General features: G+C 39.7%; 1 protein-coding gene across 2 annotated transcripts; it reads left to right on the forward strand.

The window, feature by feature from the left end:
- Nucleotides 1-415: 415 nt before the first annotated feature.
- Nucleotides 416-51,671, forward strand: IL17REL (interleukin 17 receptor E like). 2 transcript variants are annotated; one of them, XM_063324282.1, is made up of 17 exons: nt 416-543; nt 22,598-22,625; nt 29,404-29,553; nt 30,291-30,400; nt 31,807-31,921; nt 33,508-33,552; nt 34,408-34,547; nt 34,711-34,782; nt 37,059-37,113; nt 40,581-40,744; nt 43,051-43,098; nt 43,749-43,806; nt 44,146-44,291; nt 46,686-46,745; nt 47,788-47,845; nt 50,304-50,358; nt 51,370-51,671. In XM_063324282.1, the coding sequence occupies exons 1-17, from the start codon at nt 442-444 to the stop codon at nt 51,395-51,397; spliced, it is 1,434 nt and encodes a 477-aa protein (XP_063180352.1). In that variant the 5' UTR covers nt 416-441; the 3' UTR covers nt 51,398-51,671. The 2 variants fall into 2 exon arrangements, with proteins under 2 accessions (XP_063180352.1, XP_063180361.1); XM_063324291.1 differs by having other exon boundaries at nt 43,054-43,098.
- Nucleotides 51,672-72,089: the final 20,418 nt, after the last annotated feature.

Consider the following 72,089-nt stretch of genomic DNA (forward strand, 5'->3'; position numbering starts at 1 on the left):
CAAAGCTGTTTTTCTTGTTATTCAATGCAATAGAACACCAGGAAAATAAATAGACATAAGAATGCATTTGGATTCCAGTGAAGTTGCCTGGTACATCACTCTAGAAACAAAATTCCCATTTATACATAGAATTTACAGAAAAGAAATTTGCTAAAACTGATCTAATACTGACATGATAAAATCCAGAAAAAAAAGGCTTTTACTGTGATTGTCAAAAATTCACATTTCCCATTTTTCACTATGGTACATAAGAAATGAGTGGAACATGCTTTATATTTCCCACAGCTAGCAATTTTCTGTCTTTGGAAAGTTTTAGAGGGAGGAGCTCAGAGGTGCTGTGGGAGGGACTAAAATTCATATTAAAGTTTTGGCATGAGAGGGAGAATTGTCAGAGTAGAAGGTTTCTTCTGAGGTTTTGCCTTTTTTTTTTTTCAATTTAGGATGATAAGTATTCATGTTCAGATTCTTCTAATAATTCTTTTTTGGAATTCTGATTGTCAGATTATTCCCAGGATTGAAGAATGTGGACTTTCATGTTCTCAGGTAATACCTTGCTTGTTCCTATTTGCTATCTATTAATATAGTAGTTGTATGCTGCCAGAATAATTGTAAGAAAAGCAAGAAAGCAAAAATGTAAAAATATTTCAGCTGTCCTCAACATTCACTTTATATTCCTGTCATTCTGAATTAAGTATCCAAAGTGACAAAGATGACTGTTAGAAAGGGAGTAAGGAAATGCATCTTACACTACTTCAAACTGCTGTTGTTTGTATCTTTTTTAGTCTGTGTTTTGTATTTGAAAAAAATGATTTAGTTCATATTCATTACTTTGGAGAGTCAGTTTTTACAACTGCAGTGGTGTCAGAGAGATGAGGGAGGGAGGTACGGAAGATTTTCAGAAATTGCTAATGATGTTGGGAATATACAAAACACTGACTTTCCTGTGAATAAATGAATTAAGCTTGAGAAAGAGTAAAACCTGGTTTTCATTTTGTGGGATGAATGTAACTGCAGTATTAAATTTAATGACTTATGTCTGTGCATAAAAGTGGAGCGTGAACCATACCATCTCTTTAATAGCTTTCAATTTTGTGTGTTTCCAAATATCCCCACAAAGGGGCAGTATGGAGATACACTGCTTCTGTTGACATTCTGAAACTGTAAGAATAGAGTGAATTGAAAGATAAATAAAAAAAAGGGTAAAATAGTAGGGAATCTGACTTTCAGTACTAGTAGAGGATGATAACTATGTATTTGCTACAGAGAAGTAGATGGCATGAAAGAATTTGGCTGTCTGTACAAACTTCTGCTTGAAGATGCCAGTGTTTAGGACAGGGAATGAGATGTACTAAAGATTGTCTAAATGTGGTGGTACTGCCCAGATATTAAGTTAGTAGACGTTGCATCAATTTGTTCTATATTTTATATGTGTACCCTAGAAAAAATCAGGAATAAAGATGCTTATAAAATACTAGATTGACGGAAAAAAACCCACCCTTTATATTTAAGGTTGTTTAATATTCCTGCATTCAAATTCTGGAGTCTCTATGCACTTAGATAATGTTTTTAGAACAATAAAATATAGTCATAAGAGATTAATCTCTAGATGTACCTGAGGACTTTTCAAGATTTTTTATGTACTTACGTTTATGAATGCAAACATACATGTATTTTAAATAATTTATGGTCCTTGGTCTGCTGCAATGAGAGTTTAAAATAGAAATGATTTAGCATACTAATTTATCCGTCTAAAGAGTGTATGACTCAGTGTGTAAAGAGCAATATCAACCTTTTTTTGGTGGGATTCAGTCTAGGGGATAGGATTTACCTCTGGGGACCTTAAAGGGCACCTTTCTCTGTCGTATTTTAGGTATGTTTGTAAGAAGACTGTTTTACTAGATGCCTAAGATATAGACACAACCCTGAGGTTCGGTAGACAGGATCCCTTTCTTTGCCTTCAAGAGTTTGTCTTACAACTTTTCCAGTACTGAAGGCTGGATAACTGAGAAAGGTGTATTTTTTTTAATTTACGGGGGAAATACGTTGTTTCCACTATAATGAAGTCAATCAATCATTTGTGATGTTAGAGATAGGATTCAGTTCATGTTCACTATGTAATGTTTCTGCTAGTTGTATTCAGTAGAATCTTGAATGCATTAATGACTTTTTAAGACAAAAATGTTTTCTCACTGGGAACAATAATGATCTCAACAGGACAAATTACTGCCAGCGTCGCATTTTCAATCTAGTGCAAAGCATTTTAGCTACATGAACTTTAGAGTCTTATGACTAGTTTGTTAGAGAAAACTCTTTCTTCCTTTTCCTTTGGAAGTAACTTCAATTTCCCTACATCATGTATCACCATTTGTGGCCTCAATCCCATTCCTACCTGAGTTACTTTAAAAGGGAGCAGTTTACCTTCTCCATAATTTGTAACTCAATGGTCTTTATAGGGGCACTAACCAGGGGTTACAATTTGCCTTTGTCTATGTACAACAGATGTGTGCTGCCTTCTGCTATAGTACATCAGATCACAAAGTAGAGAATCAATGCCATTTTTTCTACCAATTTGCTTAATGTGATAATGAGATATTGTAATTTTAAAACTATTAGAAGTTTTCTGTAGCTGTTATTGCTACAAGTGAGTACTATAGAAAATTGTTCTTTTCTTTATGAAGTTTTTCCCATAAGTTTGTATAGCAGATTTATCTTCTGCAGAGTCAACCCTGAGGTTGTGTGGTTCTTCATAAAGTAATAGGGGAAAGAAAAGCAATTAATTTGCGTTTTTGTGTATTTTTCAAACTGTGGGTACTGTCAGAAGGTTTTGAGCGGGTTTTATAAGGTTTAAGTTTCACCAGCAGACTAGATTTTATGGTGGCTGTGTCCCTTTTATATTTGTAAGCAGATTTCACCTCCTTGGGTACACCTTATCAGAGTAAAGCATTGGTTGAACTTAAGAGGGAAATAGTGCCATAACTGTTTTGAGGTATGGGACTTAAAAACCCTTCACACTGAACTGTTTAGATTTTGGATCTTATTACAACTTTATGAATCATTCTTAGTTTACCATGAGTATTCAGCAAGACATCCTTGGCATTGCCTTGTATAAGGCAATATCCAGGTTTCATTACTATACTCCAAACTGTACTTCTGTTCAGTACAGGAAAGGAAAAACTGAAAGAACATTGGATGTTTAGGCAAGTATTACATAAAAATTTGAACAGTATGAAAATACACAATTGTCAGCTGAGTGATGGCAAAGGAACGACCAGGCTTTTATTATATATTATGAATTATGTCTCCTTCCTTATTTTGGCTTTAGAGCTTGCATGATATTCTGGTATTCAAAGGTTAAATACAATGGGCTTGGTCTCCATGCCTCACCCAACAGCAAACACAGTTATCAACCAAGTTTCGCTGTAAAAGCATAGGGGAATCCCAGCCTGCAATTGAAATTCTGTTTGTGCCCTACTCATTTTACAATCCACATTGTCTGCAGGCTGTACACAAAGAAACAGGCTTATGCCAAATTTGACTCAACAGATGGTAAAGATCAAGAGCACTACATTTAAAAAAAACTCTCCAGAAAACTATGAAATAGTATTTGTATTGTCTGCCATTAAATGTAGTAACGTTTCCAAAGTCCATGGGTAAAGAAGGAAAGCCTAAACTGAATCTGGGATTTCCCTGCAATTATAAAGGTTATTGGCAGCAAATTCTTGATATATCTGCTGCCTGTTTGTGCTATTCATAGTTGAAGCATGTGGTGTTTCTTTACTGGATCTTTATGCCATGGATCATTGCATTCTTGCTGAATGCTACACACTGCAAAACCAGTGATATAATACAGCCCTTAGGCCACTAACTCAGCTGACATAAATTGGCATTCTTTGTTCATTATTAAGGTAGGCAATTTGGATTTTAAAAATGATCCCAAGCCTCTAAGAGAATAGATATGATAATCTAGGTGACATAGTTCAGTTGTTTTCTAAAATCTGTTTGAAAAAACTAGTTTTAGACATGGAATATGTTTAAACAGGCTGATCAGAGATCTGGCTTCCTCAGAGTGAGAGAGAGATATACAGTGTAAAGTCCCAGCATAGGAAGATGATTCACCACAAGCGTTTTTGTGTATGTATCAATATGTCTGGTGACTGGAGTAGATGCATAAAAGTATAAAACATATCCTCTGCTAATATTTGCTGAGAGGCAGTGCAATCCACGAGAGCATGCCCTGGATAGAAAGCCTGGGTTTTGCATCCCTGCCTGTCATTGACTCACTTGTGTGGCCCTATTCAAGTAATTTCCTTTCTCCGGTTTTCACAAGTACAAAATAGTGCTGACCTTCCTGTGTGATGTGTCTTAATTCTGTTTTTTAATTAAGTGCTTTGAATACTATAATTACGTGTTAAGTACTCATTTGTCAAAGCAGTCATACTTAAGGGGCTAGATTGAGATGAGTCACTGTATTAGAGTGATATTAATCCATTTGCTTAGATATCTCTTCTTGCCTTCTCTGGTGGTACTGAGGAGAGCTACAGGTTAGCAAGTTTAGGTGACTTATGTCTTGGACTCTTTTACATTTGCTCTTAGGGTCAAAAATAGCTTGGCAATGACATGAGACACTTAGCTTCCGTGTTTCCTGCTGTGTCCTATGCCACTGGTTGGTTGCCATCCCATTTCCTCATCCTCTAGGAAGAAAACAACCAGTGACAGGTGCAAGCAGGGACTTAGAAAACTCTCCAGTGTTCCTCATTATTAGAGCACCTAACACCACTTCTTTTAGGGGAGGTGGAGATGGAAAAAGCTTTGCCATTCAGAACTTCCAAAAAAAAGCAACTGTAGCTCTTGGGGTTTTTTCTTTCTCACTTTTCCCTTTCTCACAAGCTCTGAGAAAATGTTACAAGGTCTGGAAAGACGTAAGCCACTGGAGTAGCAAGAGCAGAGGCACTACAGACAGTCATGAAAGCTGGGGGCACAAAATTAACAGATGTTGGAACTGTACCTGACAAGGTGTCCTGAAACTGAAATACAGGGCAGTGCTAGAAGCTTCACCACCATGAGACGTCAACATAAGTATATGCAATCAGTACCTGTAGCAGAAGGTACATATCTGAAAAAAAAAAAAAAAAAGAAGGGGGATATACAAGCAAGCTTGGCAGGAGGTAGGAGCAGCTGAACTTTATTATTGGCAGTGATTTTTAGCTCACAAATCTCTCACAGCCCTGATCTTAGGGAGGGAGGATATCCTTCAGCTCCATTTGGACCCAAAGCTCAGTGGTGAATACTGAGATTTGGGAGTAGGTGCTTTCCACAGCTGCAGAATATTGCTGTCTGACTGGCTGCTTTGCAGTTGGAAAGCTACTTGTAATTTGAACAAATCTAGGCAGGACAACGATACCATGTGGTGTGACCTAGCTGGAATTCTTGCAGTAGGGTCTAGGGTTAGCTTAATTTGTACATTTGCTGGAGCTGTAAATGCTGTACCTGTTACTTTCTCATGTTTGTTTATACTGTCCCGTTTTTCCTCTCTTGCCAGAATGTGTGGGCATGTGAGAGAACCAGGGATGATCAAAAATGAGAGGGACCAAAAAGAGGTTTTAAAAGACTTCTTTCTAAAGTTAGCTTTGGATACTCTCTTGGCTTTCTGTCTCAGCATTGAGAAGCTAGGCCTCACTCCCAGATAGGGAGGATACCTAGGAAAGGAGTTTCCTCCTATCTCTGACTGAAAATGATTTGATTTCTTGGAGCTATGAATTCCTGTACGTCACGCTGTGACTACCGGGCTGTTAAAACCAGGAAACCACATTTGAAGTTCTATGTGTTGCATTACTATCATCCCTACAAGAGACCCTTAGCTTTTATGTATTGACTCTGGCACAGATGTTTTCATAGTAGTTTTGATACTCTCAGGAAAATATTTTTCCTTATTAAATTTTTTGTCTGACTTTGTTAACATTTACTGGCTGTTTTTTGAAACACAGGAAATTATTTGTCCTCTTAAAAAAACAAAACAGAAAACATGCCCCGAACAGCAGTGTGTTACTGAGGAAGTTCCAGACCAGCTTTGAACTACTTGGCTAGGAAGGACTGTAAATTCATGTACACTCAGATGTGATATGGACACATCACAGCCCTGACCCTGCCTTCGCATTTGTAGGAATTCACTGGGTCAGAATTTTCTGAGGTCATGAATAAGCTGGACAGTCTCAGTAACTAATGATGCTGAGCACTGGAATAGGTCGCCTGCGGAGCTTATAGAGCTCTCAGCACAGGCTAAGCAAATATCTCTCAGATAAAGGTCATTCTTCCTAAGGCAGAAATGTAGAGTAGATGGCATCTTGATTTCTTTTCTAACCCTAGTATCTCTGCTTTCATTCATAATTTTCTCTTTTGTGGGATCTAAACATGGTCTTCAAGTCATATTTAACTTTTTCCTTTGGAACTGTCAACAGGGCCAAAGACCTGTCTTGATGTACTGCATATCCTGCCCTTTCAGCATGCAAAATATGGGACTCACTGTGAAAACCGTATGAGACATACAATCTCATTGAGGAAGTATCTATGCAAAAATGAAGAGAGTTTTAATTGTAGTTTGCAAATTATCTGTGGCTCTTTCTCTTGCAAGAAGATGTTTCAACTTAGTTGCTTTGAATATGTGTGGTAAATTTCAATCATTTCTGGAAAACTGATTGTCTGGGAGTTGCCTCTACTTGCCTACATATTTTCAGAAAGTATGAATCATATAAACAACATCGTACAGTACTAGATGTGCATCCATTGTCTTTTCTTGGAAAATCTTTGAGGAAATAGAATTTATCACAATTAATACATTGCACTGTCTCCAGTTTTGCTTTTCCCTTTCATTCCTACATATGCAAACTTCCTTGATCTTTTTCCCACTTCCTCATCTTCCTGACCTACTGTTCTTCTTTCCATGACTGCAATGACAGTTTCCTCCATTACCTTTCAAATTTTAATATCTTTGTATTACAATTTTTCTCCATTTGTTTTTTTTTTTTTAATTAATTTATTTTTGCAATTCTCATTATAATATCGTGCTTCATGCTTAGTTTTGGTCAGTAGTATGTGTTATTTTAATTTTTTCAATATATTATATTTATATATGATATAATAGAATAAGTTTTAGAGCATGGTCATATCTATGTTACCATTCAGTCTGCCTTTGTAACTTATTTTCTCTTCCACTTAGGGAGGAAAAAAAACACGTGCACTTTTTAGGTGAATGTGTGGCATAGTTGGTTTTCAGTGAGTAAAGGCTATCATTAAATATGAGACATAGGGTGAAGCAACATATGAAGGTACTGAACACTGATGGGTTTATTAAGCTGAGGCCATACCCAGGAGTTATTGCTGCCTCTAGGGACAACAGCGTGATCAAGAGAGGTAAAACAATGCTGCTGTTGTAAAGTTGTTAGAATCCTGCGTCTTTGGAAGCCTTTTTTTTGGACCTCTGCCTCCTTTAATTGGACTGTGCTAACTTTAGCAACTACAGTACGTGGAAGATAGATACACAAGATAAAGCCAAACTATATGATTATTCCATAGTTCGTTTGGATTTTTTTCCTTTTTTTTTTCCTCCCTAAAACCCCCACAAAATTATGAATTAACAGTCAAAAGAGAAATAGACTGTGTAATGACTTTTTGAGTAATTCTTTGTTCTTTTGTATTTTATATGATTGATTCTTCCTTAGCATTTACAAATTTATTCATAACTAGCTTCTATCTCAAACTGCAAATGTTTCAGCTGGAATGTACAGTATAGATATTCTCAGGAGGGCTTTTCTACATGGCAAATTTTGAATGTTTTTTAATTTTTCATGTACTCACACTGCTAGCTCTTTCAGGGAAAGGTGATTTTGGCTTTTGTTGGTCTTGATAGGAGAGGAAAAGGCAAGTATTCAGGGATTCTGGTATAAGATTTCTGATGTAGGATTAAGACTTTCAGATGCCATTATAATGCAAATATGAATAGTTAGGAAATAATCATCTCTCTCCAAAATTTCCAAGTATACAGCTGCAGAAAAAAGTTTTTCACCTACATGTACTAAGAAGATTTTCCTCATTTTGCTGTGGCTAGAGTGTTTCTGTAACACAATTAGAACTAGTCAGGCATCTTTTATCATTAAGTCTTTAATGGAAGCAGTTCATTAACTGATACTGTGGCACCAGGAAGGAATGCAATGGCCTCTCAGGATTGCCATCCGAGACTACCACTGCTTCTCGCATGGCCTGAGGGATCATTTGTATGGCCTTACATCCTTACACAACAATATAACAAGCTAAGGCTAGAATAAAACCAAAGTCAACATTTAAAAATATTTCTCAGCAGGAAGAACTATAATCAGGGGTAGTTCCAAGTTTATTTAGGTTTTAGATTTTTCTCTGTTTAATGAGAAGAGAGAGAAACACCATTTTTATGGGAGCTACAAAACCCAGAAACACGTGCTTCTGCATTTCTCTCCGTGACTTTGAAGGGTGTCTCAGCCTTGACACGTGGCCTCCAAAGTCTTGAAACTGTTATAGAAATTATTTCCAAGTGTACTTTGTTGTTCTAAATTTTAGTATGACTTTGTGATCCACGCTGGCAGGGTTGGGATTAGCAAATTCATTTTTGGGTTTAAGACTCTCCGCCTCCTACATTTCAGGATAGTATCTGCGCAACATTCTATGACCCTGCTCCTTTCCTGTGGTTCCAGGTTATTAAGTACAGATTAAATGGAGATTGTGAGAAAGTGTTAATGACTTGTCAGGGCAGTATGGGAAACCTGCATGCTCAGCATGGTGTTGCCTCAAGTTAGGCAAGGGGAAAAGTTAAGCACGGGGTTAGTTTGAACTCCACTCTCTAGAGCCCAGGCACCTGAGTTATGAGCCAGAGTTTGACATTCTCTCTTCAGAGTAGCTGCTCAGAGACACTTTTCCAAAGTTTCAGTCTCTGTTTTTTTTTCCTGATGACTGCTTAAAATAAAATGTAAATGGCCTTTGCAGTAGGAAACAGATGTCCCATTTGAATGTTGAAAGTTTAAAAATTACACTGTATCTTGCCTGTCTTTCTCTCACACCACTGTTCTTTCATTTCCTCTCTGCACAGTATCACTGCTTTGACAGTGGGTAGCCCTCTTATTTACTGGGCAGCATTGGCAAACAGACAGCTTCGGGTTAGAACTGCTACAGGTTAAGGAGTATGTTTAACCTGGCTGTCCCTTGAGGTAGGGATTTGAAAGCTAGAGTATAAAAGCTGGAACATGGCCATATTCTACTTTCCTCTTCTAAAATTTCCAGTTTGAAAGAAACTAGGCTTGAGCTTTGTTAGTTTGACCTCTGTAATTATTAAATCTCCTCCAGCCACCTGCTATGGTGGGGGAGATGGGTGTCTCACAAATGGGTGTATGCTATCCCAAAGAGCTTTGGCATGACCTAGATGTCATTCCAGCTTCATTCTCATTAGGAACTAGACACCAAACTACGTGCATCCAGGGAGCTTTTAGATTAGAAAGGCCTATAAGCTTAAGTAAGTGCCTCTACTGTTAGGTGGAAATTAATAGAGTATTAGGGATCATGATGTTCAGCTGAGATTACCACAGTTTGCTTAAATCATGTTTCAGGTACCTAAATCCTCTTGTAGATTTGGCTGACAGTCTTGTTTTGCAAATGACTGCAAACTTTGGCTTCATTTCACTACCAGTAGTAATGCAAAATCCCCATGGAGAAATTGTCTTACTTGGAAATGATGTGTCAGTTTTCTCATGGGCAGAGCTGAAGTTTGCGTAGGCAAAAAGCTTTCCCCCACTTGGATCTGATTCTAAGTTCATTCAAATCAGTGGAAAGAGTTTCACTCAAGCATAGTCCCCCACAATTTGTGCATGTGAACAGGATGGCATGTGAAGGAGCTTTAAAATAGATTTGAAGCAGGAAAGGGATAAAACGAGGCTCACTAGAGATAAGCCTGGGGGCAGCATGCTAATGTTTGAGGGATGGTGTGCTAGCAAGGTCCTTCGGTCTTCCGTCTCAATGGAGGTAGAGGATGAAGATCCACGGAGCAGTAAAGATGCAAGGGTTATTGATGTGTAAGAAACCACAGAAGCACCTGAGAATTGTCATGTAGGAATTAAGGCTTCTTCCTCCAAAAAGGTGGCAAGATCAATAGCCCAACTGAAGTGCGTCTACACCAATGCATGCAGCATGGGCAACAAACAGGAAGAGCTGAAAGCCGTTGTGCTGTGGGAAAACTATGATGTAGTTGCAATCACAGAAACATGGTGGGATGACTCACACAACTAGAGTGCTGCAATGGATGGCTATAAACTCTTCAGAACGGATAGGCCCGGAAGGGGAGGTGGTGGTGTAGTCCTGTATGTTAGGGAATGTTTTGATTGTCTAGACCTTAATGATGGTGATGATAGGGTTGAGTGTTTAAGGGTAAGAATCAGGGGGAAGACCAACGAGGCAGATATTGTGGTGGGAGTCTGTTACAGAACAACCAACCAGGCAGACGAAATATTCTATAAGCAGCTGGGAGAAGTCTCACAATTGCTAGCCCTTGTTCTCATGGGGGACTTCAACTTACCAGATGTCTGCTGGAAATACAACACAGCAGAGAGGAAACAGTCTAGGAGGTTCCTGGAATGTGTGGAAGAGAACTTCCTAACACAGATGGTGAGGGAGCCGGCTAGGGAGGGCACCCCACTGGACCTGTTTGTGAACAGAGAAGGGCTTGTGGGTGATGTGATGGTTGGAGGCTGTCTTGGGCACAGAGATCAAGAAATGATAGTTTTCAATTATTGGAGAAGGAAGGAGGTGGGTCAGCAGAATTGCCACCTTGGACTTCCAGAGGGCAGACTTTGTCCTGTTTAGGAGCCTGGTTGACCAAGTCGGTTGGGAGGCATTCCTGAAGGACAAAGGAATCCAGGAAGGCAGAACATTTAGGAAGGAAATCTTAAAGGTGCAGGAGCAGGCTATCTCCATGTGCCAAAAAACAAGCTGGCGGAGAAGACTGACCTGGCTAAACAGAATGCTTTGGCTGGAACTCAGGGGAGAAAAGAGAATTTATGACCTTTGGAAGAAAGGGCAGGCAGCTCAGGAGGACTACAAGGAGTCATGAGGTTATACGGGAGAAAATTAGAAGGACCAAGCCCAACTAGAACTTAATCTGGCTACTGCTGTATAAGACAATAAAAAAATGTTTCTATCAACAAAAGGAGGGCTAAGAAGAATCTCCATCCTTTATTGGATGTGGGGGGAAAACATAGTAACAAAGAATGAGGAAAAGGCTGAGGTACTTAATGCCTTCTTTGCCTCAGTCTTTAATAGTGAGAACAGTTGTTCTCCGGGTCCCCAGCCCCCTGAGCTGTAAGACAGGGAGCAGAATGAAGGCCCCATAATCCAAGGGGAAATGGTTAGTGACCTGCTACGCCACTTAGACACACACAAGTCTATGGGCCAAATGGGATCCACCCAAGGTCCTGAGGGAGGCTGGTGTGTTGACCCTGGCCCAAGTGCCCACCAAGCCACTTTATCACTCCCCTCCTCAGTTGCTCAGGGGAGAGAAAATGTAACAAAAGTCTCGTGGATCAAGATAGGGAGATCCCTCAGCAGTTGCCATCATGGGCAAAACAGACTCAACTTGGGGAAAATTGATTTAATTTATGAGCAATCAAATCAGAGTAGGATAATGAGAAATACAAACTAAATTTTAAAACACTGTCCCCCCACCTCTCCCTCTTCCTGGGATTAACTTTACTCTTGAATTCTCTACTTCTTCCCCCACAGTGGCACAAGGGCACGGGGAATGAGGGTTGTGGTCAGTTCGTCACACGTTGTCTTTGCCACTCCTTCCTCCTCAGGAGGAGGATTCCTCACACTCTTCCCCTGCTCCACCATCACAGGAGGTATTTAAAAGATGGGTAGATGTGGCACTTAGGGACATGGTTTAGTGGTGGACTTGGCAGTGTCAGGTTAACAGTTGGACTCAATGATCTTAAAGGTCCTTTTGAATCTAAATGATTCTATGATTTTATCATTTATAAAGGTCACAGTGTACAGCAGAGCACTGTTCTGCTTCTGGGACTGATTGTAAACATAAGCAAAATGAGTAGTTGCCCAGAGCAAAATGGTGAGGGCTTCACTGTGTATCCCAGAGCAGTGGAAGCCAGGCCTGCAATATATTCCCTCTTTTGCTAAGCAATGGTGTTGGGATGTTTGAGAAGATAATAACTGGAATAGAAACAAGTCTTGAAGCCAAAAGAAAAATAAGTATTTCCAAAAGAAATAACCACTGCCTTCAGGAGCAGCAGGAAGAGCAATTCTGTCTTGGAGGGTCTCTTCTCATAATCTTCACTTCAATTCTTGCTTTTTTTTTTTTTTTACTTTTTCCTTTTCTGTGGTAATCTCATGGCTCACTGATTACAGTCACCTCTGAGGCTGCAAGTCTCAGTTCTGTCAGTGCTGCTGAGGGATCTTGACTAAGTTTTTCTTGTAGCCTCTTCTGTGCTGCTGAGATCATTATACCATCCTAACCTCAAAGCATTGGATATCCATGGTTGTCTGGAGAGCTTGTGGAATCTATGTCCTCCAGTTTGCAAAAAACGGCCAAAGTAATAGATGACTCGATCTGGTGTTGATGACAGTACTGCTTCTTGCAGGAGGCTGGACTTGGCTACCTCCAGAGATCCCTTCCACCCTAAAAGTCTTTGATTCCATCTTATCATCCCACGTATAAGATCTCCAGTCATTCATTGCAATAACCGTTAATGCTGCATTAGAATGTCCCTGTCTCATTGTTAGACTAGAAGTGCTGATTTGGTAGATTAGTTGTCCTTTCAAGTAGCTGAGCGCTCTGAAATTTTTGACACTCTATGTATGGGATGGTGCTGATTTATACCAGCTGAGGGTATGGCATTCAAAGTGCCTTTTAATTTTACTTTGTCTATTGTATGCAATTCTGTTTTGTTAACAACTTGTATTAATATTTTAGGAAACATGACATCAAAATGATTGACAATTTTTTTGTTTTATTTTTTTTTTTTTTTGTTTTAATTTCTAAAATAAAAGAAGCTAGAGCATACTGTTGCTTCAAGCAAATTCTGCTTCTAGTCCTGGAGTTGAAGCATACAATAGAATAGGCAGCTTTTATTTCAGACTGTCATAGCTCCCTTTGGTCCAATAAATTTAAAAGCAAGTGGTTTCTATGTAGGCCCTTTTTGTATCAGCATTATTTTTACATACAAATCACTCAAAAAAAAAAAATACAAGAGGGGAATATTCTTCCCAGTTGTGAGACCTCAAAGTGATATTGTTTTGACTGGACATTCACTTATAGGATAAATGCACGTCACTGCAACAAGTTCCCAGAAATATAATTACTGTGCTGCCAACTCTTTCACTTGTTCTGCTCTGTAAACGGGGTACAGCCATGCAGCCACAGTAATGGTCAGAAGACGTTATATGCCATGTGCAGTCCAGGTGAAATACAGGACAGTCCAGTTAAAATACAGCAACAGGATTCCTCTGCATCTGCTCTTAGAAGAGCAAACTTCAGCTTGCTCAGGGCTCAGCTGGGAGAGATTCCATGGGAAGCTTTCATGGAGGATAAAGAAGCTAGCGAGTGCTGGGAGTTTTTCAGCATCGCTCTCCTGGAAGCCCAAACACGGTTCATCCCCTTTAAAGGTAAAGGAAGTAAGCAGAGCAAGAGACCCCTTTGGCTTAACTGTGAGCTTCTGAGTCTGCTCAAAACCAAGAGAAAAGCGTACCAGAGATGGAAAAGTGGAAGAATACCCATTGAGAACAAGGGTACTGGCAGGGTGTGCAGAGATGCAGTTAGAAAAGCAAAAGCTCAGCTCAAATTGAAATTGGTCAGAGATATCAAAAATGACAAGCAAAGGTTCTTCTGGTATGCAAACAACAACAGGCAGAAACAGAAGGAAAATACTGGCCTGCACTTAAACAGGAGAGGTGAGTTAGTCACCAACAACACTGAAAAGGCAGAGGTTCTCAACACTTCCTTCACCTCTGTTTTTACCAACACTGTTGGGCCCCAGGTCTTGGGAACAAAAATCCAGGTTGATGGATTTTGAGACACCACCAGTGAAGGCAGAGTTGGTATGTGAACTATTAGGGGAGCTTGGCCCCTACAAACAGATGGCCCGTGACATTATCCACCCAAGGGTGTTAAGGGAGTTGGCTGATGTCATTGTGAGGCCACTCTCCATAATCTTTGAGAAGTCGTGGAGATAGGGGGTTGTCCCAGAAGAAGGCTAATGTCACCCCCATCTACAAGAAGGGCTTAAAGGAGGATCCAGGAAATTTTAGGCGTATCAGTCTTGCTTCAGTTCCTGGGAAAGTTATGGAACAAATCCTCCTGGGGGCTATCACAAGTTAAATGAAGTATGTGATTGGGAAATGCCAGGACAGATTCATCAAGGGCAAATCATGCTTGATAAACCTGATCACCTTCTATGACAAAGTAACCTGCTCAGTTGATATGGGGCAAGCAGGGGACATTGTCTACTTGGATTTCTCTGAGGCTTTTGACATGGTTTCCCACAGCCTCCTCCTAGAGAAACTGACGCGTTACAGTCTAGACAAGTGGGCTGTGCAGTGGGTGGGAACTGACTGACAGGCCGCACCTTGAAATATCTCCTTTTCAAACTGGCAACCAGTCACAAGTGGGGTCCCCCGGGTATCGATATTGGGCCCAACACCGTTTAATATCTTCCTAAGTGATCTGGATGATGGGAGCAAGTGTATCCTGATGAAGTTTGCTGATGACACCAACCCGAGTGGGGAAGTGGACACTTCAGAAGGGAGAGCCACCCTGCAGGAAGACCTGGATAGGCTGGAAGAGTGGGCTAACAAGAACCTTATGAAGTTCAACAAGGACAAGTCTTGCACCTGGGAAAACATAATCCAGGAGTTCAGCACAGGCTGGGATCTACCTGTCTGGGGAGCAGCTCTGTGTAAAGGGTCCTGGGGGTCCTGGTGGACAACAAGCTCAGTATGAGTGAACAGTGTGTTGCAGCAGCAAAGAAACCCAACTGGATGCTGGGTTACATCAGAGATAAAGAAGTCATTATCCCACTCTGCTCAGTGCTTGTCAGGCCACACCTGGAATTCTGTGTTCAGTTTTGTTTACCGCTGTACAAAAAAGATGGGAACAGGCTGGAGAGGGTCCAGAGAAGGGCCACAAAGATGATCAAAGGACTGAAAAACCTGCCAAATGAGGAAAGACTGAGAGGGATGGGTTAGTTCAACCTTGAGAAAAGAAGGCTTAGGGGAGACCTTATGACCATGTTCCAGTATTTAAAGGGTGGCTGTAAACAAGGTGGAGACTCCCTTTTTACAAGGAGTCACATGGAAAAGACCAGGGGTAATGGATACAAGTTACTCCTGGTGAGATTCCATTAGGACACAAGAGAAATATTTTTCACAATGGCAACAATCAGCCATTGGAATAATCTCCCCAGGGAAGTGGTGGATTCCCCAACATTGGACGCTTTTAAGATTCAGCCGGACAGGGTGCTGGGCCTTCTTATTTAGAGTGTGCTTTTGCCAAGACAGGTTGGACTAGATGATCCTTGAGGTCTCTTCCAACCTGGTATTCCATGATTCTGTGACTGAATACAGTGCAGGAGGAACTATATACTGACTTGAAGACAGAAATCTCTGTTATACCTGAACAGTAGCAAGTAAACAGAAAGACAAAAATCTAAGGGGCCTGAGGGTCTTGTGTTAGTCACGTGTTCCTGCATTACTGAAGTACCGCTAGACTGTAATGGAAGTGTTGGCCTTGCAGCAAAGAGGAGGTTCTGGAGGACATGGTCCATACATTTGCATATACATGTGAAATGGCAAATGCTGCAGGAAACTCTGAGCTCGATAATGCATAGGCACGACTCAGATGTTTTGGTTTTAGCATTCTGTGAAAAAATCCAGCAACATCCAGGCGGTCTTGTAGAAGCAGTAGTTCAAAGTAGTCCAAAACAATGCTTTGCCATGAGTACGGGTGCCTATTTCTTTTCTGCGTGGAGAACAGTCTAAATGTTTCCTTCTGTGATTGCTTAGCTGATGCCATTGCACACTGTTTACATGTACCTGATTACCACATTGTCAGTAAAAGTTGAAGAACAACTTGTGGTTTGCCAAAAATTAAAAAGGATCATCAGTAAGATAGTTTTACCTTGGCAATGAAAGTAATTACACATGACATCAAAACAAATACAGATGCTCCTTTTGAGAAAAGGTCTTTTAGGGACACTGTATCAGCGGAACTAGCTATGAATTTTTAAAAGTTCTAAATTTTCATATTATGTGTATTACTGATTATAATTCCTCTGATTCTCAGTAAATATAGCCACAATTTTATTCAATTGCCATGCATGGTCTGTAGGCCTATTACTTTTCCTTTTTACCCACTTTTATGCTTTTTTGTATAAATACTTGACCTTGATATAGTTATGACTTTTTTTTTTTGGTGGGATAAGAATTATATTATCTCTGTGCTTTCTCTTATTGTGAAGAATTCTCTTTTCTTATATTTGGTAAGATAAATACAGGGGTGATCTTTATATGACTAGAATGAGAAAAGTCCTGTGAGGTTCCAATCCCCACCAACCTCAAGGACATGTAAATTGCAAAGCCATTATCTCCCTTGCCTATGAAAATAGCTCTGGAAAAAGCTAAAGCATATTCAGTTGTTACCATTTGTGAAGTTCTCCCTAGATGTTTTCTGGCGCTGAATGTCTCTAGAAAGAAATTACTGTCATTTGTTGGTAGTCTGAGGAGCTTATAATACATCTCTGAATCCTCTCTGTTTCCATCCAAAATTCTTAAATTGTACAGATCCATAGCACTTTGACCATGGCTGTCCACTGCTCAAAGACCCTTTTCTGTATGGAGATGATTGAGATCACATTAGCATTGTCAGGTTTTTCACTAGAGGCCATGAGGAATCATTTAGGACTCTTATGGCCAGCATCTGTAGGCTCTTACCTCCATGAATTGAATGGGCTGAGCAGATAGAGAAAAGAAGGCTGCTCGTAGATTGCCCGCATAGAAGGGCGTAAGTAGCTCCCTCTCTGTATTGGAGGATAACTACTGATTTGACATGGTTGTGGTGCTCCCCATTGAGACAAAGAATATTAGCACTTTACAAGGCACCAAATAAACCCTAGTGGGTTTATTCACAGTTCTCTTCAGAACTGTGCATGGTTCTGGTCACTCCATTTGGAAAAATGCATTAGAATAGAAGTAGCTGCTGAGAAGGGTGATGGTAAGAAGGAAAGCCTGGTTTATTAGAGAGGAATAACAGATCCTGGCTTTTATAGTTCCACAAAAAGGCTGAGAAAAGGTATATGATTTGCTGTAGATAAATGTAAAGTAAATTCCAGGGTGGAAAGCATCTATTTAAGTGAAAAGATAACAGGCACAATCAGAAGTCAATACAAGCTAACCATTGGATTGAGAGCAGCCCTGAGGAGGACTTGGGTGTGTTGGTGATGAGAAGCTCAACATGAGCCACCAATGTGTGCTTGCAGCCTAGAAAGCCAACCGTGTCTGGGGCTGCATCAAAAGAAGCATGGCCAGCAGGCTGAGGAGGTGATTCTGCCCCCTCTACTCTGGTCTCCTGAGACCCCACTTGGAGTACTGCATCCAGCTTTGAAGTCCTCAGCACAGAAGCACATGGACCTGTTGGAGTGAGTCCAGAGGAGGGCCACAAAGATGACCAGAGTGCTGGAGGACCTCTCCTGTGAAGACACTGAGAGAGTTGGGATTGTTCAGCCTGGAAAAGAGAAGGCCTTTCAGTATCTGAAGGGGGCCTAGAGGAAAGTTGGAGACGGACTTTTTACAAGGGCATGCAGTGATAGGATGAGGCTTAAGGGCTTCAAACTGGAAGAGGGCAGATTTAGATTAGATATTAAGAAGAAATTTTTCACTATGAGGGTGGCGAGACCCTGGAACAGGTTGTCCAGAGAAATTGTGGATGCCCCATCCCTGGAAGTGTTCAAGGCCAGGCTGGATGGGCTTTTGAGCAGCCTGGTCTAGTAGGAGGTGTCCCTGCCCATGGCAGGGGGATTGGAACTAGATGGTCTTTAAGGTCCCTTCCAATCCAAACCATTCTATGATTCTATGCTTCTTGGATTATTATGTTTACATTAGAAATTAAAAAAATTTGTGCTGTCATAGAACAGGCCTTCTGGAATAGCCTTGGCTATTGGAGCAGTGCACATAAAAGCCTGACTGATTTTAAAATGAAGCTTCATTAGTTTTTGAAAGGGATTAGATGATGCGGCACCTGTGGTTATCAGTGGACTAGAACAAGTGATTCGGCAGATGCTTTGTGGGAGCATCTCCCACAAATCTAGGAGATTTGTGCAGCGCATCCCCTCTCTGGAAATCAAAAAGAACATGATTATGATTATATTAATCACCTTTATCAGCCTTTTGGCTACAATTTACCCATGAGTTATTGCAAGACCACACCACATTAGGACAACACTTAACCTGTGTTGCAAGACTATGTAGAGTCCCATGCTTGCATGGCCAACGAACAGAAATTGCTGGAATAGAGGGAAACGTCACAAGGTAGTCATGTTCCTTTTTCTCTGCCCTCTCTGACGATTGAACCTAAAGTAGGAATGTAGGTAGTAGCTTTGCCACTAAGGATCTTTCAAAAGGTGGAAAAACTGTTCACTGTATGTTCACTGATTTTACTGTGGGCATGTTAATGAATGAATGTTAAGTGTCTGACAACCTAGTCCCAATTAAAGAATACATTTTAAGGCATTTTCAGGCATAATACCATTCCTTATGGAATTGTGGAAGAGCTGCCAATGACTCTTTTATGGACGAGATACAACAGAGCTAACAGGTAGACTATGAATCCAAATTTGCCTCAAGCTCTTCCCTGCATGACAGAACATTCAGGGAAGAATTTCCACACTTCTGCACTTGATTCAGTGCCTAGAGATATGAGAGGAAATGGGAAGCAGGTCTAATCTTTGTTTCTTTTCCTTGGCAATTTCAATTCATGAAAATACTTTCTGTGCCCCCAAATGCAAATCTTCCTCTGCTGATCTCACTTTCTTCTCTACAGTCTTTAAACAAAACAATGTGATATTAGAGTTGGCTTAGAATGAGAAGAAGTTGCTGTGCTAGCTAAAAAGTTGGCACCACACCTTCTATTCAGAATGCTGCACATTGGTGGTGTCTGTTCAGATAACCTCTAGCTACGGTTGAGTAATACCACAAATGGGGAAAACCCTAGAGAAATAGGAAAATCCCTAACTGTTTGTGCATTGTGTAAGTGTATTTTGCTTAGGCTCTTTGCCAAAGCAGATATGAATCAAAGATGCTCTCTGTATAGGAATAAAATGTACTATCATGTTCAGGATCTTATTTTTGCATAAGACACCCACAGCATTTGTGAAAGGGGAAGAAAATTTCCATTCTGGTTTTAGTGTGTTATGTTTTTCTATTGCATTCATCACTGAAAATTCCTGAAAACAAAAGATATAGAAAGTGGGAGAGGAACTTGGTTAATTTATTTGAGTTCTTCTTTGAGACAAATGGTCTCTTTTGACTATTTTGCAAAATGATTATAAAAGAAAATACCACCACCACCCCCCTTGGTATTGTACAATAAAAAAACCCACTTATTACAAAAAAGGAATTGAGCTGTGACCAAATGCTCGCTGTAAATGGCAAGTGCTTGTGCAGATGTTTGATTATTTATGTAAACCTTCCCAACAACTCCTCACCCAGAACAAAACCAAGTGCCCAAGAACAGCAAAACATCTCCCTACCAGAATAAAAATCACTGACAGATATGTTTCTTTTTTTTTCACATGGAGAAGATGAGAAAATAAACACAAGATGGTAGTGGAAAGTGCTCAAATGGTAGGATTCATCTGAGCAATAGTGAAAACCAAGATTTGATTAGGGCAGACTAGAAGGTATATGAGGATTTCTGCATTGTCCTCCAGACCCACAGAAGTGTGTGGGTTTTTTCACGTTTGTAACTTAAGATACTTTATTTACATAAGATTTGCATTTTTCAGGTTTCATAACAGGGACTCCAAAGTACTGGCCTTCTTTAAATAAAAGGCTGAATCCTCTGAGTTTTGTGAGATTTTTGTTGTTTACTTCAATGGGACCTTGTTTTTTTTTCTAATGTATTTTTGCACCATGATTGTAACCAGAAAGAACGCTTTGTTTGATGATGGTGTTCTAAGAAATTTTGACTGGCAATTGAGAACTCTCTCAAGCCACCTAACCAAAATATTTTCAATAGTCTGGCTGCAGAATGGGAAATGAAAAATACGAAAGTAATTTGCTAAATTATCAACCTCATGAGAGATTAATTTCTTCCAGTAAGCAGTAGCTCAGCAATTAGTTGATCCAACAGTTAGGTTTTCTCACCAAGAAAGCTAGTTCCCTGACTCACTCACTCAATTTTTTGCAGGCATTTTGTATATTTGTCTATTCCACTCCCTAAGGCCATGGAGAGCCTCAAGTACAGAGGCTGAATTCAAATTGTCCTGCATACTCCTGCAGGGTTTGATTCGAAATAATTCAAAATTAGGGCTTTGAAACAGCAGTTAAAATTCCAGTGGAATTTTATACGAGTTGGCAGGTTCCACTTTTATTGGTTTAGTGTTGCACTGAATTATTCAGAAAGCTATAGTCCTCTTTGTGTTGATGAATCTGCATTGGGAGAATCAGCTAACTACCAGTGAAGGCTGTTTTGTGTGTGGGGGCAGAAATCATTCATAAATGAGAAATATTTCTGTGAACATAGGGCAACAGAAATGAGGTCACATCAGTTACATTTTTCAGTCTTTCAGGGGGATTTGAGGAATTTATGAAACCATTGAAATAGAAGTACCCCAGTTGTAGAACAATTATGTAAAGAAGTTTGGGTTTTTATTTTATTTCCTTCATTGAGTGTCAATGTAGCATTGTGAAGAAGCATCCAAAGTAATATCTGTAACAATGTCACAAGCAATTGTTATAATCCTCAGTCTGTGAAACTATGACCATCTCTATGTTTTTTATAAAAAGTGGTTTAAAATACCACCTTTTATTCATCTGTACTTTCATAAGTCATAGTGACAAACTGCCAATTGTAAAAGATGACAACTTACCTCCAGAAGTGATGATTAAAAATGTGCCAAAAGGTCAAAGGAATGAGAACTAATACAGGTTAGGTACTGGTGACTGGTTTCCTAAAGGCCTTCTTTAAAAACAAGCTTATCTAGCTAAAAACTTAAAAGCAGCAATGTCAGGCCAAAACCACACTTCTTAGATACTTCAGGCAGCTGCCACAGCTGCCATTTCTCACCTGCAGCAATAATACGATTTTCCTCTACAGCTGTGTTTATGAGGAGGACAGAATTACCTGTGGATGAAAGCCTCATGGAAGACCAAGCAACAGTTATTTTATGATGTGCTAATGCTTAATCCAGGCTGCAGACTCTGTGTTTGTCTACAACTTGAAAACTTCCAAACATCCTCTGAGAAGCTTTTGCTGGCTCTGAAACTCGCAGCTTGTTGGCTTATTGACAAGATTCTAAAGTGTTTTAAAAGGACTGAGAGTTGCCAGTCCATTTGAGAGCAGCAGATGGTGCCTGCTTCTTTTGTGGGTGTGACAAAAGTGTCTTTGTGAATGAGACACTGATTTTAAAGGCAAGCAGAGGGGAACATATATGCTGTATGCAAAGGACTACTGCTATAAGTGCTATGTCAGAAACTTGAATGCTAGAACATCAGAAAACAGTATTTGCTGGCTAAGTAATAGCCTTTCTTTAGAATGTCATGCATAGTATTCAAAATAAGATTTGTTATTTTAATCCTCTACAGAATTTTAGTGTATGGTTAAGTGTTTAATGGATGTACTCTGTCTGAAAGATAGCTGGAAACTTCTTAAAATCTCAGTGTCAGGTTCACTTTGCCTCTTACGAAAACACTTTCTGACTTGGACATGGTAAGTACTGTGCCTGAGTAATTTCATTTTCAGGATTCTGAGCCAGATAGTTCTCAGTAATAAAAAGGCAAGTCTTATTTCTAAACTTCATTTGCAGTTACTGTAATAATTCCTTCCATTGGCCTAGCGTGACCTTCTAAAAATCATATAATATTCAACAGTGTTCTAGGTATCTCCCATTAAAAAAATTGCTTGGTTTCTTTGCCCTGGTATGAAGCAGTCCATTGTAAAGTTTGAAAAAACAATACATAAGCTATTGGCCAGTGTGAATGGGAGTATGTGATAAAAAGATGCGTGTATGTGATGGAACTGTTGTACTTGTTACAAAAATTACACCTCAGTAGAAATATGTGAAAATAAGGGTAATGCTGATCTTGTGTCCCCGTATGTATCAGGCTGTCATATGCAGTGGTGCATATGAAAATACATTTTCATTGTATTTGAAAATCTTTTTTTTTTGTCTTGAGAATGATTTCTGTTGTGAACTGTGAATATGTTTACTTGTTTAAGGTATGTTTATATTTGTGTGCAATGATTAAGCAATATTTATTTTTATTGTTACCTCAGCTTTTATAATATTTTTTTTTCTGTTTGCAGGGGATTCATTGTAAAAGCAAACCTTCCAGTGAGTATACATCATTCACACTTTTACTCCATTTATTTTTGGAAGATAAAGATAATTTATTGAGGAAAATAAATTCACTTCCCTGGTGACATCAGATCACTGTCATCTAACAGGGTATTTACCACCAGTTTCCTTGTACAAAACATTGGAAACTGGTAGGCTCTGATAAATAATAGATTTGAAATGATTGTGCGTTATTGCCTTATAATTTTCCTTACCATAAATGATCATTGGGAGAATTTGCTTAGTCATTTCACGTGTTTTTATTGCTTCTACTTATTATTATTGCCTACAGTAATAATACAGGATCTTGAATTACCTGAACTCTGAAGCCTCCATCAATCACTCCTCCATTGCCCATGGTCACTTGGCAGGGAAGTATGAGGCAGCTGCCTTGCCAGCAGTCCCCTCGGAGAAGACAGTCCTAGCTGGAGGCCCAGCTCTGAGCGCTGCTTGTCTCCACGGTGCCTTTTCTGGGTCCGTGTGGCAGAGCATCCACAGAGAGGGAGAAGCTGCAGCCCTGAGCCGCAAGCGTGTGAGATGCTGATGCTATGGCGTGGGGCGAAAGCCAAACTTCAGCTGTCATGAGTCTAACTCTGAAAGTGTGGTATTTATGGCACACGTGTTGAGGGGGAGAGAAAGAACACGGCTGTGGAAGGGATACAGTTAAAAGTCCCACCTGAAAAAGTCTCTACACTTCTACCGGTGAGCAGAGTGAACCATTGGTGGCTGGTCCAAGGATTGTGAATGAATCTTTTTAGGATTAGGCAGCTGAGCTGCTAGTTACACAAACTATGTGGAAGGAATTGTAGAAGAGGAGAGAAACAGGGGTGCTGTCCTTTTCTCTGCCTAGCTGAAGCATGCCTTCATGCCCTTGGGCAGCACAGGCTGGGGAAGCCAAATCCTTCAACCCTGGCCTCAAAGGGAAGGACACCTGCAATGCTGTTGATTACGAGTTAAAGTCTGTGGTGGGTATTACACAAATGCAGATCTAGATAGTGGAGACTCACTACAGGTACCACGAGGTGGTGATTCATTCCACCCATCTTAGGACAAGGTGAATTATGTGCTGGGAGGGAGGCGAGAGGGGTTCTCCCTCTCTGCTGACGGCCAGAGGTACTTAGATGATGCACATAAGCTTAAACTAGATGTTTAACTCTTAGCTGGATATAGACTTTGGGCACTGAAGAATTTGTAAACTAAAGATCCTTATCTTGCAAGATGATATACATAAAGCAGAGCTGGTTGTAGGTTTTCAGTTTTTGCCTGAGAATGACTTATCAGCTATCTTTAATACAAGTAACGTGTAGGATGACTCAGCCTTATAGGGATGATGAAAAAACATTTTTTTAGTCTTCATCCTAGTTCACTTGTGCAACAGTGGGTGTATGCTCATTTCCATACTTCCTTTTCTATAGTCATTCTTTTTATTATTTATTACTTGAGGTAAAATTACCTTAAAAGACCTTAACTGTATAATAGAGCACCTTTGCAGTAGTCATTGCTTTTAGGTGCAACAAAAAGATGACTTTATTTCCTAGAATTTGCAGGAATTCATCATCTCAGTTGTATTTGGCAACATAGCTTTGACTCTGCCTTCTCTCTCCTGCTCTTAGTAGTACCTAAGGGATACTGTAGTATTTGAAATTCACTCTAATACATTCAGACATTGATGTTAATATATCAATGACTTAAAAAAGTCTTACATTCTCAGAAAATTTGTTTGGCACAATGTATCACTGTGTTGTGCATTCTCCTTGAAAGTTTGAAATACTTTCTAAACATACAACTGTGAAACCCTTCTAATTTACTGTGCATTGAAATCTATTGTGAAAGAGAGGCTGTCATCCTGAAATTTAATCAATTTCATAATTGGGGTAAGTACTTTTAAGTAGCGAATTTTGGTGTTTATTAACTGAAGTGCACCATGTGCTTATCTTAGGAGAGGATATCTAGTTTATGAATGTCATTGAATCATCGTAATGCACAGATGCAGCAGATACTGTGGTAAATCATATGCAAATAGGTTTGAAATGCTACTGTAATTTATACTCATGGAATGATGCTCCAGTGAACCAGTTTTAGTGTGCTTTAGATATACTCGCAGATCTAGCACTGTCAGTATCCTAAGTAGTTCAGATTCTTACAATTCTTGTAGGGAAGAAATATCAGCCAAAAAGCCAGTTAGGATTTTCTATGGGGTGTTGGCCTGGGCCTGTTATTCGTGGGTTTTCTCTGCAATTCTTTTTGCTGTTCTCCAATTTAATCTTCTTGCCTGAGGCTTCAAATTATCCACCTAACAATTTCTATTGCGTATCCATTGCTCAGCTGTGGCATACATAAGTGTATGTACTCTGAGTGTACATAAGGTGTGTTTCGCTGTCGTGACAGTTCGGGTTGATTGCTGCATCATCAGATAAAAAAAATAATCTGCTGTGGTTGAGCTGATGGCAAAAGTACAAGGAAAATGTCTACATGCTGAATAATAAGCCTTGGCTTCTTTATGCCCGGGCTGATATGTGTCCATAATTAAGGAATCTTTTATTACAGCAACAATCCCTCTCTCATGTAGGGCTAATTACAGTTATAATTCATAAACATAAAATTTAGGCAAGATTTATTTAGGCAAGATTTACTCGGCAAATGTTTTGTGTAGCAAGATGTACCTTTATGTCCTCTGGGGTGTAGATTGAACTGCTCATGAGAAAAGGAGAGAGGTGTGTGTGTTCCAGAGGAAACTATGTAAGGTGGGGATTAAAAGATGATAAGGTAAGAGTTTACTGAATAATTAGTCAGAAATGAGTCTCATACTGTGATGATTTACGGAATGAAAATTATTTTCTGTCAGCTCTTGCTTGTATCGTATATTTATTGCGATCCAAAACTAATATCCTCATGCATGATATCCATTTAAATTATTATTAATAAGTTTTACAGCATCTTTTGCAATTCTCAAAATGTATCATAAAAATAATGGAAAAAAGTAGAAAGTGGAAGAGTCATTTCATTTTATCCAATGTATTATTTGTTTGTTCTCAGTTTGAAGGTAGAAACTCTGATCAAGGAAGACAGTGTCCCTGCTTACAGACAGACAGTGGTCCCTAAAACTGTGTTTGTGCATCTGCCTGATAATGATCCAATGTCAGTAGGGAACCAAGGTATGACTTAGGATTCTCCTGAGATAGTCCCAGGCCTGTGACATCTGATAATACCATACCTTTGGCAGTAATAACAAAGGACCGAATTCAATTAAGTCGTGACAATCTCTCCTAAAAATAAGTAGGGTCAAGTAATATGCTCAAATTCACCCAAAGAGAATACTTTGTGAAGAACTGTCAGCTTTGACAATGTATATATATAGATATATATATACAGACACATTGCTCTTCCTTCGAATCATTTCTACACAGGCACAGGAATAGGCAAGATTAGGCCTGGATCAAGACATTTACACCAATAACCAATGAATTAAGCAGGAATAGTTGCTCCTGGATACCATTTGGTATCTGCAACTGCATGTCATACGATGCAGTCCAAAAAATAGCTTTTTGAGCAAAGAGACAGAGCTAAAACTAATCATTACATATCACATTATTAGTAATAATTATCAGGTAGTTCTGCAATATAATAACCTCCCATTTAGCTGTGGGTGTATTGATTGTGTGTTGTACAATAGCTTTCCATCCTGAGATACCTTCAGGATTATTACACCACCCATTCTTGGAGCACGGAATTTAGTGGTCACATCTGGCTGCTGTGCACTGTATTACTTAAAGCTGCCTCATCTCTGTGGAAAGATGTTTATAAATTCTTCAAAAGTCAATGTACTCCACTGTGCTTAAAGCCTAATTTTTATAGTTTGTATGATCTGTGTTTTTTCTTTGGTTTGCACAAATTGTCTTCTCTCATAGCCAATATTGCCTTGGATAATTGAGAGTTGACTCTACTGGCAGTTGAGGTAAAGTGTCCTTGTTTTTCCATACTTTTCCACTTAGTTCATATCAGCATGTCCTGTTGCCTCCAAAAGATGCTTAATGACACAAAATCAGGGTAATGGAGTGGAGATTCAGGTGTGAAGCATTTTTCTTTTCTGACTTTTGATATGCATCATAGAGGACTTATTTCTCCTGATACGAAGTGTGAAGGCAACTTAGGACCTGGCAGATTCAAGCCAAGGTACCACATTTGTGTCAGCCTGTCTTCACATCCTGCATTTATCAGTATGCGATCCCTGACAATGGGCTTCAGCTGCAACTGGACACTGTGAAAGTGAGCATCTCATAATATAAAAAGAGGTCCTGTACAGGTTAATACACTTCCAGTCTTTAAATTTAGAGACTTTCCTTCATTGGAGGGGTAAGTAAGGGTAACATTTGCCCTTCCTCCTTCCCCACATCCTACCTTTACTCTGTGAAAACTGTGGATGTGTCTTCCATGCAAGTCAGTGGGCATCCACACTTGACAGCAATTCTTGGCTAGACATTGAAGGATGCACCTTTTTCTGATGATTTGAGTTAAGAGTGTTATCCCATATTTTATGGCAAGCACAGTATTGTGGCCCTGCTGTTTCACGCTGTGCTCTTCACTGTACTACTTGAACTCCTTCTAGGAGTATGTTCAGCAGTACGACTAGTAAGAGTCAAATGTTTTTTTGTTCTTCCAGCCTGTCCCTGGGGGTGGTGGTGGGTGGGTGGGGGGAGAATGTGCAGTGAAATATTTTTTTTTACTTCAGTGTCTTTTAACTTTCATGCTATGTACCGAAGTTAGAAAGGTAAGAAATGTTTTAAAAAAAAATTACTGTGATGTAGGTACAGCTAAAATGAGGTGTGCTTCGTTGTACACCACAAAGCCAAGGGGCAAAACCCTATTTCCTGGCTATTTGTTCTGATAATTTCTTGAACTCATAATTTTTGGGTCTACAAGCAATTTATGTGAGGTAGAAAAGCCCGAGGAATATGCACTGGGGATTAAATCCACTGTACCAACATAAATTCATAAATAAATAACTGATTTCTGTGCAGGACACTTTGAGAAGTGGAAAGAGATGAAATCTGGCCAACTGATGAGATTTGGGGACTTAAGACTGTTTTTTTTTCTTTTACATTAGCCTACAGAAGATGGCTTTGCAAACTGATGTCCTAAGGCTTTAGGATGACTAAATTTGCATAGAAAAATAAGATGAGACATAGTAATGGTGTTCTGTGCCTACTACGATTTATACCTTGAAGAAGGCCTGGATATTATCTATTCTGCTCTTGCTGTTCTGGTCTAAAGGAGAAGTCCTACAGGTGTGAGGGATTTTTCCATGACTAGGAATGCAATGGTGCCCTCTTGTGTGAAAAATGATATTTTAACAGCAGTTGAGATCATCAGCCAATCCTAAAATTAAACTACTACCTATGAGAGTGGTCACAATATACAGGTAGTGTTTTGGAAAAACGTTTGAATAAAATATTAGTCTAGCCATGATCTAGAAGATCTGATTATTTAAAACCACTGTTAGTCTAGGTGTGCTCTGCTAGCCTTAACCGTTAGAGACATGTGAGTCCTTCCTCTTGCGGATTAACACAAAATCATAGAATCATAGAGTGGTTTGGGTTGGAAAGGACCTTAAAGATCGTCTAGTCCAACCCCCCTGCCATGGGCAGGGACACCTCCCACTAGACCAGGCTGCTCAAAGCCCCATCCAGCCTGGCCTTGAACACCTCCAGGAATGGGGCATCCACAACTTCCCAGGGCAACCTGTTCCGGTGCTTTACTACCCTCACTGTAAAGAATTTCTTCCTGATATCCAATCTAAATCTCTCCTCTTTCAATTTAAAAGTGTTACCTCTCATCCTATCACTACACTCCATGATAAAGAGTCCCTCCCCGTCTTCCCTGTAAGCCCCCTTTAGGTACTGGAAGGCTGCTCTAAGATCTCCCTGGAGCCTTCTCTTCTTCAGGCTGAACAACCCCAACTCTGTCAGCCTGTCTTCATAGGAGAGGTGCTCCAGCCCTCTGATCATCTTTGTGGCCCTCCTCTGGACTTGCTCCAACAGGTTGATGTTCTTCTTATAGAGCTGGACACAGTAGTCCAGGTGGGATCTCACCAGAGCAGAGTAGAGGGAGAGAGTCACCTCCCTTGACCTGCTGGCCACGCTTCTTTTGATGCAGCCCAGGATGTGTTTGGCTTTCTGGGCTGCAAGTGCGCATTGCCTGCTCATGTTGAGCTTCTCATCAACCAACACCCTCAAGTCCTTCTCCTCAGGGCTGCTCTCAATCCATTCTCCACCCAACCTGTATTTGTGCTTGGGATTGCCTCGACCCAGGTTCAGGACCTTGCGCTTGGCCTTGTTGAACTTCATGAGGTTCTCACAGGCCCACCTCTCAAGCCTGTCCAGGTCCCTCTGGATGGTATCCCTTCCCTCCAGCGTGTCAACTGCACCACACAGCTTGGTGTCATCAGCAAGCTTGCTGAGAGTGCACTCGATCCCACTGTCCATGTTGCTGGCAAAGATGTTAAACAGCACCGGTCCCAGTACCAACCCCTGAGCCAGGAAATTTATTCCCAAACCCCATCTGTAATGCAGTTCCTTCCAACCTCCCTGCGTTGTTAGTGAAGCCAACTACATCTCTTGGCCATGTAAAAGTCTTAGGTAAAGTACTGGCTTTGCTGAAGTCATTGGTGACTTTCTTACTGGTTTCAGTAGAGCTAGAGCTTCAGCTTTGGTGCTTTCTCTCCCCCAGATATCATGTGCACAATGACATTTCTCTATATTTGTATTTGTCTTTGCAGGTGGCCTTTTTAATAGCTTCTGCCATGACGCTCCTGCATCTTTGTCTTCTATGGTACTGAAAAGCATGAAGATCTCAACAGTGATGAAATGTGTCCAAGGAAGCCCATGCTCTCTTCATTTAAACATTAAAGGAACTCTGAGTCTGGATGGTAGGAAGCAGATTTGCTACTGTATCATTTCTGTCTACTTTTTGCTTATAGGTGTCCAGCCAAATTTTGTGGCATATTGCAATATTTGTGTCCAAGCTGTTTTCATGCAGTTATATCAGAAAGATTTTTTTTTTTGTGAAATCATTTACTACAAGCCAGGGTAAAGCCCTGGCCTTTCTCAAGGGAATGAGAACTAAGATAATGAATTCAAGACAACTGAATTTTTACTTCCAACATAATACACTTGTTCTCTACCCGTGCCCCTAGCTGCCCTTGCCTTTCTTGGTCTGTCACAGGTGCACACACACACTCTCACACAAATTCTGTCTGCACTGGTCACTCAGACATGAGTGACTGTCCCAACAGAAGGAGAAACAGTTTCTGTGTCTGAAGTTACAATTCTGCGCTATAATCTATTTTTACTAGCACCTTGCCATTCGTGTGCTTAGTGTGTTACCATTTAGGTATTTCCTGCTGTGCTTCATTCAGAGTTTATTTTTAAAATTTGCGTAAGAATTTGCATAATTAAAGCTTTAATTTATAGCTATCTGTATTAAATCCTTGCTCCTACCTCCATGTGTGTATTATATATAATGCCCCTTTTTTAGCAGAGGGAAAATACATGTTCCTTTCACTTAGGAGGAAAGCTTATGATATGGTATATTTTAATTTCTTTTTTTGTTTTTCTTAAAGATGCTCAAATTATATTTTTGAAATCTTCTCCTAACTCATTTCAGAAAATATCCGTGGGCTGGAAATATGTTCTCTTTCACTGGACACACAGCAATCTCAGTGCACAAATGTGAGATTTGCTAGGAAAAAAAGCAAGATGCTTAATGGAAAGAAGGTAGACTCCTTTTTTTTTGGGTTGTTTTTCATTTAAATGTTTATGAGCCTTTGGAAAAAAATATATTTTGTGTCTCTCTTATTTTCTTCTTTTACTGACTTTGTGGAAAACTGCAAGGAAATGTATGCTTCAGCATTGTCTAATGAAACCCCATAACAAAATGTCCTTTTGTAACCCAACCTATAAATTAAATTCTCTACCATTTTTATACTTCTTCCACTTACCTTTTTGCAAGAGAAGCTGCCTCTGCAAAGCCTAATTTTTATATCAATCTTGCTAGCTTTCTTTTCGCGCGCACCAAATTGTGGGGAAGCTTTCGTAACTCCAATTGCTAGGAAGCAGACTGCCACAGGGATTTTAAATGCATACATATGATTTATTTAAGTCCAACCACATCAATGGAATTTACACATATAGGTGACAGCCGAGTGCCTAAGCACTTGTGCACATCTGTCCTAAATTCATGGTAATTATTGCAACAGCAGAGTACAATTTTTTACTAAACTAAACCCAGAAGTCTGTTATTGAAATTTGCAACTGGGGAAAAAAAGAAAAGAACCATCCTTGACGAACTGTTTAAAAGAGATGAATTTTTGCTTTCAGTTACTGGTGGACAACTGTTATTAATCCCACACAAAATGTCTTACTTCATGTGCTTTGTAAATGTTATATTGATTGCACATGTGAAACAAAGTTCTTCTCCCAGACTGCTATTGCAGTTTACGCTCTGTATCCCTTGACGATCAAACGTCCCTACAGGCAATGCAGGGCCAGCAAGGAACAGTTGGTAGCTTTTAGAGTAAGGTAAGTTTATAGGCGAGACTCAACAAACATATTTAATGAAATTGTCTTTGTTTCAGTTTAATTGAATACTTACTGCTATCACTGAGGGAATGACCTGATATAACTGGATGTCAAGTTTTGTCTCCTAAATTACTTTCTGTCTCACGAACTGTTACTGGAATGAATAAATTTGCTGAAGTCGCCATTAAATGTTTAAACGGACATTTTTTTCCTATTGTGCAAGCGTCTGTGCTTTTAAAAATGCCTACAAAGGGGGACTTTTGGTAGTATGAAAGACCTTTTTGCTTTTGAAGTTCAATAAGCATTGGGTACCTGTATTTCTTTGCTTTTAGGATTATTTCATAGCTTGTAGATATTTGGATTTCTGGAAGTGAAGAAGATAGCAACATCCTGGATTAGAAGTAATGGTACTCTGAAATACCTTTAAGTGGTATCTGCTTCTTTTACATTCTTAATGCTACAATATATGAGACTGCTTAATGCTCCTTGTAAATATAAATAAATCTGAACGGAGAATATTGCTTGCTTAACTCTGATAACCAGTGGTTTTCATGTATTCTGGAAGTCATGCACAAACTTGATTTTATAAATGTTTTGAACAGGTACAGGTACAATTCAATTGCATTGAAGTCAATGTAGCACAACACATCTATGTGACCATGAAAACAGTACCAAATTACTGTGAAGTCAAGCTGAGTCAGGAATACTATGTTGAAGGTAGGAAAACATCTTAAACCAGATGTTTTTCAAGAAACATCTTTTCAAAGAAAGAAACCAACCCAAACCAAACCACAAAACCCCAAATGCAAAGCCAGATCATGTTCTGGGATACGCTGATCTAACTGATGGTAGATCATGCATGCCAGGACCAGGCTCATTCTGCATTTCGATGATTTATTTTGTGCATATAAATGTCTGACTTGCTATGAAAAACAGAGACCAGAGTTTGTATCTAAAAGGAAAACTGAACTACACTGTGCATTTGTCCTAATTGGCCTACTTGTGATTGGCATGTGCTCTTTCTCTGCCTGTAGGTTCAGTCCTGTGTCTCTCTGTGCATAAGACGGAGCTTCTGCTTCTCTTCATAGTTAGGCCATAGGTGGTTTCAGAGACTGAGGAAAGATTAATAAGAAAGTGTAAAGAAATTTCTTTTTACTTTAATTAGCTAGCTGTTCCATAGCCTGTTTTCATGTAACTGGATTAAGATAAGGTGGTGTTTTTCCATGTTTTCAGGGTAAAGTGCCTACCACATGCATATGAAAACAGATATCAGCCAAGATACAGAGTGGCTGGTGGAGACAAATGCACCAAATGGTGGTGCAAAGCATGAAAGGAGACCCCTGGTTCGGTCCGGTGCCTGGGCTTGCCCTGCCTTCCCATCTCCAGAGCCTCTGGGTGGGCGGCTCTTGCCCATCGTACAGTATCAGACATGTTGTGGCTGTTCCACGCTTCCATAGAAGTAAAGCTTTTTTGTATTTAAAAAGCCTTTCATTTTCTTGATAAGTCGCAATGCACTATTGAAGTAAATATGTACTTTGCGAATAAAGAAGGGGGAAAATAAGGTTTTATAAAGCCCAGTTTTAAGATATTTTACAACGGTGAGTACACACATGAAAATAGGAAATATTTCTCGGGGGAAAAGAACTGTATGGGGAAATGAGAACAAAGTGCTGCTCTGAGTTAAGCAAGGACAGGTGAAAACAGTAGGCAGCACGTTATAAGCTGATTTATTGTTCTTAAATCAAGATTTAAGTTTTGAAGATACAAATATTAGATATTAGTTCTGAAAGCGTCGCCTGGCCTCTAGTTCTGGTAAGTTCCCTGGGAGCTAAATAGGATATTTCTTTGTAAGACTAGAGTCGAGTCAGAATAGCAAAAATACACAGTTGTTTATGACAGAGGAATAAGCCTGGTAAACAACAAGAGTAGCTTTCAAGGAAAGAATAACTTAAATTATTATTATTTTTATTATTATTTCTATTACTTAAATTATTGTTAGGTATGAGATAAAGAAAGGCAATGTTATGTCCTAGATTGCCACCTTAAACTACTGATGAGGTTTTCCAGTAGAAACCCCGTACTGGTGGGATAGCTCTTTAAGGCAAGTTGTGATAGAATCTCTGTGTGTGGTAAGGGTACTTTTCTTTTTTGCTGCTTACGTAGAAGTAGATGTGAATCTACCTTTAAAAAGGGGTATAAGGTGTAGGTTTCCTGTTGGGAAGCTGTTAGATAATTTGGCAGTTTTTTTACACAGTTATATAAATAAAGCAGCATTGAAGAAAACTCTGTCTTCTATTTTGCAGATTGCAGAAACAGTGATGTGGGAAAATATATTCCAGCTTGTTCGGGTGAGATGATCTTCTGTGTAATTTAAAACTGTGAGATACTTCTGGTGACCTGTACAATGATATGTTTTCATAGCTGAATAAGCAGGGAACAAAAAGATGATTTACAACTACCACTACTCATAATTACCATGTAATTGACAAATAATGTCTTGGAAAATGTGTTTCTTTGTATTGACTCGGAAATGCTAGATAGCAGATAAAGATATTGACAACCTATTTAATACTTAAACTTCTGCAAATTGGTTTCTGTCATTTTCATGCACTTTGGTTTGCTGGTTTTATATTTTGTCTATAGGCAGACCTCATAAATGGATTGAAAGTAATTTGCCAAACTGCTGTCCTGATTTTGGTGTACCAAAATAATGACTATAATAAATGAATAAAGTGAATACAAAATAACGAATATAAAAAATAAAACATCCCCCCACATACTGTGTTTGTCTAACATAGTTGCACGTGTTCTTTGTGTAATGAAATTGTAACTTTTTGTAGTAGTATTAGTGTGTATATTTTAAGTATTTTTACATGAACTACATAAGATTTCAAGTACTAAGGTTGAGGTACAAACAGTAGGTGTCCTGGCCTCTCAGTATTGCCAGTTTAAAATGGAGTAATATTGAAATTTGTTCTCATGAAAATTATTATGTCTCATAAAATAAGAATACCTTTAGGAATATCATGATATAAAAATAACTAATTCAAACAGTCTAGGTAAGAATCTGTAGATGTTGAATTTAATCTCCATCAAGTTATGAAATAAATTCTGTACCTTTTATAAAGAAATAACAAAATCAGAAACAATAAAGTAATAGAGAAACAGATGTGATAATTTCATGTTTGAATTTTCTTTTTCAGCTGGGAAGTTTGATTATAATGTAGACAGGGCAAGGAAAATTATATCAGTGAACGTATCCAATTTTCTTCGAGATCAAGATTATTATGTTCGCCTGTGCCACAAGTGGTTTACCTGTGAAGATGTAGGAGCGTTTGCTGTGGTGAGTTAAAGCTCCAAGCAGTTTGTTAAACAGGTGGGAGGTCACTTGTTGGTGGAAATGCTCACTGGGGTCTCAGTTATAGGAAAAGCCCTTCTATATCTTTATTGAGCTTTATTAAAAGTCATTTATTGTCTTGGATTCATGACCATCTTTTTCGTTTCAGATCAAAGGGAAGGAATCTTTAAAATCAGTTTCTCTGAAATATTCTCAGCTACTCCCTTGTCTTTGCATTGAGGTAATACAGTCTGTAATTTTATATATACTTGTGTTACCGATTAAAGAATTTTTATCTGGGATTTGTGCTAAGAAAGGAGGAAAAATCTCTAGACCTAAGTTTTTGACTAAGGCTTGTCTGACTTTATGATTCTGTAAATGTAGAAGAGATATTTTAGGAAACACTAATTAAAACATGGAGATAAGAAAATGGGATACAATTTACATTAATTTATGGGAAGTATTGTGTAAGATTAATTTGACTGATTTTTTTGTATGCAATGAAAAGACAGAAAATTTAATCTGACTGAATTGCAGCATAAAATTTGATATAGTAGTGCATGAGAAACTAAAAGAGGAATTGAGGAAGCTGGGGGTGAGAACAAGATTTGTATGCTAGATAATACCTAGCTGGAGGGCTAACTTGACTACTCCTGTTGCATGGGGCTGTGCTAGTAGGAAGGTTATTTAAGGACCACACTTAGAGCAGTTCTTATATAAATGTTTTTATAAATGATATGGCGACAAAAGGTGGGAACGTGTGTCGTGGTTTGTGCCAGTACAGGTGGCGGAGTGGCTTGTGCCAAATCATCGGCCAAATGAGGTTTGCTGATAATACAGTTGAGAGGTGTAATCAAAATGGAAGAGGGTCAGCATAGGTGGAAGAGACTAGAAATCTTCATATGTGAAATAACTAAAGGAGCGTAAGTGCAATGTATGAAGTGCAAGTTTGTGCACTTCCTCTAATAAAAAGAATTCTTGCTCTAAGATGTGAGTCCTCATTCAGAAATAACGGTGGAGGGAAAAACATCTGGGTGTAATAGCTCATCGGAGAATGATTAAATTAACATACTTACATGATGTAAACATGAGCAAAGGTCTAGTGGGTTAGGTTATTCCAAGTTAATAGCAAAGTATGGGCAAGGCCTTCTTTGAAATACTGTAGGTAATTCTTGTATCCATATTCAAGAACAATGAATTCAAATGGAAGATGTACATATAAAATCTAGAATGGCTGAGAAATGGAAAGACACTCTTACGTAGGAGATTCAAGGAACAGGTTTTCATTATCCTGGTAAAACACATGCAAAGAGAAAATATGCTTGCTGTCTAAATACACACCAGAAGGGTAACTTATAAGGAAAAAGAACAGATTTTTTAAGCTAAGGCCATTCTTGCCACAAGAATGAAGGGGGATAAACTTAATTGCATGAGTATATTCATGATAGCTACAGATTTTTTTTCTGATAATCTGAGAAGTGCAATTTTTGAATATCTTTCATAAAAAGGAATAAAAAGTCACTGAACCAATTTAAAATTATCTTGGTAAGATATATAGATACTACATGACCTAGTTTCTCAGTGAATTTTTGGGTATGATTTACCTTGCAGATTTAGATACCTAAATTTAAATGTCCAAATGTAGATACCTGCATTTGAATTAGATGTTCAGATTCTTATAGTCAGTGGAGATCTAGTTAATGCAGTCAGTTACTCAAGTGACCAAATGTAGATGGCCATTTTGGGATGTGCTGGATAGCACTGTGGACTCCACTGGGTGCATTGGCTAGACCTTCATACGGCTGCTGTAATAGTAATTTGGGCACTTTAGTCACACTCAGATGTGTACATTGTAGGTACCTAAAGTCACATATCTTAATATGCGAGTTGAACCACAAGGTCTTTTCCAAGCCTAGGGATTTCTTTTTCGTTCCACTCTGAAAGGTATGAGGTCACTGGAAAGATATTATTCCCCTCAGCATATACACAGAGAATTCCACAGTACGATTGCTGAGCAAACAGATGGGAACTGTAAGCAGCATGAATCTAAGTAATTAGGGTACAGTAACAGCCATGCGCATATACTTGGAGATGGGGTTAAGTGTTAGTCTTCAGATTTTAAGGATACATCCTTTACCATAACAAAGGCCAGCAGATCTGGTATTATGATTCTTGAATGTCTTTTGATACCCCTAGAAAGTAATGACACTGTAAGAAACTTAATGAAAATCGATGTGCAAGACTTTCTAAATGAAATTTGGCTAAAGATATGACTCAGAAGTAGGAATATAGTGCTAGAAGGGATCACTTTAGTTCATCAACTCCAGTCCCCCTAATGAGGAAAAATAAAATAGATATCTAGTGCAAAATGTCCTTTAAAAAGACTACTTCCAAAGCTTTCTAATAAACATAGTATCTTTATCTTTGTTGGAAAGGTTTTCTGTCACATTCTATCTAAAAAGTTAAAAATTGGTGTATATGAGAATCTTGTGCTAATGGCCACTTTTTGGGTTGTAGGGTTGGCTGGCAGTACCAGATGCGAGGAGGATACAACTTTGCCCCTTTGAAAATGGTAAGTATTGTGTGATTACTCTTTATATGAGTGATTTTCAGCATCTCCAGTAGTATGTCACAATTTGAAATTCATCTAAGGTGAAAACCATATATTGCAAAACTTCAAGGAGATCGTCATATTGGTTTGTTATACTGTGGGTAGATGGAATAAATTACTTTCAGACCAAATTATTCACCAAGTTTATGCCAATATAAACACTAAGTAACTTTCTTCATTTCCCACATTTTCTTAAGTCACACGCAAACTGGCCAGAGGGAACAAAAGCCACTGAGATCAGCTTTCAAATGCTGATATGAGCAGAAGGCTTCAAGAAGAGATTTGAAGAAGGTGTCTGACACCCAACTTAAAGGAGGCAACAAGGAGTTGAAAAAAAAGAGTTAACTGCATATGGGAATTCCCATAATTAATGGAAAATTATTCACGCCATGGGAAATTGTTCGCACAAAGTGTTTGTGTTTGTAGTCAGAGTTTGGTCTGAGATGACAGGTGAAAAAGATATTGTCATATTATATAGGTCTTCAGTGAAAGTTTTACCAGGCAGATAAAAAAAGAAAAGCCTGAAAAAGTGTTTTGTTGTGTTAAGTCCAACATAAGTACAATGATATTTTTTCCCCAGGCCATGCTAAGAAACCCACTAAGGGATTTTCATATTTGATTTAAGAAAAAAACCATGAGGGAGAATAAAAGCACCTACCCATAACAGTGCATCCAAACTCTATTAAACTGCATAGACATTCACTGCAATCATTTCACATTCTTGCAGGGCCGATACATTTGTGTTAGAATGGCAGCAATTTCCTCTTTAGTTAGCCCAGCCTTCATTTCTGATTTATTTTATTGTGTAGAATATAGTGTTTGGGACACTACCATTCCTTTGTAGCAATGCAGTGCAGTCTGACTAAATAAAAAGGGATTTTTTTTTTCTCTATGCAATAGAGAGCACTTACAGAAATGCTCAGACTCTGTCTGTAGCTATGACTATTTCATGTAGTCAGATCTGGCTTTAAGGTCATCAAAGTAAAGCCTGTTGGCCAATATGAAGTTCTAACCTCCATTCTTAGTAGCTGTTCAGCCTGAGGCTGGGTCTCATGGGGCACAGATTGTTTTCTTCCAAATTTTCTGCTATCTCTACCTATTTGCTGTGCTTGGAATGGTGATGCTTTGCAAGTGCAGGAAACTGGGGTCATGAATCCCATGATTCCTTCCTTCCTTCCTTCTGTATTCTGCTTCTTCTCCTTCCCCTCCTGCTGCGGTCATCCTCCTCTCCAATGCCATTGAATCAGGACTATAGGGACAGCTGAAGCACGGGTTGCAAAGCTTTGGGTAGTCGGAGGAAAGGCAGTATGTGCGTTGGCACACTGGAACTCTTGAAGCTTATTTTTGTCCATTTAGGAAGTTCCAATGGTCAATTACAATTGAAAGCTCATCGTACAGCTTTGATAAGGAAGGGAATATGGGAAATACTGTTTTACAGCCATACTTTGCATTTACTCAGCTATCCTCCTTGCAGGAATCTCAACCAATTTTTCAGGCTTTAGCACCCAGCTATTTAAGTATATAAGAAGTTCCAGCTTTTGAGACACACTGTTTTCTTTTTAAATCTTTCTTTTTCCCAACTGAAAGCTCTGTTTGCTTAAATACCTAAAGGAGATAGATTGGTTCTTTTTTTTACCTCATTTATCATTGATGTAATAAAGTTTGGATTATAGATTTAGTTGTGTGGTGGGAGGCAATTAACAGTTTTGTATCAGAAAGAAGCTCCCCTATGTAGTAACTGTTTTGGGTAAATGTAACTAAGAGAAGAAAAAAAGAAAAAAAAGAATGTCTATCGGTTACTAAACAATGTGATTACATGAGACTGAAGATGAATAACCATCTTATGATGATGTAAATAAGTAGGTGCTACAAAGGAGTAAAACAGAAGGAAACTCAGGTAATAAGTTAATGAGCAGGCCTGGAAACAAACCTGAGACGTCTTAATTGTAGTGCTATTCTCTTAATAGTTAGGATTACATTTACAGTGTACCTACATCTTTACATAACATTCAAAACGTAGCTGTGAAAACTGTCAGAACTGTTGGGACTCAGGACTTTACACTCAGGTTAAATATTCTCTAAACATTAGCTTTATAGTACATGTCCATTTATTAAAAACAGCATTTTTAAAAAAGAATCAAAATTTCCAGCAGTTTTTTTAAACAGAATAAAAAATTCCACTTTGTAGAAAGTTTCAGTATTTTGATGTATACACATTGGGACACAAAGTTGAGACAGCAGGAGGCTTGGCACAATTAAATGGTCTGGAAGGTTTCTGTTAGAAAATATCAGAAGGCTTTATTTCAGGACATTTCTGAGAGAAGCAATACCAATAGGAGTTGTTATTATGCTTGATGGGAGTGACATTTGAACACCTGGTGTTTCCACTCTTTGATATAGACTGTGCTTCTTCACTTTGCTACATTTGCTAGTCGTGGATATTGTTTGTTCACTCCTCTTGAATGTCCAACTGGCCATATTTTTGCTTCACAAATAGTTGCAGAAATATATTTTTCTCCTACTTCTATTAGGCAAATGTAAAACTTTCCAAATTACTTCTTGAAGTATGAACTGAAATATCAGTTTGAATTTCATGCTGGAAATTTGAATGTCATGCTGGAAATTCTCTCATCCATGTGCAACTAAACGGAAAAGAAAGTCAGTACAAAGTGACTAATTTGACCAATCAAATAAATATGAGAGTTTTAATTTTATAATAGTACCTATTTAAGATATCCCCAAATATATGTTGATTAGCTGTGAAATCACGGTGTGGCCAGTATACATAGAAAGAAGATTTATATAGATGCTGTAGAAAAAATATTTATTGTGAATTACTTGCACAGCTTTGTTTACTATTGAGTTCTTGATATTCAGCTAAAGGCTTGAATTTATCTTCTTACACATAAGTTGTGTGCACGCAAGTCCTACACAAGACACGCAGAGTCTGAGTCTCCAATACCATGACCTCTAGTCACCAATGTATGGATTCATTCTAATTTACCATACACGGTTAACTGAAGGTCCTCGGTTAGGAATTTGCTTGTGTTAACACTCCCCCTGTGACTGATGGGCAAAGAAGGCACTTCCAGGAGCTTCTGCAGCCTACTTAAGAGCCTGGTGATTCCTATCTCATTCCTGGTGTCATTTCCAGGTGATGCTTATCTATCACCATAGTGGGAGACTGGTAAAACTAAGCTCCGAGGTTGAATAGCTCTGGTAAATGGTAAATTCATCCCACTTTGGTGGGATGAATTCAAATTTTGCACTGTTACAATGTGAAACACTGCAATTCTGACTGGTGGAAATGACAAGGAAATGGAAAAGCAATGCTTTTGGTTTTAAGCACATGTATCAGTACCAGATTTATGACCAACTTTGATTCATTTTCAGACATCTTGAATGATGCTTCCTCTCTTTGTGCACAGATACGAAGGCGCTATGGGATAATATTGTTTATAACCCAGCGACACAAACCCTAGCTTGGGAGCCAGCCTGTCCTGTGCTTGTCACGGTTAACCTGTGCAGGTTAATGAAGTCTAACGACCACTGTGAAGATATACAAAACTCTTCCAAAAATTCTTCTGAGAAAGTAAGAGCTACACAGATTTATTCAAACTGTGAGATTGAAGGCCGTGACCAAAGGCATAATGTGAAGAGTTAGACTTTGGAATAAGTTACAAATTCCTCTCTTCTTCTCTGCTACTTAAAACTATTCATAATCACAGTCTGTTCTTGTACACTAACCACATGATTTATTCAACAACCTCACTGACTCACTATTAAGAAATAAAAAATGGAGATGACTGTGAAGCTAGTAATGTTTGCTAAATTCTTTGGGGTAAATAAGGTCTGCTTTTCATTTATAGTAAAGGCATGATTCATTGGCCCTGATTTTGCCGTCTGAAATGTAGGTGTTCAAGTCTACGCTATTTGTGTCAGGTTCCCTTTAAATTAAGTGAGTGAAATGGACATATTGAGAGGACAACTCTTCTCATCTGAAGACAGGCAAATAAGAAAGGCTGGAGGCCAGTCCAGCCCAAACCACGACAGTGACTCTTTTTTCACTGACTACCACAAAAGTCTATTATGAATAGATCGGATTTGGATATTTAACCTTTAGACATCTAAAATGTAAGTGAGATGAAACTAAATCTCTCTAAACCTTACTGGAGACATAAGAGTACGTTGGTAGGGCACAGTTGTTTTGTACTCTGTTAAAGATCTCTTTGAAGTGCCTTCCTCAACCTGGTCCAATGTCTTGAAATTGTGGGTGTTGAAATACTGGGTTGCACATTTCTTCCAGCACTTATGTTCTAAAGTTGAAAAGGGTTTTCATTGTGTATATCTTGAGCTGCTTAATACTTCTATCTGAAGCCTCATAATGCCGAATGCACTGCATTTATGACGTTGGTTAGTATTCTGGCTTTCGTCTTGAAAAATAGATTTCGGGCTTTTCGGATTATGGAGAGAAGCCAGTAAACTTGAGGTAACAACTGAAAAGGCAAATAAAATCAAATACAAATTCTTAATTTTTGAAACTTTATGAGTATTATTCTGATGGCCTGATTTGGGGGGGCTGACACAAGACTGTTGAATGCTTTTCTGACTAGGAACTCCTGTCCAAGTGTTTAGTGATTGTTCAGTTTCACCATTTTATGAGTTTCAACAAAGCTTTGATCTGGCAAACCAAATATATTTTATTCTATACATGTGAATGGTCCTTGTGGGATTCATTATCTGACAAGCACAACTCATTGCTTGCAGGAAATCAAAAGAAAAGAAAAAAAAAAAGAAAAAAAAAAGAAAGAAGGGTAAAAAGAGTTTTGGCTGGTAATGGTTATATCTGTTACCCAGAACACAATCCAAGATTAGTTAATTACAGACAATGAATGTTTTCGTGTATTATTAATATTCATGGACACAGTGAATTTCCCCTTTTTTTCTAATTCATCCTAAAATGGTTGATACAGAATTTGGTCCATTTCTGGTACTGTAACCTTGAAGAACGTCTCTATAGTGTGCAGGAGACTACTGCAGCGACTCCTCACATAGTGCCAGGTCCACACAACGCCGCATATTCTAATACCATGCACATGTACGGACTTGGGCCCGAAAGCTACATAACTCTCCTCTCTAATTAGGGTGGGGCTTTCTCTGTCGATGGCAATGCTGTATCCATATATGAGTGGATTCTTACAGAATTATCTTCTGTGACCCTATGGTAGACATACCTGAGGACATCCATTATGTTATTCTCAAAAAAGTTACAGGAAAGAGGTGTTACTTTGGTCACGATGCCGTGTGCTGTGCGTAGGGTCCATTGTGCTCAGTCACTTGAACAATGGTGTTCATTTAAGTAAGATCACTTACACGAGCAGTAATTGTTTTTATGGCGAAGCCCTTGGCGGGTAAACAGTTGTTAATCCGGAAAGCAACATTTTGTAGGTGACTTAAGTGGACATCTAAAATTCAGTCTACGTTTAAGTCTTCTGGAATAGGGATATGGAAAGTTGAAAAATTTCTGAACTGAAGGTGGAACAATGCTTTTGGGTGTGTGTTTAAATGTTCTGCTGAGTCACTGATGAATAGTAAATAAAGGACTGAAACAAGACGACTGTGTAATCAGAATTTTGCACATGAACCACCATAGAATCAATTAATTTAGCTCTAATGGGTCAGACTGACTATAAATAATGCTACATGTTACAGATAAAAGGAAGCAAATTATTCAGTAATCCAAAGTAGCAATTGTCCTATCCTTACTATTTTATATTATTAACTTCCTGAGATGTTTATAAAGTAAACAAACCAGTTCCTTTCTCAGTAATCAAACCATGCAAATTTTGGGTAATTGACTTTGTGAAACTAGCTAATGCGGAGTGCTCTCTTTTCAAGCAGGTTAAATATTCTCGTGTGGACACTCACCCAAGACTTTGCATGAAGGTAAAGGTATTTCTTTGTAAAACACCTGTTAACTCTCCTCTTTCTGTCAGCTCTAAAGTTGTTGCTAATGTTCTTTAGGATCAATGTTTTGTTTCGTAACTCTGATGAATGGGAAGTAAGAATCAACAGAAGATTAGATTATAAGGAGGTTCTTTGGAAGTGCCGCAGCAATTACAGATAGTACACCGGTCAGATTGTGCCCTCTGCTTTCTCTGTGTAAGAAAAGCAGGGAAAAAAGTGTTTTAAGTCAATGCAGACTCCGAAGCATGCACTAAACTTAATGTATGCTGTTTTCCATATTAAATATTTCATAATAAAAATGATCGATATGCTACATTTACTAGAGTATTTTTTATTATTCTAGTTGAGAAAAGAATGCCACATAGGTTAATATAGGCATATTATTGTTTTCTTTTAGATTACTTTTAAGTCAGTGGAACTAGCTGTTTCTGTAAAATAAGCATGTGCATAAATACCTGAAGAATTGAGGGACCTAATTTAAATCAAGGGTTGGAAGATACCATAGACCAGGAAAGCTATGAATTCACCTTCTGCAACTTTCTGTAATGCACTGATCATCTCTAGTTGAATCTGTAGCCGCAGATTAAAATTGAAAAATCAGTTTTCCTAACAGATTTCTCTACTTTCAGTTTACAACCAAGCAAGGCTCTTGGGTTAAGTGTCCATTTGCTCATGGAGAATTTCCAGGTAAATATATTTTTTTAATTATATAGTATTAAATTGTGAAAAATATTTAAGTCAGTCACTAGATATTAGTCTTCTCCAGTAAGCAAGTGAGATGTGTTCACATCACCATAGCTTGTAAATTATGGCAAACAGATCTGTCAGCCTGCTACTTCTGTGTATCCCCTGTAGATCAAGTGTTTATCAGTATAAAAAGTAGCTTGTGGGAATCGAAATAATTACTTGCATATCGTTTGATGGCACTTAACTAATTAAAAGGGCATTTATTTTAAATATAAAAAATTTAGAATATGATATATGGTCCTTGTAAATCTAAAAGTAAGTCTTTTCCGTTAATATCAGCTTGGAAAATGAGAACTGCTGCAGTTGCAGAACAAATACAAGTTTTCTTCACATCCCAAACCAAGGCACAGTTCTCAGTGCTTGTGTGTAACAGGACGCAGCTGGCCTCATGTGAATCTGTTGGGATGCACCATTCAGTCTCTCTGGTTTGTATACATTATTTTTTCAGCATTGTAAGACTTTTAAACATATCTAACTGCATTCATTTATTATTCCGTTTATCGCTCTGCAGCTTGAAAGCATTAATAAACCCATGCATGTACATACTGGAACAATTACTGGAACATTTTTAAAGCATGTAGTTCTAATTCTGATCTCATGCCGAAGAAAGAAATAAATAAGGATCCTGAAGACAAATGAGTCACATCAAAGGAAGTGACTATTGAGTGGAACCTTAATATTCTTTTAACATCATTTTTGTGGTGTAGTATTTCTATTATGTATATAGCAAATGTTAGCGTTTCATATATGGGTCACTGGTACAGCTGACCTGGCAAATCTCACATCACGAAATGCAAGACTTGCGGCATAAATCCATGATGATCTTGAGCCACTCTAAATCTCACAGCTGCCAAAACAAACTCAACACACACAAAAAGGTAAGTTTTCAGCCAAATTAGCTTTTTGAGCTAGCTGACTGTGTGACTATACAACTGCTTCCAGCAAAGTATGGGAAAGAGGGAAAAGATTAAGGGAGGGTGAGATTTCTGTTTCAGGCAGCAGCTAGTCAGGAAATGGCAGCCTCATTCCTCTCTTGCAACTAAGTCTGTATCTCATACGTTTTCAGTGCAGGACTGTAGCTTGCCCTTGCCCTTCTACCCTGCCTGCCAGAGTTACCTTGTTGGCCTGACCTGTGATCTACTGAGAGATACATGTGCAAAGTGGAGCCAAAGAGCAGAGGAGTGGCCATATAGCTTTATTTTTCAAATAGGAGAATATTAGTGGGATAGGTCGTAGGAGCTACTAGGACCACCGTGCTGAAAGGCATCCTGCAGATGCATGCTGTAGCTCCTACACCTGTCCTCTTCTTAGGATATATTCCAGCTGTACTTCTTTCTTTGCCACTATGTGCACGTACCTCCTGCAACTGTAGCTTTTTCAAGTGCCTCTGATGCTTTCAGTGTGCAGGGTGCACATACCAGACATGAGCTGAGAAGCAAGAAGCTATGAATAAGGACTTCTTAAACTCAAAGAGGTGGCCATTGAAAGCTGAATTTATTTTCTAATGAATCATTTTAGGTCTTTCTTACATTTCTGGTGTTGAATGTAACAGAGCAGCTGTTAAAAGCAGAGTTTTCCAACTTGGCTTTGCTGCTCAAGCTGAGGACGTGCTTAAGTGGAAGATGATAACTGCTCCTGCAGGAGATCCCAGAGTTGAATAATCATGGGCAAAGGCCTGGGAAAAAACAGCTCTCCTAATCAACACAGATCACAGAGGGCATTGGCGGCACTATCAAGAGTCTGTCAAATGGGGCAAGATATCTGGGGAAATGCTGTATTACCGGCAGAGATGGAGGTCTGTACAGTAGAAGAGTTGTCAAGCACTATGTTCAGTGAACACTTACAGTGGTGCTTCCCTTCAACTGGCTTATTTCCCATGAAATCTGTGGAGTTCAGACTTTCTGGTTTTAAATTGCCTGTGTGAATTGCCAAGTGAGAAGGGTAATTAATGGTGGAGCACCAATAAATCACAGCTAGGTATTGAAGTGTGTGTTTCATGAAGGGCACTGATGCATTTAAAAAAGCTGTTTTCTTCCCTCCAGTACAAAGCTGTTATGTCCTCTGCTACTGTGACAGAATGGGGGCCCACATAAATTACATACAGTTCCTGTCTCAACACCATGAGCAATATACACAAACTTCTCATCAAAACTTAGCTCTGTGTTCCCAGAAACCAATGTTCATTCTCTACCTAGTAACCCCTGTTCAGTTGTGCCTGAAAAAGAACGTATTCACCTAATTTGCCCCAAATTGTTTTAGTTTGCCACACTAAAGAGAGCAGTGTAGGATTCATAGCTATTAGTGGAGTAAATAGCAGTATTTTGAGGACAAACCATAAACAATCAAACATTAAGTATCAGAACAGTCATTTAGGACAATTTTACCCTAAGGCTGCACTTGTTCTTAGCATACAATGTGATGGGAAATCCAGAAGAACTGTAATGATGGGGTCATTCCTTCAAGTCACATACACCAGGGAAAAGAAGTGAAGATGCTCATTGGCTCTAACGTGGTGTGAGCAGCCACGGCGGGGAGGGTGTCCTGCCTTATGATGCTTCATAAAATGCAGGAAAATTAGCCCTCTTCCTGCGCTGCCCGAATTGTGCTTGGCAAAACTGCACCAGCTGCTTGTGGTTGCTGAGATCTAGGGATATCTGTGAAAATAAATAACCTTCCATAATGAGTATATACGTTATTAATTTTCTGACACAGTAGAACATGTAACATTATTGGCAAACAAACGAAACAGCTGGAGAGACACAGTACATTTTCATTGTTCCAGGGTGTGGAAAATAATGGTTTTCAACTTCTTTCATTAGGGAGATTCTGTATCAATCACTATGTCACAGGAAATGTGTGGATCAACAATTTGCATTCAGGTATGTGTCTTGCTTTTCCAGGTACTCTGTATAAAATAAACAAATCATAAAAAAGAAAAGAAAACCAGCAGGCACTCTTACCACTTTCTCCTCCCTGCCAAATCTTATTACTGTGCAAACAGAGTTGGCAAAGAGCATTATTTATAGCTTGATGTGCTGCCACCACCTCTTGTTGAGATGACATTAATTAACAGGGAAGTTGCCGTCTATGACCTTGCTCCTTTGTCAGTGGCAGATAAAGGAGTATCACCAGGAAATTGTTAATCCTGTCTTTAAATGTTCCTTTGTAACAAAAAGTTCCAAGGTATCAAAAGATCCAAGTAAACCGTAGATGAATTTTTCACAAACTAACCTTAGCCGGAAAAGGTTAGGCATACAGCAAACGGCACAGTACGTGCACAGTGTGCTAGAATTAGCACTCCTGAAAGCTGAGCTGAGCAAATTATTTCTGACATTTTTTGCACACTGTTTCCGTAGCTGAACTTTATTAAGACATTAATAGAAAATGAGCACGAGGCTGATAGGTTTATTCCTCTCTGGAGTTAATGTTCTCAGCAGACACTGGGACAAGAGAGACTGACAGCGGGAGCTGGGAGGCTCCAGCAGCTGCCCTGGAAGGCTCTTGTCAGCTTCACTTTCTGCTGCTAGGAAGAAAGGAGCAAGATGAAAGTGAGACTGGCAAGAGCCTTCTGAGTAATCAGAGTTGTTCTTTCCCTAGTGAAAAATCAGATTTGGTGGTAAAATGGATGTTTTCCTGCATAAATAATTTATTTTGTAAATTAGATATTATCCATCAGAATAAACTTCTCCCTCTCCAAAAAAAAAAAAATCTGGTTATTTTTATCATTTAGAAACCTAAAAGTGTTTGCAACTCACTAAATATGCACTAGACCAGCAGTCTCCATATGCATTTATTTAAAAACAGATTAAAAAATGCAGTCCCTTTAGTAAACTGACTAAAAAAAACCATTTTGTCAACACAAGTATTTAGTAACAGTTCTACTGAATGGACAAAATCCCTCAATTTTTTTTTTTTTTAAAGGGCTGGAGGACAGATGTAGATTATTCAGTTCCGTTGCAGATCTGTGATATTCACTGTGGTAAGTATGAATGATAACAAAAGAAGAATTAGGTCTTGACTGTGCAGAAGAAAGCATCTCAGGTAAAGTGTGTTTTCATTGGGAAACTGAGGTGGGATTCACCTGACAATGTAAATGCGTGCATGTGAGCTAGATATGCTCAGCGTCCTTTATAGACAATGGACTCTCATACCTCAACTAGCTTTTAATTAGCTGCTGCAAGGGCAGCTTGTGTGGCTGGCTGTTTCCTCTGTTACCTGGGTGAATTTTCCATCCTGTGCCAAGTTCTGCATGCCACACCTATATTTACCTTGCTGTCAGTACATGAGGCAACTCGTTAAAAACAATCCTTGGCGAGCAGGCACATGGTGCTGCTGTTGTAGTGATTACAGCACAGCCCTATTCACCGCTGCAAATGGGACAGTAGTACTTCCTTCCACTGCAGAAGTTCCGTGAGGATTTTATTATGATTGATTATTACGATTGTACTCAGATACGCTCGTGGAGTCAGAATATTCCGAAATCTCCAAGCCCTGAAAGTAAGGCATTGTAGAAGTCAGTGAGTTCAGAGTGAACTGTGGCTGTGGGGTTTATGGTGACGAGCGCAGGAGCGGATTGACTAGTTTAGAACTAAAAGGTCAGAAAGAAGTCAAGCTGAGAGAAAACTCAATCTGAGCATTGCCAAAAACACCTCCCCAAACCCACCCAAACAAACAACCTCCCCTCCCAGTTCATTGTACACACAGTGATTCCTATGACAGATTTTCTCTGTTGTCTAAAAATACCTGCTGGTTAACGATAGCTTCAGATTTGGAAGCGTGATATTAAAAAGGAGGGGTCTTGAATTTGTAGTCTAAATGTAGTTCTCCGTTCAAGCACTTGCATAATCCTAGTTCAGGTTTCTTCACTTAAAAACTTGTAACAAGCCCACTCAAGGTGAATCAATTAAATAGTCATAGTATTGTGATTCATGTAGTCTAGATGCATTTTCCTTATTCGTATTTTCCTTGTAACAAATGTGAAGGGTATGATGAAAACATGTGAAATAATGAAAGGCTCTAGAGATAGCAGTCTGGGAATTTCCCTCTGCCTTATAGTAGGAGAGAATGGGTCTGTGTATTAAATGAAAATGGTGGAACACTGAAAACTGAGCGAAGAACTGTTTGGGCACAGCATTTGATTTAAATGCGCAACTTTTTGTCACAAGTTTTTGTTCTGATCAAGGATTTGTGGAGATTCAGAAAAAAAATCTGCAAAACTGCACATATCAGGAATATAAAAACTGTAACACATGATCACTGTGTTTGTTGTATAGAGGATATTAACTTCACGCTTCATGGATTCTGCCATACTTTATGTTTTTGGGATAATACAGTCCACATTAATGTGTGGATAATTCCATCTCTGCCAGCTGCCCAAGAGGGGGTTCCCGAAACCTCCAACTGAGGCAGATGGTACAGGTCAGTGTCAGAGACGGGACACTGAACTAGGTGGGTTCAACTCATTGCTGTAATTCCTGTGTTCTTAATGAATCGTCAGGAGCCATCCACTGCTTGTCACGTGAAAGATCTTCTTTAATGTAACAGTATTAGCATTACTACTAAGGACTTTCATATTCTTAAATGCTTATTTTCTATAACAAAGATATTTACTCAAACACTAGCTTTTCAAAATGAGATGATGAAAGTTTCTTAAAGACAACGTCACTGAGGGTGACAATTCTTACACTGGGATGCTACTGTGTTTGAACCTAAGATGTTAAGAAAAACAATCCACATAAAGGTGAAAGGAATATCAAACCTAAGTTTTTTCCATAATTTGTGACAATTTAGATTATACAAAATGTCAAAGTGAATGAGAAATTATCTTATAATGGCATAGTGAAAACTGAAAATATTTGGTGCATACATCTTTCTGAAATAGAAATTTACATTGTTAAGTATCACTGTTAAAGATACCAAGCAACAAAAGAGCTACAATGTTATTAACATGTATTTTGTTACTCAGAACTAAGATTCCAGTGACGACAGTGTCTCTTATAAAAAAATCAGTGCAGCTAACCATCACAAAGGCTACTCTCTTTCAGATGCAAGAAGAGTTTTCTGGCATGTAGAGTGCATTATACTGCAATGCATTTCATTTTTCTATCAGTAGCTGTGCTTTGGGATGAGAATGGCTTAGCCTTATTTGCTCTACAGAGGATGGAAATGGGAAAGTCCTTTTTTTTTTTTGCATTTAATAGCATTGACTTAGAGACAAAACTTTGTGTTGTTTTTAGATTTTATTTTTCTTTTTGGTCAATTCACTTCTCTGGGTTCCATTTAATTTAGCCAAACATTTTGAGACATTATTTCGCCTATTAGAAAAGAAACTTATCTATTCTGAATGAAACAATAACCCAATTCAGTTCATTTGAGAATAAATATGTGAACCATAATGAAAATAAAATGGCAACCTATATCTGAACTTATTTCTTCAGGTTTTCGTGGTCAGACGTATGGTGATGGAAACCCAGCAAAGGCCATGACACACAGGTATCCATCCAATGTATAGTTTGAAACATCTTTGAGAGTTGACAGAGTTTTTAATCCTGAAAACATATCATTGGCCTCTCTAAAGAAGAGAAGCAATGTCTGAGTGAATTTTGTACTAGCCAGCAGGAATATCAGGTTCCTATCTCTCCCCTTTCCTTGTCCCTACTGAAGACATCTCTTGCTCCTGTGCTCCCTTTCCTCTTTCTCTCTCTCTATAGCACCACAATGCAGTCTGGCATCAGAAGTAGCTGCCTTGCTGCCAAAGGGAGAGGGAAAAGGGAGACAAATGACAAGTGGAAGTGACAAGTTTGTGAAGTGAGAAGTTTGTAAAGTAACAAGACAACCTTCAAGAGCCCTGCAACAATCTCAGATTTGCTGAGCATGACATTCACATTGTTACCACCTGCCCCCTGCTTTCGCCCTGACATTTGCAGGCAGATCAGTCCCCTCTGTGCTCTTGTTCATTAGACATGTCTGCTCAGCTGTCCCAGTGCTTCTTTTCATTCCTACAGCCCTTTGCAAAACACCTATTCCTAGGTTGTAAACAAACGAGTAATTAATGCAGTCTGTGGATGTATGATTTGGTAGACCCTGAGCTCTTAAAAACGCTCTTCCTTTAAGGATACCCTTTCAGCGGCAAACTAGAATAGTGGGAGCAACCCAGAACTCCAGAGAGACTAGAGATGCTCTGACAAGTCCTTGTTCAAAGATGGGAAGATGATGCAGCCTTGCAGAACTTACGCAAATCATTTGGTTGAGAGAGGGCAACCATCTTTGCTTTGAGGCAGTCATGGTCTTTTCCCTTGTCAGAAGGTAGCGTTCAGAAGGAAGTATCTTGGTTTTGTTCATTTGCTTTCATGAGTGCTGTTTGGACCGTGACAGTCAAGTCCAGAAGCTGTAGACAAATGGTTAGATTTGTTATTTACCTCCAACTGTATATGAATGTAATGGACTCTCTCACACTTCAGAGAAAAAAAGTCAATCATCTTTCCTCTTCTGTTTTTCCCCCAGAATGAAGAGTGCACATTCCTTGCATTGAATTCAACAACACATTTTCAAGGTCCTTAGTATCTTCTCAACATCAAGTTGTATTTTGGTGTAACTTGCAAATCTTGTCTAACTGGTCATCTCTCATGTTAGTAGTTTCTGCTAATTGCTGTGAGATTATTCTCATGAGTGAAGAATTTAGCAAGTTAAGCCTATTCTAACATGTCCAAAAGAAACTGGATTATGATTCCTTGTTTCCCAGTATTTCAAAACAAAAAATGTCTTAGATCACTTAGAGAATCAGGTTCATATTTTCCTTCTAAATTAATATTTTATATACAGTATACTATAAATGAGAACTTTCATAGTACCTTGTGTACCTATAGAACAAGTATTTGAGATTTTCTTGTTTGTAACCTTCATTTTTAAACCATAAGTAAAAGTTTTTGAGAAATGAAGAATGGAAGAAGTATTCTCAGCTTTGTTGCATTATCCTTCTGTGTAATTTCCTTCATTTTCTGATGCCATTCTGGTGATCTCACCATGACAGACCATATTCCTTAAATATATCTAACAAACAACTGCTTTCTGTGTTTGCATTTGTATTTGACTTGGAGATAACTTTCCTATTTGTCTGAGGAGCTACATGTCTTTGGTTTGATAGCTATTTAAAACTGTTACGTGAAAATCCAGCCTAGAAGGAAACAGTTTAGTGGAAAGAACTGAAGTTTTGTTTTGTTTTTGTTTTGTTTTTGGTTTTTTTTGTTTTTTTTTGTTTTTCCATTATAACAGTATTTATACTCAATTGTTGAGAATAGTATTACACACTGTACTGATTATCAAACATTTGGCCTTTATTTCACTGAATACTCCCGTCAAACATCCTTACTTCCTGTTGTGTAACAAGGAAATAAAGTCAGCTAAAAGATGATTAATAGCAAATCCTGGAACCATGTGGAATTGCTCATGTGGATCAGGAATATGGGTGGGGAGTGAGGGTCTGGAAAAAGAATCTGATCAATAAAAAATATTTTCCATCTGAATGTGTTTTTTTGTTTCAAGACTTTGAAAGAGCAATTTACAGGAGATAAATATGGTGCAAGAGACGTACCTGCTGTCTTGAAACACAAGGTTTTTGAGGTGCCCTGAAGAGGAAAAATTCTGCGTTTCTCCTTTGATATCAAAGCTTCATTGTGTAGACTGCACATCTATTAGATATATTCTTATTCCAAGCAGTGCTACAGCTCCAAAAGCAGAGGCGGCAAGGCAGCTTTCCTAAAGCATTTAGTTACTTGCTTTGGCTGTGAAATAGAAGCACTGATCTATTCAGACATCTGTTTTTCCTTTAATGCCCTCCAGACTGCAGCCGGAAAGAAGATATTCAGGCATTCAACTGAGAAAGCATCATAACATTACTCTCTTCACTTTCCTTGAGTGGAAAAGTCTTTTCTGTAGGAAAGGTTAATTTGTACCGTGTGCTTTTTAGTGCAGTGAAGTCTTAAGATCAACTTTTTGAATAGGTCATCAGGCTGAAAATGAATTCAAATTTTACAGGTGTGGCAGGATCTGAAAAACCTAAGTGTAGCTAAGACAAAACACCACCTCCAATGACAAATTCATATGAGGTCCTGAAGCAAAAATAGCTGTACTGAAGCTGGATGCTTTTGATTGTAAGATCCCGTTTCAGCTGCACAAATGCTAAATCTTTTGCAGTGTATCTTCTCTTGTTGGCTGCAGCGATGGAAATCTGAAAGAGAACGTGACCAGCCATGGCCCTGATCACTTTGGTGCTGTATTACAGGAAAGGTTGAAGGGTGAACATAGCAGATGTCACTTAAATTAACTGTCTGAAAGTGAAGTGTTCATTCAGAGGTAATAGTCTAGGCTCCCATGATGGCCACTGCAGAGAGACAGGTACTTCCCAAGCATATTCCATTCTGCTTGGATAGAAAAAATTGGTTTTAGAGAGAGCCTAGAGAACTTAGCCTAAATGCTTACCATTGAGGCACTCCTGCTTATGGCAATTTGCAAATAATCCCTAATAGTATTTCCATACTTTGGCTCAGGTCTGGCTGTTTGCATTTGTGTAGAGAGAAAATTGCTGGTAAATTGCTTTTCTGATTCACTCCCGAGCTGATCTTTGAGTGCTGTTTCTAATACACTGTGTCAGGTACTCATTGTCTCTTCTGATTACAAAATCACTGCTCCACCTGAGATCAGCTCTTCCCGCTCTCTCAGTAGTGACTGGACCACCCTATACATGTAATGCACTGGAAGGATTTCCACTCAGGTGGTGTCTTTTCTAGAGAAGTTCTGCATTACTAAGCTACCAAACACTACCAGCATTACAGTTGCAAAAAAAAGTGTTGGGTTTTTGTTCTTTTTCACAAGGTATTTTAAACATTGGTAGGTCAATCCCAAAAGAAGGAGGTATGAGAGACTTTCCCAACTCTAAAAGCATTCATTTCACTCTGCTGACCACTGAAATGTTTTCTTTTTCTGACCCAAACTATGCAATAGTTTTGCAATATTGACAAATGCACAAGTAAACGTGCTGTAATAACAGTCAAATGCAAAAATCCCCAATGTGAATGCCTATAGACTTGGCTAATTCTATAGAGCTTCCATTCTTTTGTTGAAGGAAATTCCCTTCTTGCTTATTGTGGGCCCAGTCCAGCTACCCTATTTTGAGGCAACCTGCAGTTACTTGGTTTTCATTTCATACGTACATTCTTACTGTTATCACAGAGCATCGAATGTCCCCGTTCTTCCAAGGTACTAGCATTTATCAGAATATCACTGAGGTGTAGCAAAAGGTAGATGCTTTGCAGTAATATCTTCAAAAGACTTTCAGCTGTGTCTAGTGCATTGCACAAAACTAACACTGAAACTAACATTTAAAGTTAATAATAAATTAATAAATTAAAGCAGTTTTCCTACACTTATTCAGGGACTTATTTTCACTTGCCGTACCCACACTGGGTCTGGTGTGGGAAACCAGACTGATGGTGCTGCAGTATTTTGGATGTCTCTATTTGCAGTAGTGGATACATCTCCTGGATAACAAGTTATAGTTGAGTGGCATGCTTGAATTGCCACATCCTAACAAGCAGCTGTGTATTCACTAAGCCATAATAATAGCTACGGCAGATCTAGTCCAGTGCTCTGCCAGCTTTGTTGCTGACCCATCTCTTTTCTGGAATTCTGATAAACTTCTTCAGAGAAATAAGTGGCAAGAGAAATAACTGCTTCTGTAGTATTAGTTTACTGCTGATTTCACTCCCTGAACTACCGAGTCAGGCATTTGTGAGCCAGCAGATGGGAAGCACCCAGGTATAGGGGAGTGGAAACAGTGCTGCTCCTGTTAGTTCCTTAGATTGACTGCACTGTAATGTAGCACTGCAACCTGATCACGTGCCTGCGCTCAGCAAACAGAAGAAAATGTATTTGCTTCAATTTACTGTGAAAAGTTGCGGTGAGAAAATTCCCCTTGCTCATATCCTGTAACAGCTGGCCTTAAAAAATGGTGACTTCATCTTATATCTCATATCCCCTGTAAGCTTTTTATTGTACACAGAAATATCTTTCTTGGATTAAGAAAACAATTTCTCTCTGTTATCCAGAAAGGCCTTTAGTGCAAACCTGTAATGCTGCTCTGCTTAGTGCAGTACTGGAAGAAGTCCAGTAGTAGTGGTGGGAGCTATTACTCCCATCCTTCTTCTGGTTTTCTACTGCTCCAAGCTGTTGTCGGTATCACTGGCTCACATTTTGCAGGAACAGGCCCTTTTAAGTGGCACTGAGTGCCACTATTTAAAAACTTTAACTAAATGAGCAAGGGTCAGTTCCTGTATTGGATTCACAAGAACTCTAGAAGATTTCCCAGGAACCATTAGTGTCCAGACAGATCTCACCAGTCTTACATTGGACTAAATGACTCCTTAATATATAGCTGATACAATAAAAACAGGACAGCTTATCTACTGAAAAGCGGATGATAATTTGTCTAGACTGCATTTTTCAACAGATGGAATTTGTAAGATATATTTCCCTCCATTGATTACATTCTGACTAATGAAACCTAAACCATCTTCTTTTAAAGCTGTGTAAGTTCCTATCTAACTTCTAAAGGTCTGATTTTCAAAATCAGCTTGGGATGGGATCATGTTACACATTGCTGTCTCCACATGAGTTCTGTAAGGTTTTGGACATTTTCATATTGTAGTCAATATAATAAAAAAACTGCCTTTGAGCCAATAGCCGCTCTTCTCATATATTTCACAGCTTCTAGTACATGCTCAGTGGCTGAATAGCCACTGCAGAGGTTTCCAAGCTTTGGTCTCATAGCTTATATGCATTCTGAAGCTGGGTTTGTTGCTTGGCTGACAGCTTTTGGATGAGAAGTTCTCTGAGGGGATGTGTCTGAGACAAGAAAGGATGAAAGGGAAAAGAAGGCCCAGAGATAGGATAACTGGATAAAAGATGGGGAGACTGTACTTTGAGCCGTCTAGGGGCGCAGATAGGGAGAAGCACTCAGCAGGAAATTGTATATGAAACCTGCAGAAGGAAGCCCATAAAGGGTGAAGGATGAAGCAGACATGCAGAAGTGGAGGCAGGGATGACTGGAGATGGGGCACGGGAGACGGCCTGGAGCAAAGAGTGTGAGGCAGGAGAGGGAAGGGGGAGGTGAAGCCAGCCAGCCCAGCTGCTGTGATTCTCACTGCTGGCTCAGATCTACTCCTCACTCAGAACCTCCAGGTAAAATGGGAACGTGAGTGGAGATGAACCAGGCATGTACTGCTCTGCATCCAGTGCATACATTTGCCCTACCTGGTTGCTTCTGACCTTCATCCCTGTCCTATGCTATCTTGTCCTCTCCTTCATGGAGCTCAATGTCATGGTGAGTGGGAGGTAAACAGACTCAGAACCTCCTTGTATGACAGGGACTCCTCTTCAGTGTGCCTATGGGCTTCTTACCAACGGGACTTCACAGTTTGTCAGGTCCTCAGCAAGACGTCTTGTATCTCAGCTTCTAAGTGCAGAGCTTGAGTTAGAAGGGATGCGGAAACAGCCTGTTATTTTTTTTTCTTCTTCAATAATAACAGTCCTAACAGTGGGGAGAGAAAGCAAAGGTGTGATTCAAATGAGTGGATAAACACTGAGTTATGCAAGAGCCATGTATCTTTAATAGTCCTTTTGTGACCATTTTCCCCCTTAAAAGTACTGGAATTTGACAGAGCTGTTTCTTTCAATTTTTTTTTTTTTTATTACTGACAGTTTCCCTTTAATTTTAGAAGCAGAACTTTCACTTACTTTAGTTACTTAATATTGTAATGAATCTCTTCCTTTCTTGCAGTGTTGGGCTTCCGTGGCAGTCATCTTCCTCTCTGAGGGGCTCTTCCTCTTCTCCTCTCTATTCACATTCTTTGTGAAATCCAGAATATCTTCCTACATCTGCAGTTTCTACTCAGTGATTTTTTATCTGCAGGACCCTGGCCAGCTGAGTGCTTTCAGATTGGGCCGTTGCCAGCTCACCCTGGAAGACATGGTTCTCTGTACGTCTGCAGATACCAATATCATAATAACCCTTAAATGTTCTGCTTGTTCCATGGATGAGTTCTTTTATCTACCCAGTTTCTTATCTGTGCGCTACCCAGGTTACACTGATGAACATTACAACCATGACTGCCGGAATATATCAGGATATTTCAAGACCACACAAGCTTCTTCTGTCTGTGCTCTAAGATGGCTGTGTATCTGAGTCCTGAAAGTCACTTAACTGTATTGGTGTGGGAATATGCCCAAACTAATAAGATTTACTGAAGGGCAGGATAGATCATTTTGACCACAGCATTAATGCGGTTTCCAGATTGAGGATAACTTGCTCTGCCAAGTCAGAGCACGAACAGCAATGTCGTATCTGTCCTTACCTTGCTATATAAACAAAAATTTGGCCTTTTTTCTGCATATATGTTCTGTATTCTTATCCAAGCTGTGTTTCCCAAATTCGCTCTTTCTCTCTTGGCTTATTTAAGGTATGAGGCTGAGCTGAGCCAAATGAGCTACCTCATTTGAGGTGTCTTCCTCCAGAGACTGCGTTGGGTTTTTTTTTTATGATTCCAGCTGAGGCATCCTTCCTCTGTTCCTTTAAGTTTCTGTGAGTTAATGATGAGCAGAAAACTGTCATAAATATCTCGCCTGGCTCAACTCCTTTGGCCTGTTTTCAGACAGCTGACTCCTGTGGTGTTTTGTGACCCTCAAGTTTCTTTCTAGAGGCACCTTCCTAGCTCTTTAAGGGTGTGTTACAAATCACTTTTATTTGTAAGCTCCAAGGTTGTCAGGCTTTATCTACGTCTACTCTCAGAATACTCACCAAATAGCTAGTTCAGACATCATCCCACTTCCAAAAAGAAGTGCTCCAACAGGGCTTCCCAGTCTGTCAGGAAAAGCTGCAGTCAAATCCAATGTTTTTCTTCTGCTTGACTTTATGTCCTTTCCACTATTGCTGCAAAACCATCAGATGCCATCTTATTGCATTGTTTTTTAATTTTGTTTGCTAATTTTCATTCCTGGGAGCTGCTCCACTGCAGCTCCATCTGGCCTCCACATGAAAATGAGCTCGAAAGTTCTTGAATTGGATACCTTGGGGGCAATGTAGGCCTCTGTGGCATGCCCAAAGTCCAACAAAGGCCAGGGGCAAATCAAGAACCTACGCCTTCACAGCTGAAGCATGTGTTAGTTCCTCGCTCATGAGCAATCTTCTGACTTTTCTTCTGTGAGCAGAACTCTTGAAGTTCAGAGTGAGAGTTTTGTTCCTCTGTCTTTCTCTAGTCCAGAAATGGCTTCGGAGGTCTGTTTTTGCATGAATGGAATTATTAATGAGTTTATCTCTTTCTCTTTTGTCCTCCTATTTTTCCGTGTGTCCCATGAGATGGAATGCCTCCGAGGAGGCAGCCCTTTCAGTCACAGCCAGCTGGAACTAACTTAAAGGAATACTTTGGAGAGACAAACACCAACAGGATGCTGAGGTAAATGTGTTCCAGTTGCTACAAAGGTCTTATCAGGCACTTAAAAGCGATACAGACCCAGCAAACTGGTCTGAAAAGGCATTGTGAAATGACCCTCAGCCTTTGGGCAATACGAAACTCTCTGATATTTTGTCATCTTCTTTGTCTAAGAAATATTTTGTAGTCCCTAGGGTGAAACTTTATTGTTCCAATTTACTTCAGGGTTCTGATCATCCACATTACATACATATTAGTTCCCTCCAGGGCTTTCATTTGGAGGGAACCAGCTTTTCCCATCTGAGACAAAGCGTGGGCACAGCTTAGGCTCTAGGGTATTTTCCCTCCCTTGGGGGTGTGTGGATATAGCGGATATAGCCAGTCTGCTCTTGAAAGAGCCCTGGAACAGTACATACACAACCTAGTCTGCACAAGTTGATATGGCAGACTAAGATTTACTCCATGGAAAAGACCACAAAGATAACGTAAATGTACTTCTGAGGACTGTTTGTGACTGGTCATTATCTGCTTGGTGCAGAGAGGTGTCATGGGAAATAGCTGTACAAAAATTGCTGCCATTGTGTCACTGCCTCTGTTGAAAGAGAACTTTGTGATTCCTGAATGGATGCTCTACTGTACTCCAGGTTAGCAACGCTCTGTCATCATTATAAGAGAAAAGTAGTGACTGTGTTTGAAGAATGTAAGCCACCATCTATGTTTCTGGTATTTTATAAGACTCAAACGCTGCAGGTTTATTTGGTTTAGATTCTCATAAGGTTTCATTCTCTTTCTCCATTAAATACTCCAATATTTTGACTCTAGCTTACAGAAATGAAGAAACATTGCATCAGGTCTTTCCTGGAGATAGGTGTATATAAGACACAGCATACAGGGTAGCAGCATTCCCTTATCTATGTATTAAGGTCTGTAAAGAAACTGCTTTTAAATGTAATAGGCAATTTTATGGAATTCCGAAAAACTCCAGTAAAGTGGGAGGGTCACTTAAGAATGTTCATTGTAATATAGTTCCCAACCACAATTCCCATCCCATGTCTAATCTGACGGTTGTGAATTTTTGTGAAGGGCGTGTATCTGTTCATGTGTGTGAAGTGGGAGACAAAGAATGAACATCGCGAGAAACTTTCTCCTGCGTATTATCTGCCCTGTGAACCACTGCTTGACAGCAACAGTCACTGTGCCTGCCAGAAACAACATCATTCACTGCTCACTTAGTATTGTCACGAAGAAAACAGATTTTGTCCTGCCCAAGGAAAGTACGCCTCTGATCTGTAAGTCATCTGTAGTAATTAGTAGTAAATCCCAGTCAAATATGGATTCCGTTTGTCTTTTGTGCTATTTTTTGCTTGGCAATATATGCACACTACTGAGTTTCATTTCCCAGAAGCACAAAAGCTCTTAATTCTCCTGTGAAGTCCAGTGATTCATTTCCAGGTAAGTGGAAAGCAAGTTTTTAGACTATGAGACATACTGAACAGCTTTTCAAAAGTGGGTAATTACAGGTTTTGTGCGGAGAGTACAAATAATATATATGGTACAGAAGCATAAGAAATCAAAGTCTCTTCCTCACTAGGCAAATTTTGATGGGCTCTGGGTCAGGACATTATGAGCTTCCATGCTTTTGCTGTCATCTTTGCTAGTTCTTCCAAAGGTTTGACATTAGGTCTTCATCAATATAAGCCAGGGCAGGATGCAATCCTGATATTTTGTGGGGGTAGCTACTTTTTCACAGTTGCCAGAACTGTATCCTGTGACAAAGATGGTCCTCCTTCAACCATGTTGTATCAGATGATGAGGCAAGCTGCTTCCCTTTATGCCGTCTCCAAATCAAGTCCATCGTTGGGGAGGATTGTGGGGCTAGAGCTAGAGGCACACATTCCCTTTTGTGCCATACAACACTGCATTTTCTCTCCTGTTCCTGGAGCCCAGCCAGTTGGCATCTGGGAAACTGGGTCTGAGGAGGCAGAAGAAGTAAAAAATACTGTCTGGAGAATGTAGGGAACCACAGACAGAGGTAGGAAAAGTTAAATCTTTTCCCCTGTAAATCCTATCCTTCCTTTCCTGTTGCAGAGAACTCCAAACCCAATCTTGACGAGTTAGCCAGGATTTCAATGCACACTGTGAGCGGAGCTTCTCTGCACCGTTACCTTTTTCACATTTCTATGCAATCACCTCAGGCTTCCCTGACTTTGTGTAAGGACATATGAGATTTTGTCCTGCGTCAAATCAAAGGTTGTACTCTGCTTGTACTCTGTCTTCGACAGGTACAACTGCAGACAGTCAGGACAAGCATAGAGTAATATTTCCCAACTTCAATGCCCATTTCTTAAGAACTTGAATGAATTTTTTTTGGTGTTTAATATCTCTGGAAAGGCTTTTCTTATTCAAATTTGCCTGTCTTTTTTTGAACTCATGTAAACTCAAATTTTCTATTTCTTGTGGCAAGGGAGGCCACAGTTTAAGCAGGTGATGTGTGAAGTATCTGTCTTTGCTTTAAACCTGTCACCAAGCCACTATGCCATTCACCTTGCTCTAGCTGTCTTCTGGCTTTTGTGCCTAAAGGGACCATTAACAGTTTCTTTATACTTATTTTCTCACACTCCTTACGCTTTATTGTCCTCTATGTTATCTCGTCTTGATCTTTTGTCAGTTTGAAGAATACAGGTCTATTTAATCATTCTTTATATGGAAATCATTTGAACTGTATACAGTATTCAAAAGACGAGTGCTTCATTAATTTATACAGTGGCGTAGTGATGTTCTGTCCTGTTCTCTGTTCCCTACCTAATAATACTGACAGCTGCATGCCTGTTGTTAACCAGTACTACTAAGTACTGAACTGTTGACAACATGAAACTGTTAGAAATCTGAGATCTCATTCCTTAGTGCTTATGGCTAAATCAGAGTTTAGTACTATATTAAAAAAAAATAATGCAGCTTTCTGCTCTTTGCAGACCCTGCTTCTTGTAGACTGGACAAAAGAGAAGAGAGGCTTTGTTATCACTTCTTTAACTAAGCAAAATCAGAATCAGAAAAACCAAGACAACTGCTGGCACTTCCCTTGCATTAGACAGTTTCAGGTAAAACTTCCATGCATGTTAATATGCCCCTGTGCTAATCTGCAGAAAAGACCCAGCCAGAGGATGTTCACTCCTTACCTGGATGTTTGTATGGTTAGTAGGTTGTCATGTATCGTGGCACCCATGCACTGTGTGCACTGTTACAACTCTGTGCTCTTTATATAGTCAGGTTTTAAGGACAAGTAGTCCTGATCCTCAAGCCCAAATCACTTCTGTCTAAAGCAGGCTGTATGTGACTATATCATATATGGACTATGATATTTTTCTGCACAATAGGTAGCTTTAGAAAAATTTTGCAACCTACTCATTATGGTAGCTTTTGTTTCCACGACTCTACTGAGTTACTGTGAGCCAGCAGAGGATGCATTCTGCATGTAGTTAAGATTTCATGGTAGGGGTGGTGATGGTGGTGGTGTCGTCGATGGTGTTTTCTGTAGCTGTGAAGTTGGGATTATTTTTTCCCACATGCATCACTTTATCAGCGTTGAATATCACCATTTTACCACCAGCTGCTCACTGTTGTGAAACCCATTTGTAATTTGTCATATTCAGCTTGAATACCTTAGGGTCATCAGCAAATGTTTTATAACCATACCTAAGTAATTTACAAGGATGTTGAACAATTGAGAAACCAACATGTGCTCCCTCTACGGCAGTAAAAATTTACATCAATATTTCTTATTAAATTACTGGATACCTTTTCCATGCCCTCTACCTCATGCTCAGTTTTTTTGTCACTAGAAGACATCATTGTCTTCAGATAGATTGCTTAATAGCGCAGCTGGGGCCAAAAATGAAAGTGGTGGAATGACATTGCACCGACTTGCAATTAGCCATGCAGTGCTCCAAAGGGAAGTGCTCTGCGGTGAATAATATGTCTCCCTGTATTTATTTCTTAATTTATGCAAAGTACTGGTTGCTTTGGATGAGTCATTCTCCTTCACCTTCTCGGCTGTGATTTTTATCAAGCGTTTCTTAACAGCTGTGTAGGTTTAGCATTTATTTGATTAATTGTGAAAAAATGAACACAGCGTTCAAACTGTGATGACCGATAAGGAAAGAATAGACTACCTGCTGGGCCTAGACTCAAGTCTTGTTGCATTTGGGATTCTGGTAGGGGAATTTCAACCTCTGTTGAAATGTACTTCCACAATTGCATGGTTCCTCTGGAACTGCATAGCAAAATTCTCCGTGCAATATCCAGGACACTTAGTTATCTGCTTGTTTGGTTTTTTTATTTGTTTGTTTAATCATTGCTTGACATCTGTCAGTCTCTGATCTTGAAGGCAGACCATTTGGAAAATTCTCTGTACTCTATTGCTCTGTGTGTTTTCAAGGCCTAGTGGAACTCTTCATCAGCAACTCAGCCTCTCTTTCCTCTTAAAGGTGACAAAGAGAAGAAGAAACAGAAATGTTCCCTTTCTTGGTCCACTTGAGTACTGAAGGTTACAGTACAATGGTCTGGAAGTTACCTTATCCAGTAGCTTATTCAGTAGGATGTGGAGCCAGGTGACTGCCAATATGTGCTTGAGTTCTGGTACTGACGTTTTGTACTGCCCCATCTACAGAATTTGGGAATGGTACAAATCGCCTTTTGGGTCTGACAGAAAATAGGAGGTGGAAGAAGGACTCCCATCCACGTATGCAATAATAAATGCAAAGCAGGGGCTTGAGGTACAGCGAGGAGAACAAACAAGGCTGGAAATACCCTCCAAGGGCTGATGAGACTGAATCTCAATGGAAATTTGTTAAGACCAACACCCCAGCACTGATGTATCTCTGAGTGACCTTTGGCTGGCATCTCGGTAACTCATAGGAAGGAACAGGGGTCCTTTGGTCACAGCCCAAGTGCCCCTGAGTATTTGGCTGTGCTGTGGTACCTGTAAAGGCGGAACTGCAGTTTTGGTGGGAATAACTCTCGGGCAGGTGGGGAATGCAACGTTTTTGCTGAGTGTGCTGAAAATAGACTGTAAAACGTGGGGCCTGGGCCAGCTTGCAGACCGAGAGAATCTACCGTGTGCCAGGAAAACGTCTCTGAAGCATTTATTTGGAAAACAGGATAGATAATAGGTACATGAAATGCTCTACTGTCCTGTTCTAACACGCATTTTATAAAGCAAACACATACGTATGCAATGTCAATTAACACATGAGGTACAGGGAGCGGGCCCAGGTGAGGCTCCGTTTGGGCTGTTGCTCTTCCCAGAGGAGAGCTGTTCATCCTCAGGTGAAGGGCTTACTCTGGGGGTGACTTCCCTGCTGCTTCACTGCAAAAGAAATATGGGTTCATAAAAGCAAATGAAAGCTAATTACAGATTATTCAGTTATATTGTGGTGCTTCATGATATCATTTACTGGGAATTATTTCCCTTGTGAAAAGCAGCGGTTGCTTTGCCGTGTTGGCTGCAGGGCTTGGTTGCACTCTCTATAGATGTGATCCTTCTGGTTTCCCTAGAGTTACTCCACATACAGCTTTCAGAGGAAAAATGGGCACATAGCTGTGGATCATCATAAAAGTTTTTGCAAAGCTTGAAATCCACGGTTCCCTAATATTTTTCTGTCAAGGCAGCTAATTTTTCAGATCCCTTTTGTTTCTCGTCTCTCTTCAGACACCTATTTCCTACCCACTTCTGTCTACTGTAGATCACCCTCAGCAGTTTCCTTCTGTTTCAGCTCCAGGGTTCCCAAAACGTTCTTCCAATCTGAACAAGACACCACAGTCAGAACAGCAACTACTGCCATTTTCACCTCACAGCTTTTTAACTATGAAATTCTGACTAACTTTCCTTTACTTATTGATATAGCAACATCAGATCCTGTGGGAGGTCCTTCCAGTTTGCAAAGACAAGAACTGAATGCAAGTTTGCAAATGCTTTGTTTTCCTAGAAAAATCTAAATTCCACTTAGATAAAAAGGAAACAGATAAAATGATATATAAAAGAGAGGAATGCGCATGAGGGGAATGTGCAACCTATGACTAATGCGGTACCATTTGAAACAAAATACAAAGGATATATCTGCTGTCATATTATCCCCTCCTATGAGGTAATGACTGAGGTATGAATTGCAGAGCCAAGCCTTCAGGGACCACACATGTGCACAGTAAGAGGTAATTTCTAAGGAGAGGGAATTGCTTGATTGTGAATCCTGACTTTGAAAGTGACTTGGCTTTACTGCCTTGGTTTTTCTTATTACAGAGGTATTATTTTGTATTAATACTTGCACAAAGAATTATCTCCTCATTTCATAGCGTCCTTGGGTCCAGCCATGCAGACCAAAGATTGTCTTCCACCTCTGCACTCTTCTCTTCTCTTCTGTTGGGAAAAAAAAAGCTTACAGACCTAACATGGTTTTATGGCATTGTGATGACACACTTTTTTCCTTACTTTATTTTGCCAGAGATATTCAAATGCTTATTTACTGGCTTCAGAAGTAGTTTCTGCATTTTCTTCTTATTGGTTATCTATTTTACTGTAGTAATTTGTTAACTGTTTTACTTTAGTCATTTGCATCCTCCAACTGTTTATGTGGAAAGACATAATTTGTCATTGAGTAGGAAGAGGGACATAGATATCAATGTCTGTCTTTCAGGAGAATTTTAATTTATTCAAAGTTGTCTTTCAGAATTGCTTCACTATCAGGCAGGAATCTAAAAGCTGAAATCAGTCATCTTTTCTTACCTCTTTCATTATCTCTTTCCTCCTCATTTCTTTTTTTCTAGGCCTCCCTGAAAATTATTCCAGTCCTTAAACTGTGTTAACTGTAGGCTGAATTAATGGACTGGCTTTTAACAGGAGCTTCACCACCAGTTAGAACAATTTCAATGCAAATTCTCATTCCAGAATTTGATTTTTATCTTCAATCAATTGCATAAGAGGATGCTTCGGGGTGACTCCAGGTGCTCTTTAAAGCAGACAATATGAGGAAGAAAATTATGCCAGAGATTTCAGAAGGAGAATTCCTATAATCAATGCCCGTGCCATGGTGGCTGTGCCACCGCAGGGAACAGCCTATTGCTGTGTCGAGGTAATGATGTTACTTCCTCGGCTGCAATGGCTGCGTGCTGTGTCGGGGGCCTGAGCCTCGGCACGGAAATGACAATAGCCAAGCTTATGATCTGATGCGCAACCCATTACAAAAGTGCGGATCCTTGGTAGCTTTCCAGTTACAACAAAGCTTCTTTTCATTTTCAGAAGCGGGTAACTCGGGGAAAGTAAACTGGTTAATTCCAAAAGCACAACCTGTTACCAGTTTCCTATAAGGAAACCAGGCAAATATAATACAGCCTGTAATCTGTGTAAATTCGTTCAAAGTTGGGAATTTCCACTTGACAAGCACTTCCGAAAACTGGTGCAATAATAATGAATGATGTATCCTGTGAAGAATAGCAACAGGAACGACAGTTTCCAGTAAGGCTGTCGTGATAAGGTGCAGTCAGCTGGTGCTGGGAACCTCTGACAGCACTAGAGAGCAACACGGTGTGACAAAGGCAGGAACTACCACAATCCAGCAAGTGCCATTAGTGTCAATCATCTTTCACGTGGGTGTGTGAGGAAGTGTGACTTCCTCTTCTCTGCCTGGTTATGGGTTACTTCGGATGAGAAAACCCCTTGGAATTTGCATAGATAACACCGAGCAAACTCTGGCCTTTGCAGGCTGGGATCTTTCTGTGCTCCCCGAGGGGCTGTGGCTGCTCAGGCTGCGCTCATCTGAATGGTCTGAACTGGTTTGTTGTAGAACTGAAAAACAATCACTGCACCTAAGGAGGGCACAGGTCAGTCGGGAAGGTCTAAGTCACCCTTTTTTTGCCGCGCTAGCCAATCCTGTCCTCACTCAGTTAGCAGCTACTAAAATTGCACGATTAATGAAATGAAATTTAAAAAATTTAAAAACCTCTACAGATTTTATTTTTCTTAATATTATCCCATGAAGGTAGCAAGATAAGGAACTTCCAGAGGAGGTCAAGGATATAGTATCCCAACTCCCTGGATATCTGGCACATCTGGAAGAGGAGGAGGCGGCTTTAAGTGTAGCACCACCTAGCCTATACCTTGCTGTTGGAAGCTACCCCTCCCCGTAGGCTGCTTTCTGCAGGAGGCAGGTGGAAGGCTTTGCAGTGGCCGGATTGATGGTTACCCACTTGCATTTTGCGCTGCTGGGATTTTGAATTGTAAATTTGGGGTTTGCCAGTGGATCAGTAGCACACGGAATTGCAGCTCTTTAAGCTGCAGTCAGGAGATACTGTAATAGTTTAGTTTTCCATAGAGCTCCAGGGGTCTCAGAGACCTGGGCGGCTGAGGACAGTCATGCTGAATGCACTCCAGGCTGCGTGGTTTATCACGGCTCCTCTCCACATGGGTGTTGAGGGATTGAACCAGCATTTCCACTTTTAGTTGAAAGAATTAACAGACATTTTCACTCTTAGTGAGGCATATTAAGTTTGAAAGTTGAGAAAGAGATCAATCACAGGCTGGATATGCTCCGTTTGCTGTAGATGTTTGATCTTTTGCAGGCTAGCTCATGCCAGATTGTTGGATGATGACACCCCAATCTAAATTATGGAAATACTTAACAGGAATTTATTGCTGTTATGCAGTAAGCCACAGGAGTGTAAGCAAATCAAAGGCGATAACAAGCGGCTACTTCCTCTTCTGGGTGAAATTCTCAGCTTTCACGTGTGCGCTGAACTAAATACGCAGTCCTAGGCATTAAAACATTATGCCTTGGCTAATGTGCTGTCTAATGAATTTTTGGGAAAATAATTACCTATGACTACATCAGTCTGATTAGACCTATCTGAAACATCAGTGACAAATTTATGCTAAATAGAAAAGGGTTGCAACTTTTTTTCCAGCTTTTGAATCATGACAGAGTTGATCACAGTTATAGTATAAATTTCAGATTTGATATAGAAAGGGAAAGCTTTTTCCCAACTGAAAACTCATTTGGGGTGTACTTTCTGATCAGTTGTTCTGGTCAGGACTCCTCTGTGAGACGAAAAGATTTATAGTAGGTCTTTTCACAAAGGACCATGCCCCTTAGTGTTATTTGTACTATAGGGCTAAGTAGGAAGCAGTAGGCGTCTTGTGAGCTTCTTTTTCCAGCAGCAGCAGACCCAACTCAGCAGCAGAAGAAACTTTACAATTTCTGTGCGGGTATAAGCAGTGAAAAGTCCTCTGGGACCAGGAAATAAAAATAGAGGATAAGAGGATATCATTTACCAGGCTCTTTAAGATCCAAATACACACGCTGGCGTTGTGGTGTAGCTAGAAGTGCCTGTGAAGTGAGGAAACACATGCCTCTCTGAAAAGGCTTCTGTAGGGTGAATAGAGCAGGGATTGGCAGGCACAGGCTCGGGGACCGGAGTGTGGGTGTCATTGCGCTCTCACCCCAGTGAACGTTCCCTTCTGGCAACACCAGCCATGTGCCGTCCTCAGGCAGCCAGTCGTTTGGCGCGTTGTGTCTGTGGTCTGTCTTCGTCCATCTGCTTGGAGCCAATTCCAGTAAGGAGCTGCCTCCTGCAGCTGCATTTTCTCACCAAGTGACAGTGTTATTTACAGAAATTCTTCCTTCTTTTCTCTCAGGAGCATGCTATCTCCACTTTTTTGTTTACTTTTATTCCATTCCCTTCCATGGAGAAAAAAGAAAGATAGTCAAGACTCAAAAATGACTGTTTTTTTAAAATGAAAAGCCCTAGTTTTCTTAAAAAAAAAAAGAGAGAGGAAACTACTTTCATTCTGAATTGTGGGAAAAAATGTGGCGTTTCAAGCCATTCTAGCTAGTAGCTGTGAATTACTTTAAATAATAAGAGTGGAAGACATGTGGACTCAGGGGTGATAAAACTCAGTCAGAGACAATCTTGGGTTGGTAAAAAGTTTGCACGTATGGGGATTATGGGGATGAGGAAGAGGTGAAGACAAGCTATTTGACAGCATGCTTGTTACCTGTACAATATAATGAACAAATATTGCAGCCTGTGTTTAGCCATATGTCTCTCATGTTTTGTTTCATGTAGCTCATGGTTGTTCCCATGCCAGCAGAGCTACATCCTAGTCAGTCGCTTTCTTTTCTTATTAGCTTTTTAAAAATGCCTAGATTCAATTCCTTTTCAGAAGCACAGGGATGATCTAATTTAGGAGCTCAGTTGGCTGACTCCTTGTTTTATCTTACTCACAATATTTTTGCGATATCCCTTCTTCCTAAAAACCGAAGTACTTCCTAGCACGAGTTTTCCCAAACTTGTTTTCAGTTATATCAGCAAGTCAGTGCACGTCTTGGAACTTTTTTCTGTGTATTTCTTTCTGGTTGCCCTCTTTGCCACACCACGCTGACTAAAGAGGGGACCTCGAGGTCAAAACACAGAGAGTGTAGCAACAGTGGCCAACGCATGGCCAGCGGGTGTCCTGGGGTGGCCTTGCCGCGCAGATCCTCATTGGCTCTGCAGCCCTGTGGCTCTGTAGCGAGCAATCATATGACTTTGGTGATAAGTGCGTCAGATCTGGCGGCAGATAAGGGATTTACAATGAGGGATTATGCGTGGGACTGGGCATTGAGGCGGTCGATGATGGGTGGGAGGCAGTGTCTGCGGTGCTGAGCGGAGCTGGCAGTGGGAGGGCCCAGGATTAATAAGCATTTTGGGTGATGCGTATGAGAGGGCGATGCACTGGTACGCTGGGGATTTTGGAGGCAGGCTGCAGGTGCAGCTGGTGGGTGTTGAAGCAGCCTGGGGAAACAGGGAGTTGTGGCTGGAGGTGAACTTCTACATGTGCCTGGCCTGGCCAGGTAGAGTCCCTGCCTCAGCACCTCCCAGACCAGGCGACCGGGTTAGGTCCTGCTGTGCATGAAAAAAAAGAAAAACTCTTCTTTGTTTAATAGGCGGAAGATGCTATCACACACATCTGAAATGGTTTCGCCTTTATTAGATTGTTTACTGCTATTGCTCTGAACCGTGTTCCTCTGTGGGGAGTCACAAGTCCGACAGGCTAAGCTTTAAACATAAAAGTGCGTAGGGAAAAAAAGTGATTCCTCGGGGTTTTTCCCAGTAGATTACAAACCTGTATCAGCAAGATTTTGTACAGAGTCTTGGTTATAGTAATTAGTGTTTCTACAAAGACAATGAAAATAACATGCTTGTACAGAGCTGGAATTTGGCTGTGAAACACCAGTCCATCTCACAGATTTATTGGTTCATAAAAATCACAGGCATAAAACCAGCCTTCTTTTGAGTTTTTATGAAATCTATTAAAAAAATCTAACATTATAAAAATGTGACATAATTTGTGACATCCCTTAAGTTACCAAAAAAAGGCTGAATCAGGGCAAACCAATTCAATTTTAAACATATTGTCTATGCTGCTGCCAAAAATATAAAATCATGCTTGAGCGCCACAGCCTTATTTTATAGCACATGCCTGAAGATAAATTTTATGGTTCAGATAAGGCCTTTTGAAAATAGACATTTATGAATCTTTTATTATAGGGCACTCTTCACCGGGCACCACCGTAATAAAATCATATCTCTGCAAAATAGATCATAGTGTCACTTTGACTGTTACCATGCAACAGAGTATTGTTTCAAAACCTGGACAAAAAACATACACAAAAAAATGCTCCAGTTTGGAACAGCAAAGGTTTATGTTATCCTTTGTGCAGAAATTGTACATTCCCTTCAAGTCCAGTTTGTTCTAAAACGGAAAGTGAAATTTTAACGTTTGAAAGTTTTGGCTTTAGACAACCTGAGAGCTACAATTCTCCAGGCCATGGGGAGTTCCCAAAGCCCATGATGGCACATTATTAAGCATTTTGTTAGAACCCGAAGGGGCTACTGCTGCTAAATGCAGAAGGGCAAAGGAGAGAGGCTTTGATCATCCACTCTGTTCAGTTGTAGTTTCACTCCATGGCTCTGGTTTGGCCCTCTCCTATCTGCTTTAGCTAGGACAAAGCACAGACATGGTTCTGGGGACAGGTGACTCCAGGCTCTTTTCCCAAAAGGTAGTATGTATGAGACTATACATGGTTGCAATACATAGTATGGTGAAGACCGTGCTGTGGAAAGAGTCTAGCTATGCTGGTGCAAGCAAGCCAGGCTGTCCCGTTCGTTTGCATGGTCGGAAGACATACCCCAGCTGTCCAGCTTGCTAATATAGATGTGGCCAGTATTTCATGGCAATCAGTATTATGGGATTGTTTAGTCTGGAGAAAAGGAGTCTGAGGGGAGACCTTCTCGGTCTCTACAGCTACCTGAAAGGAGGGTGTAGAGAGGTGGGGGTCGGTCTCTTCTCCCAAGTAACAGGAGATAGAACAAGGCGAAATGGCCTCAAGTTGTGCCAGGAGAGGTTTAGACTGGATATTAGGAAAAATTTTTACACTGAAAAGGTTGTGAAGCATGGGAAGAGGCTGCCCAGGGAAGTGGTTGAGTCATCATTCCCGGATGTATTTAAAAGACGGGTAGATGTAGTGCTTAGAGATATGGTTTAGTGCTGGTTTTTGTCAGAGGTAGGTTGATGGTTGGACTAGACGATCTGACAGGTCCCTTCCAACCTAGGCAATTCTATGATTCTATGGTTTGCTGCTGTAAATGTAAAAGGAAAGCACTATGAAGCTTTTTCAATATAGTAGGTTATTCTTTGCTGTAATGTCCTTTTGGAACTTCATGACCTAATTGGCTGAACTCAGGATGTTTTTAGTGTAGTTAAACAGAACCCAGTTTCAATCCCAAGCACAATTCCAACATTTCAACATTTGTTTTTGTTATGCATGAAGAAAAAAACGTGAGCACGTGGTTATTCACAGAACAAATATTCCCACAAAAGTTTAATTAAAAATCTAGACGTTTTTCTGCTGTTTTAAAAATCTAAATGAAATGTTATCATAGTCCACAATCAAAAGAATCCACTTTGGTTTGCTGAAGTGAGCCCGCATGATTCATTTTCAGGTCTTCACCTCCCATCATACACCCAGCATAATGAAGTAATGTGACTATGCAGAGTGATGAAAAGAAAACCTGTATTCACCATGAAAAATGTAGGGATTGAGAAGCCTCTAATGTAGTAGCCGGGGCAACAATTTGGCTGACGATGGGATTCATCTGATCAGGAGTAGACATCTACTGTTGAGCTGGTTGTCTGCTCTGTTATTATAGTCACTGGAAAGAAGTAGGCACTGTTTGGAAAGTGAACAAGGTTCAGTTCCTGAATGTAACTTAACCACACAGATTGAGCTAATGATCTAATTCTGTGTAATTTTAATGAGTAGAAACAGGCCTTTTGGGGTGAAATCCTTTGCCAATATTTACTTCAGAGAGAGACAGAAAAGGACCCAGAGGCAGGCACAAAACATAGTCAACTTGCATTTTGTATTTCATCACACTTGGGTAAATTTCTGCCTGTATTGCCTGAGACACATTCTCCACAAAATCCCCCAGCACTGGGGTCTGAAACAGCCCAGAAAGCCTGTGAATGATCTCTGTAGCATAGCTCAGGATAATCATTATAAGTAATGATAGACAAAGACAATGAAATGAGAAGCAGTAAGAGCTTTTCTGAATGCCAGGAGGTGATCAAGCTTTTGAACTCACGCATCTGGCATCAGATCACTCTGTGCTGCAATTATTAGAACAGTCTGGTGGATAACTTAATCAGGCATG

Source organism: Chroicocephalus ridibundus, chromosome 1, assembly GCF_963924245.1.
Source record: "Chroicocephalus ridibundus chromosome 1, bChrRid1.1, whole genome shotgun sequence".
Lineage (NCBI taxonomy): Eukaryota > Metazoa > Chordata > Aves > Charadriiformes > Laridae > Chroicocephalus > Chroicocephalus ridibundus.

Excerpts from the sequence above, each read along its gene's own strand:
- IL17REL (XM_063324282.1), top strand. The coding sequence starts at position 442 with ATGATAAGTATTCATGTTCAGATTCTTCTAATAATTCTTTTTTGGAAT. Across the intron at positions 34,548-34,710 it reads ATGTAGGAGCGTTTGCTGTG|ATCAAAGGGAAGGAATCTTT; the intron begins GTGAGTTAAAGC and ends TTTTCGTTTCAG. Across the intron at positions 34,783-37,058 it reads TCCCTTGTCTTTGCATTGAG|GGTTGGCTGGCAGTACCAGA; the intron begins GTAATACAGTCT and ends TTTGGGTTGTAG.